The 72,089-nt window shown below is 46.0% G+C and overlaps 1 protein-coding gene across 1 annotated transcript; it reads left to right on the top strand.

Annotated features, from left to right (window-relative positions):
• The first annotated feature begins 30,844 nt into the window (after positions 1 to 30,844).
• Positions 30,845 to 59,477, top strand: LOC146189191 (uncharacterized). Its single transcript, XM_084604079.1, has 10 exons — positions 30,845 to 31,093; positions 31,745 to 31,902; positions 34,495 to 34,578; positions 39,639 to 39,755; positions 42,605 to 42,682; positions 47,813 to 47,892; positions 49,988 to 50,104; positions 53,681 to 53,904; positions 56,068 to 56,227; positions 59,119 to 59,477. Exons 1-10 carry the CDS (start codon positions 30,962 to 30,964, stop codon positions 59,247 to 59,249), a joined length of 1,281 nt encoding a protein of 426 aa, XP_084460205.1. The 5' UTR covers positions 30,845 to 30,961; the 3' UTR covers positions 59,250 to 59,477.
• Positions 59,478 to 72,089: the final 12,612 nt, after the last annotated feature.

Below are 72,089 nucleotides of genomic sequence, written 5' to 3' on the forward strand. Positions count from 1 at the left end.
CCTTCCCAGCATGCCCCTCCTGCGGTGATGCAGGAACGCTGGGGCACCTCCTCTGCGTGTGCCCAGCACACGCCCACCACCGTCGCAAGATGGAGGCAGGCTACCGGGCCCTTGGACGTCCTGCTGCCACCGAGGACCAGCTGCTCTTCCCGGCCAGGAGCCCCCTGGCAGCCCACCGGCTCCTGCTGGCCTTCCTGGAGGAGTCCGGCCTAGCTGCACAACTGTAGCCTACCACCGGGCCTGCTGACCTGCTGGCCACAGCATTGGCGACGAAGTCGATGACGAGGACGACGACGAGAGCGACTCCAAGATGATGACCCCCCCCTCCCCTCCCAACATCCCATCTCCCCTTCCCCCCCGGACACCAAGAGTGCCGCCGCGAATTAAGGCCGGCATAACCCGTGTCCGGTATCCCCCCCCCCCGAGAATATCCCAAAGATCTCTACCTACCTACCTATGCCTCATGATGACCTACTGAAGAGTATTAAGGGGTGTATCAAGAATTATAATGATGAAATCGCCTTTATGGGCAGGTGCGATGTGTTAATAGATTCCTTCCAACAGTCATCTGATGGAAAGGAGGCTTCTTTATTTAACGCACAGGCGTTTGTATCGGTTCGTACGCAGCCCCCCTAGTCAGCGACATTTTTCTCGCTGAGATAGACAGGAACAATCTGAGTAATTTAATAGGATTTGTTCAAAATAATGGCAGATATGTTGATAACTGCCTCGTGTTTTCTCTTCATTCTGAACTAAATCACAGCATCACTTTGAAAGTTAATAAAGTATGCAGCTCAGGTTTGAATTTCACCGTTGTACCACGGAGATAAGGAGTACTTGCCAGTATCATGCTTGCTAGATTTACAGCCCTCGATGTGCCAAAGCTCTTCATGATTATGCTTCTGTGCATTCAAATATGATCAACAATAGTATCGCGAAGTCTTGTCTTGAGGCAGCCATCACTAAATCTTGTATTCATTCCTTGTAAAAGAGCATCTATGCACAGTTCAACAGGCTCAAGGAATCTGGTTATCCCATGCGTCTTATTTCGATGGCTTGAGCAAAACTGGTGCGATGGATTAACGTGGTCGCAAATCATAGGATGTTACACGGGAGCGTCAGATGATTGACGTGGTATCCCATGTACATATATAATGGCACATGCGGTAAAGAAGGTACGAAGCCAAAATGGCGTTCCCGTGGTTTTTTCTGGGGCGAAAACACTGAGCAGTTTGTGCTCACAAATCCGGTACAGGCCTGAAAGTGATGAAGAAAAGAGAAAAGGGCGTGGTTGCACCGTTAAGCACCACTCCCCTTTAGTACCCCGCGCTGTCAGCGTAGTATATAAACTGTCAGTGTCTTGCGGAGCGGTGTATGCGGAGCAGACGGGGTGGTGTCTCAACATTAGGCTAGGTGAACACCAGAATTCCCTAAAAGATTAATGCGGGAATCTTTATGAGCATTGCAGCACAAACAGCGAAAAAGAGGACCACAAGAAGAAAAAGTGCACACAGCTTTTCTTTTTTTCTAGAATCGACGCACTTTTCAGACATCGCAACCTGCTTGTACGTGAAGTTATGGAGGCATATAAGAAAATATGAAAATTTGCGTCAGTGAGCCCTCTGTAACCACGGCAGACTGAAATCGATTTTTTAACCTCAAAGATATTCTTATCTACAAATGTTCCTGGTTATTTTTTTATTTTTCTCCTAGTGATTAGTGGCATGTGCTGCTTACAATTCTTTTCTCTCTTTGAGCTAAGCTCCCGAGGGGAGGCTGCTTCTTTTTGCGTTTCATCGAAGTGACTTGTAGAAATTGCTTGTTTCAGCAATAAACTCCAATGGTAAGTTAGCGCCTGTCTGCGTCGCCCTTTCCATCCTTCCTGTTCCGTTTGCGCTGCTGTTTTTTTCATCATTAACGTGCACCAACCTGTCCAACTTTCCGCGCTATTCATTGGAGGCAGAGGCACACACTGGCCTGCACAGACGCAGCCATGCAAGACACTCAGAATTGTGTCAACAGGATTTTTTGATAAAAAGCAAACAAAGTCTAACACGTCCGGCCGGTTGTCCATTGTGAACAAGGGAGCCGTAGCGCTCCCGAAACGTCATTTGTTTTAAAATTGACCATGGTCAGTGACCAGTGAATCGATCAACAAACCATGATTCCTGACCAGACGGTATGCCGTCGAACCCTCGACTATAAAGTCTAATATACCAGTGTTATATAAACCATTAAGTATAACAAAAGCAGTTTTCTCTCATCTTCCTGATATTAAATGCTTCATAAGTTTCGTGACCAGTTTTTTTTTTTTACTTATTTCTTCACAGAGCACTCCCGCGTCAATGAAACCTCATTGCCAATCAGTTCACGTCATGCAATGTACACAAGTTTCGTGCTTTGAATATGAGATTTTTTTGCATGCTGCCTAACTGGGTTGTTCACGCAACGTATCTCGCAGATATAAGAGTTGTCACATGTCAAGGAGGTCTCGTAGATAACGTTCGTCACACAGTGAACAAAATGCTCTCGTGCTTCTCTAGAGCAAAGCTATTTTTTTTTCTTTATGCGACGGCACAGCGGGGCGCTTTTGTTCGTCAGTTTTTTTCTTGCCTTCTTTCGCGCTCAATGAAACCAGTGTATTGAAGTCCTCAAGCAATACTTGCAGTCGTGACTGCCAACGGCTACTAAAAGAATGGCAGATAATCATGGCGAAGATATAGCTTTCAAATGTTTTACAAGCGATGTCCCTTAGTTATTCACCCACGGTTAGTAATATATAGCGGGCGAAAGCCAACATTAAAGAACGTACACTGTGTCAACTAAGCGGCGACGGAATGTTCAAGAGCAAGCGTTTAGGCGATCTGCGCGCAAAAGGGAATCCTTTCGGATCCATGTTAAGAATAAAAAATATAACAGCGGAAAATAAGAAGCGGTACACCGGGCCCTCTATACGCCAATCCGGTGGGCGAAGGAATGCAACAGTGAGTCACACTTGTGTGCTCAAACTCACAAATGCAACGGCGTTACTATTCGACCTACTCGTACAAATGTGGCCCCGAAATTCACGGCCCACACATCGCGACCGGTCAGTTTCTGCCGCTTCTTTGTACCAAGATGGCGGCGCAGCAGTGCAGCAGCGCATGGTTGTGGAAACGCTGCCACCAACCTGAGCGGCCATGATACGCGAGTATATTTGAAAACGTTGCGCGCGAGTACTACTTCCATCTCGTGGCACAGACATCTAAGAAGCCTTGTGCGCTTCATGGGAAGAGGTCTTTCTCACCTGCCCTCAAGTAACCTACAAGGGGCCGATTGGGGCAACATGTGGGCGTGTCCATTTTTTTTTTTTTTGCCCCACAATGGCCAATGCAGGTCCCACAAAGATTTAATGGGGGCGGCCTCATTTCGGATCTATGAGGGCGTTCCCATAAAGAGCCCACATTTAGGTTGAATTGCCCTCAAATATCCGACAAGGGACCCTTGTGGTCTGGATGCAGGAATGTGTTCTGCATTAGCCCGAGCAACGCCGCTATGGGACCCATGCAGCAGGAACAGGGGCAAGCCCAAATAGGACTTGCCCACTTTTGCCCCATCGGGGACCGATGCATGTTTTATGATTGTTGCCCCAGCCTCACTTGCCTTCATCGGACCTACTGGGGAGCCACATTCTGTGCTACCTGGGTAGGTCTTGCTTCGAAGGTTGCGCTAGTTGCGCTTTCGTGTCATGCAGGAAGGAAAAAAGCAGTTCGTATTCCATGCCCATACGATAGCCTGCATGTAGCTGGCACAGCACCGTGTCCCCGGCGACACCTAACACTTCTATTCTGGTCCTATGTGCGAGGTAGAAACCGCGTATCTGTTCTAGACGTGTGCTACTCACTACATGTCCTCCAGCAGGAACACCTGTTCCGATGCAGGCCGCCCCAGGTCGACTGCCGGATATAGCCGCCACGATATCGGGTGCTGACCACTGGCCCTTCATAGATTTCCTTCGAGAATCTGGCCTGAACCTATATTTATAAATAATCGTCTCATTTTGCAAGCAAGCTATTTCAATAAAGAAAACAAACTAGCAGTATAGGGTAGGAAAGATTATCCATCTCTGTTTATATTTTATATCTCAACAACCGTTCAATGCTTCATTGTGAAATTATGCAGATTCGTTGTTAATATTTTGGTCTTAATTCGTGTAATGCTTGAACTGCGGCCGTGTTTACCTTTTTATTTAATAGACCATAATTTAGCAGGGTAAAACAGCTAAAAATGACCTAAACAGTGCGTAAGACTTCAGGTACACAAGGTCGCTTTATGGACGTGAAGAGCTCCGCACTGTGTAGTCTTTTTTGTTGCCTGTTTTTAGTTTGAATCATGAACCATGAACTAAGCCAGCCTTGCGTGCGTGAAGCGTTTCGCACTGTGCTGAGTTTTTTGGTTGGCTGTTTTATCTTGTATCGCACACCAACAAGCTCAAGTTGTGTACGTGAAGTCTTCCCCACTGTGTCCTATTTTATGTTGGCTGCTCTTACCTGGGGTAATAAATTCACTGTACGCTTTTTTCAAAAAACAAGAGACATATTCCCTTTAAATTTTCAAAACCATTCCACTGTTAGGGTCTTCAACCCGAATCAAATGAACACTTATTTCACCACAAGCTTTCAAGAGAATCGTTTCAGCGAAGTATATCTCGAACGTAAGGAAGCCTAGTGGCTGAGAGGGCATCAGAAGGTGCCTCAAGCGGTAGTAGCACAAAAGGAAAATTGAAAGCGTGATTGGCAAGCGTAAGGTGTAAGCAGCTCAGGAAAAGGCAGCATCATATGGAAGGCTCAAAAATAAAGCGACGACCGCCGTCGCCGGGTGCCAAGTTTCGAAAAGCGCATACGCGGAGTCGGAAGAGTGTGCAAAGACATTAGCTAGATCATCGCGCAGAGCAGACTACCACACGAAGGCGACCATTCCGCAGGCACCATTGTCTGCATAGCAGCTGCAAGTTGACTGCTCAGCCCATTTCCTTAAGCTATAGGATGCACGACAGGCGTCCCCCGGGCTCAAAAACCTTTATGCAACTATCTCTCGCACTCCCGCGCCTTAGTTAACGTGCCACCGAGACGGGCAGGTGCTCACTAAATTCGCGGAGGTATTCACTCGCCATCGACGGATAACATTTGACATTCTAGTAGATTGGAGTCCAAACACAGACTCCTGCACCACTACTGTATCGCGGGTAGAGAAAGATTTGCCGATTGGTGACATAGCAGCTACGACTTGACTACAAAGCCCATTGCCCTAAGGTATAGGATGCACGACAGGCGTCTCTTATTGGGCTCAGGAATCTTTATGCAGCTATGCCCTATGGCTCTCTGGCACTACCGTGCCTTGGTTAGCGCGCCGCCGAGACTGTCAAGTGCTCACGAAATTCGTGGAAGCATTTACTCGCTATCTCCGGACAGCATATTGGACATTGGAATAGATTGGAGTCCAATTACAGACTTTTCCCGCACCACTACTGTATCGCGGGTAGAAAAAGATGGTGAAACTCATCCTCAAAAGTGTATGCTGGTGTTTTTGTTCCTGATGCAGGATATTGATTATACCTTTGTTTAACACTTAAAGGTAGTAAATTACTTTCTAGTTCAATTTGCATATACTTGGACGCGCTCCAAGGGCTGCTGGGCTACAATATGATACTAGAGAGCTGTTTAAAAGGAGCGAGCCTGGTTAAACTTAGTGCAGCTTGTGCCGAGCTTGCTGACTGAGGTGCTGGCTTTTTGGCACTGTTGTAATGCTGCCTTGGGACGAAGAAAGGAAAAAGCTCTACCGAAATCACTTTGCGGTATCCTTTGTGAACCTCAACTCGCGAAGAAAGCGAAGCCTTCCGTGTGCACTGGACTTAAGAAACACCAAAGAATGAACAACTTCGGTTCAAAATGTCATCGTTTAACACCGCTCTGGTCACCGGGTGCAGTTTCCTGACCATCAGGGTTTCTCTCTCCTGGTGGGACAGTCTTACGTTTCGCTATTATCGTGTGGGATCCCTGATGCGGCTGTAGCGGACCTAGGAGCACCAATCACAGCGACGGACAATTTTGTTCTTTTCAGCGATGTGTAGACCTTCATCAGACTAAGCCACCATAGCTCGACGCTTGCTGCAGCTGGCCTGCACAACCACGGTAGGATAGAGCGAACGGGTGGCTTCTGCAGGTCATCCGGAACTGGGAACTTTAGGGCCTTCGCCCTTTGTGGCGAAGGCTCGTGTAGTGCGATGGCTGTTGCGATGCGCGCCCTTTTTCTTTCTTTCCTTCTTACTTTCTTTTTTCTTTCTTCTCTTTACATTCTCCTCTGTCCGCACGAAGCGGACGTGGTGGCTCAGCCAGAGTCAGACGACAGGTCTGTGCGATTTCTTTTCCTCGATCCTTCCTACAGTCGCAGCAACAATTTCCGGGACAAGTGTTGCCAAGTGTCCTCGAGCTTGTGGGCGCGGGCGCACCACATGAGCGTGTGCGCGCGTGTGTGAAAAAACGCTTACAATAGCCTAGTGCTCGAGGGAGAGAGTCATCATCCCCGGACAATGCGAGGACGTTTTTCGGCTCCGGCATGTATGGACTATGGATTGACGATGTTATGCCCCAACACGATGCATCGGCCGACGGCTGCGCTATACGAAACCCTTGTGTCTTTCTTTTTTATCGCTCCCGACGAAGAGATTCGCCGTCGTGGCATCCTCGGTGTGCACGGGGCCCTCTCTTCGGCCAACTTCTCCTGCCGTTCTTACGAAATTAAAGATTTATCTTATTTTTTTTTTGATGCCACCCCGTCTTTTGACTGGATTTTGTGATGCGTTACACTGGACCATGAGAGACCAGTCCAATGCTACCCTTTGGGCTTGCGAGCACGTTGCAACAACTGTTGGCAGACGCGTGACGTCTGAAAGCCCCTTGCAACAGCATCGAATAGCACTACACTTAATAGTTCAGACACTCCTGCTTTTTCAAGGATTCACTGCGTCCAGAGAGGGAAGCATCTGGCCTTCGTTCCTTTCACGTGTGTCAGCTGCGTAAAAATCGGGGATGCACACCGTCTCCACTTCTGGAAGAAGAAGACGATGGCAGCTTGGCATGTTCATCGCTGACACATAGGACCTTCTGTGCCTGGCCCAGATGGGCCTATTAAAGCGAAAACACTAATCCAAGGCGGTCAGACGGGGCCAAGAAAAATCGTGTAAAATTCATGCTCTCACTCTGTCTAAGCTGTTTCGTGGGGTCACAAACACGTTATTTAAAACGGGTAATTCGAACAAAGTCCGGATAGCGGCTCTAAAGCGAATATCCATGGCGGGTCCTTCCAGTTCACCAGCCAACAGAGAGAGAGAGAGGTGGAGCCTATGACGGACCATGAGCTGTTGTGGTGCTTTAGCAGTGAAAAACACCGGAGCGGATGTTAATCCGGGTACTCGGGTTCGGTAGCCCAGCTGCTTAAGCACTGAACCAATGCGGCGGTGCATTCGCCCGTTATAACCAGATTCACATAGGGTTAATCTTCCATAATTTGGGGCAGCGGCTCCCAAATGTTGGCACATGTACAGCTGAAACTGCAGAGCCCAAGGCCCATAGCCACAGAAAACTCGTGTCGCAGCTTTCGCCAAAAATTACAATTCCACCAAAATTGTGCGCATTTTCTTGACCTTTTTCTTCCCTTTGTCTCTCTTCTATCAACTTCTACAAATTCTACTCGTTGATCTCTTTTCTGGTTTTCATTATCTTATATCACCAATGCATGTACTCTTATGCTTTCAATGCTGGTCTTGCGCTCTACTCTAGCCTGCTAGCTATTTTGTAGTTTAATTCGCAATAGAAAAACTCGCAGCGATTATCTCTATGTGCTGGCGCATGATAAAATGGAAAAGGGCCTTGGGCGTCCATAGGTTAGATATGTAGGGAAAGAAGAGACGTTGGCAAACAGCGACAACAGTGCATTGAAGAGGAAAGCAGCCTTGCACGCCCCAAAAGAGCTGAACTGAAGTTCGCCTTTCTTGGTCAAGAAGCCCTCTTGATAGTGCGCAAAGCTGACTAATTATTACACAGAATGCGGATAATCACAGCTGAGTTCATTGATCATGATTTTTCACTGTATAATCAAACAGACACAGGAAATATATCATTTAAAATAACGGCCTGCTGAGGCGATATGGTTCCTTTCGTTAGTGTTGTAGGGTTTTAAGTCTCAAAGCGACTTAGGATATGAGAGACGTCGTAGTGGTGGGCTTTGAAAACTTCAACCACATAGAGACTATCCAACGCCTTAAATGAGGTAGGCAAAGCAGACGAGAGATAGGTACTCCCTCGAAATACGTATTCTAGCCACTGTATCAGCGATTAAACATGGCGCTCCTCCTCTCCCCCTCAACTCAACGCTCCGCATATAGCAGTCAGCTTGCGCCACATCATGTCATGGCAGTAAGATTCCCATCAACCCAAATATTACGCGGCTGAAATATATGCATGCCCCAAAACAACCCTGTATTAACCACCGCAATAAAACGTCCGATATCTGAATAGACTCTAGTAATTAACATTTATGCCTGTGTGCTGCCTTCGTGTGAGTAACCACGTAACAAAATTCGGCCTTAATTTGCCTTGCAAACCAATGAAGCCTAATTCGAGTGCAGAAGGAAAACATTTTATCAATGCACCCTACCAAGCATTTTCTACTTTTTCATCAAGGGTGGAGCAAAGGGCTTGATAGATATAGTCTCGAGACACAAAACTCAACAAAAGCCTTAAAAAGTCATTCACACGCACAAAAAAAAATAAGCAAGGAGCTATTCCCATGACGTTCCAAACGATTCCACCCCTTCATGACACAGTATTCCGCAAGGGCTTTAAACCTATTGAAAGTTGTGTTGCAGGACTTTTTTTCTGAATGTACAGCCTTTGTCAAAAGTGTACAGCCCGGGGGTCTGCTTCTGAGCCACTTCTTGTGGCTTGTTATGAGTTTCCAGTGTTCCAAATTCCCCGATGGTAAGATGATTTTTTGCCCTACCCTCTCCAATGGAAAGGACTTCCACTAATGCTAATTCAGCGCCACTGCACGGCTCAAAAGCAGACCCTCCGAGCTGTACACTTTTTACAAAGGCTGTACATGCATCTCATCAAAACTTTTAGTGAATACACACCCAAGTGCCGAAAACGAAGCTCCGTGCTGTTTACTAGTCCAAATATTTAAGAAAAATCTATTTTCAGGGAAACACACCTTCAACCAGAGCGTTAGTGTCCTAACTTATGTTCACATGATAAACTGTCTAAATTATCTGTAGCTCTTTTGAGATGAAAGTGAAGTTTCATGGCAAATGCTTTGTTGCAGCTGCTCCTGTAAAGGTAACCACAGCGTTTAACATTGCTGAGCTTGAGCTGAGTTTCCACCAGCGCTGCAACTGATGACGATACATATGCGCTTATATCATTTACTATTTCGGCCACAGACCACTGACGACGTCGGTGTGCAGACTGCTGCCGTTCCTGGTTGCGCTCTCGAAGCAGTTATTTCTTTCGAGGCTTGGGATGTTCCTGGTGTCAGAACGGCGCGTCTCGAACAGGAAGCTGCAAGATACATTATAAACAATTGAAAGAAACGCGTGCCACACTGCATAACATCTGAGGTGAAAACAGGGTAGACATACACTTACCAAGATTTTGCCGCTACCGGCATATCTCATGTATACTGCGCATTTTTTCAAGCTGGTAATACTCACCTTAGTAAGCTCACGAATAAGCGCATAAAAGTAAAGTGGACATTTTAAGAAGCACAAATGAACACTTCAGTTACTGTTCAATGTTGACAGTTCACTTAAAACTCGAGTGCTGTAAGTGCTATAAAGTACCACAGGAGAACGTGTATTCTATCAATGTATTATGAAACGAAACGAGAACTAAGGAACGCCAGCTAGGAATTCACAGCATTTTGCTGGGCTCGCCGGGCGAAACCGCCGTCTCAACAGCTTCATTTATCACTTTTGAACGTAATCTTTTAAATGCAACCACGCAAATCATGTAAAAATATTTTCCATGTGCCAACCCGTCAGTAACAACTCCTCGAGCGAAATCATGCTGCTAATGCTGGTTAATGCATCCGAGAAGCTTTACACTATACAAACTTTACCGCAACCAGCACAACGACGTGCGCCTACGTCTAAACGTTACAAACTGCGTTCATGTTGTGTGCCGCTTGCAAATGGCAATATGAAGACATGACGATACATTTCCTTCCTCCGTGTAACGATACAACGAAGACACTGCTGAACCGCCATATACCCGCACGCAAGCCCATCGCGTTCTGGAAGACTCCACTTGGTTTACACGAGCAAAAAAAAAAAGGCCTCTAAAAATAAGATGCACTACATTTATGCACAATAACTATGCCGCGCGCTTTTAAAGAAATCAAAAAGCCAATTTTCATCAACGTAAGAGCGTGAAAATGTTTCATTTTTGTGTTTTACTCAGTAGTTCCAATATTTACAAGTCATTGCGAAGATGTCCTTCCGAGCGATTGATTTCGCTGGCAATAGGTTTCTCTCCCCGTTTAGTTCCAAGTAACGCGACCGTGAGATGGACCTTGGCGAAGCCGGAAAGTAGAAATAGGTGACCATCTACCTTGGCTGCAGCGGAAACACGATGTGATGCAGACTGCAGGCAGATGGGGCTGGTACATGTGGTGGTGGTGGTGGTGGTGGTGGTGGTGATGATGAAAAACTTTATATTTGGGAGCCTTGAGGGATTACATGCTAATGACGGGTCGGCTCTTGGCTGCGTGTTGTGGCCGGAAGCTGGTGCTTCCCAGCGACACCCAAAGCCCAGTCCGTCAGCCGCTTTTGAACGGCCGGGTCAGAGATGGACACCACAGCCTCCCATCGCTCGAGGTCGGAGAGTTACCAAAAGGCTGGAGCGTGGAATTCCGAGCATTTGATCATAATATGCTCAAAATCAGCTTTAGGTGCCCCACACAGGGTGCACTGCGGCGAGAACAGTCCTGGATGGATCAAAGATAAGAAAGCAGGGGATGGGAATGTACGGGACTGAAGCTGGCGCCACATCACCTGTTGTAGCTTAGTCATAGATTTATGAGGAGGGTAGATGGTTCGTTGATCACGGTAATGGACGTGATAGGATACCATGCGCTCGCGAGCATTTCCCCAGGCAGTGGCAGTCTCTGCTCGGCTGACGTATCCTCGAGCAAAAGAGTGAACTGCTTCGTTGCCTGGGTGACCCGTGTGAGCGGGCACCCATATTAGTTGAATAGGGTGTTCGGGTGGGGAGAGGGAGGCGAGGAACCGGAAGGCTGGGGTAGAGATCCGACCGCGGGCGAAGTTCCGTACGGCGGATTTAGAATCGCTAAAGATGGTTGACCGCCGCTTGCGGCGGGGGCTGGCCTGGCACTGACTTGTTTGTTGTAGGCCTTCATTGCACCCGCCACCGCTGGTGGTGGACGACGGCTGTTGTTGCGGCGCACGTCTTTCTTTCCCTCTTCCTTTTCTTTCTTGTCTATTTTCTCTTCTATCCGCCCGAAGCGGCGGAGGTGGCTCAGCTACAGAGCAAGTAGCAGGCCCATGCATTTTCTTTTCTCTCTTCCCACAGCCACAACAACAGGCAGCTTCGTTCTTCAGAGTTGTTGGTTGGGGCTGGCGAGAATTATCGTATGGCGTGTAGAAGAGAAAACTACATGCATGTCGGCCAGAGCCGCATCTGAGCTTGGCAATCCGGTGAGTCGACAAAGTGGCTTGGTAGCAACGTCATTTGAAACGGGTTTTTTTGCATAGTGACGAAAACAGCGTGCTTACATTTCTTACCCTAGCGGCAGCTGCGAGCCAAGCTGGGTAGTTCCTGTGGTATTTTGCAACAATCACGTATGCCGCAACACACTTGGTGGTGTTCAACATCAGAAGTCGCCGAGCCGTGCTGCCATGACCTGAAACCCGAAGCCCGGGATTTTGTTGACACGCAGAAACGGCCACCTGGAGGAAGAGAACAGCGGAGACGCGTACGCGGCGCGAACAGAGTCCGTATGAATGCGGACGCGCGAGAATAAATTAATTCAGCTTTAAGAGTGTAGCCCTAAATTAATCTTAAAGACGCCACAAACTAATGACGAGGGTGGGATAAAGAAAAGCCCCAGAAGGACGCAGAAGAGCAGCGGCACCTCACTTAAAGGAAAAAGAACGCGTTGCAGCACATCCCGGAGGGACTCGTTCCGGTCAAACCGCCATAAGCATGGACATTTCGTGCATTGCTGATTTTGATCCACACGTAAACCCAGTATGTAGGCATGTAGCACTAGACGTCATGGCACGAGAGATTCGAGAATTACCCGATTGCAGCCAGAATCCCTGATGGCAACAGAAGGAGAGCGACGTTGTTGCACCTTGGAGAAGAGGCTGTCCATAAGAGATCTTACTGACGCTCTCAGGCAGGGGCGTTGCGTACGAAACCGCGGTTAAAAGACAATAATTTTTCTTAAATATGAATGTGACCTTCGAGCGTATCACGTTTCGCCAATCTAAGCAGAAGGGAACCGAAACAATAAGTCAGTTTCAAACCCGTCTAGGACAGCTGGCAGCTACGTGCGAATTCAGGGACCTGGACAAAGAAATTCTATGCCGAATTATAGAAGGCACCGCATTATCGAGATTAAAAAGAATCGCCCTTCGATAGCAGGAAATCATGCTGGACCGTTTGCTCAGCGAATGACGCTGCCCAAGGAATGAAAAAAAAAAAACAGCTGCCGATATAGATAAACATACGACTGCGGCGTTAAGGAAGGTAGTCCCAAAGAAGCATTAGAGTGGAAAGCTGGGCCAGATGACCGTCCAGAAAGACCACAAGACGTCAGAAAATATGTGGCAAGCACCTGCTCTGAGGTCCCTTGCCCATATTCGTCAGCAGCTGACAGCAATCGACGCCAAAGTAACCTTTAGAAGAACTCCATTATACGTCCCACAGAGAGAGGGTAACCGAGAGCTTTCCTCAGCGTTCGAGATAATGAGCATCTGCTGCCGTGTTTTTTTTTTAAGCTTTAATTTACCTTATTAAAATGAACGGGCCACTCCATTTCTGGTGAACTGGAAAAATCGACGACAGGAACATCTGGATAGATAATATCAAAGGTAGGCTGATTTTTCGACCTGTCATCGAGTTGGAAATTTTGGGAGCGACCACGCCCCTGCTTCGTGGCGATAACAAAAGACGACATCGGCGACCATCAACACGAAGGCTTTGGCGGCCAGGCTGGGACTCATGCATACTGGGAAAATGCCCGCAAGTCCTAATGGAAGGATAAATGCTCCCCAAATAGGTATTTAGAAATGGAAAACGGTGTGAAAAGTGAAGATTTCATCGCCGCCAAAGGCAGCGAGCAAATAGACGAAGACCGAAATAGTCGAGACGTGGACAACTCGATGCCCATTATGCAGGAACGAGCAAGAAAAATAAACTCGAAAAAAGTCAGAATGGACAAGCAAGCAGCCGCAAAATCCAGGTGGCGGCAGCTTGAAAATGACCGCATTGAGGAAGAAGAGAAAGCAAGAAGACCAAAGAAAATAAACATTAACACCAACAGGAATATCCTCCTCTATTGAAAAGCGCAAAGACACAAGTGTAGATGGTTAGGCCGGTTGTTGAATCGGCATAATGAAACCTTTGCGCCAACAAGACGGGACACTAGGGACAGACACACGGGCCCAAATTTTCTGATATATTATCGGAAAACAAAACACCGCCTTCAAAAGAAAGTAAAAGAATGCGTACAGGAACCAAAGCAACACGTGTAGCTAGCGGTTGGGTCAAGATTTTAAAAAAGTATATCGAATGTGGGCCACAGTCAAGGCATGCAACCGTCCAACGCAGAAAGCCATCATCAATAAATAAAAGAGAAGCACCGGAACAGCGGCTGTTATTTATCGCTAAGGAATTCGTTGTTTTTTTGTTGTTTTTTCAAGAAACGTTTTCGCTCGTGCGTGCATGTGTATGTCCCTAATATGCAATCTTATACTGCGCATATTTTTCATTATTCTATCGGTCATGAGATACAAGCAGGGTTCGCACCTAAGCCACAATACCCAGTGAGGCTAATATCGAAGGTCATCTATGAAGCATCGGGCAGCATCCAAAATGCCAAGGCACGGACTTCATAACTCGAATGCCACCGAGCTTTAAAATAACAAGTTCACCCTTACCACAGACAGCGGCGGTCTTGAAATAAACACGACTACTGACAATTGGTGGAATCAATTCCAGAGTCAACACGTAGATATATGCGGCGGCAGCTGAGGACATCATCCGGGGTGTCATGAACGGCCTCGTGCACGGAGAGACGAAACTAGTTCCCTTTTAACAGAGCGCTCTAATTTTGAAGTATTCCCGAAAACACCACAAGCCGGCCCCATTTTGCTAACTGGCTCATTATCTGCACCTTCGTGCGAACTAAGCATACAGCTGCCCTTAAGCTTCTTGCCCTCGTCACGAAGATCCATCATGACACTCACCTTCGATGACGACGGCCTGACTCGTAGATATTCCTCGACAGTCGCAGGATCCGCAGGTCGGTCCGTCAGTCATCAGTGCAAAACATGTAGGCGGCTTGGGTCATTGCGAAGAGAGCTGCAACACTGTGGCAACACGCCAGCAACGGACACAAAGTTAGGTACCGAAGCATAGAGCAGATAGCATAGAGTAAGCTTACGGACAAGTGGGGACACACCCACATGGCCCCATCGGCCGACTTTGGGTTTCAGCGCACCTAGCGGAGTCGGCAAAGCGCGTCAGTCTGAGAGAGGGGCGCTTCAAATTAACATATCTCAGTGGCCCCCATTTTACTTTCGGTTTTATTTTTTCGTATGCGTAACGTAGTTTATTGTAAGCACTTGCGCTGAGTAGCCATTTACATCTTGAAAAGTCATTGGAAATGGGAAAATTCCGCAACCGCCTAAGCCGCCCCGCCACGGCCGCATTTTTCGCAATGAATAAATCGATATATAGATAAGGCTAAACCCTTTCAACCGGGCGGCGGCTGTGCATCCTACCTAGCCGTAACTGCTAATATAAGTTTGCACTTATTCTTATCTTTATTGTGGCAACCAACTAACCCGTGTTTCGTTATTTCTGCCTTACCTCTCAATTTTCTCTTTTTCCTTCAGAATTCTTCAGATATAGCATGGATGGAATTGATGGAATATAGGAGCGTCCCCTTTGAAACGGGGTGGTAGCAGTTGCTATCATGTTCATTTCCCCCCCCCCCCCTATATTTTAATTATTATTTTAGATTGGTTAACTATAACATTATTCTATTGAATTTTTTTTCTATATTACTAACATTATGTCACTTTTCTCCTTTTAAGCCACCAATCTTCCAATCGTATTTTGCTAGCTTCCACCGCCGGTTCATTCACCCGGCCACTGATGCCTCTAAACCCCAGAGCTTCATAAAGAGTTACTGCGCCTGCGTCGACTTCCGGCTGGATACCATTACATTCGAGTATAATATGGTCAATTGTTTCACTGGAGTTACCACATACAGCACATGTGTCATCTTCCTTGTTAAATTTCTTTTCGTAGCTGCGTGTTTTAAGGTACCCTTATCTAGTTTTAAAAAGTAGCGCACTGCCTCTTGAGTTATCAAAGAAAGCTTCCTTCCTGATCTGCCTTTTCCACTTTCAGTATAGTTCCACACTCTGTTCCTTTCCATCGAATTTATCCAATTTTTACCTTCTGTGTTTTTCACCTGTTGCTTAACGCTTTTTATTTCTTCGTCCTTGTGACCAGCACACTTACTGGTTAGTTTTCTAGTTCTTTTCCTCCATTTTGAGTCAACGCTTTTTAGGTATAGGTATTTAAATATTTTAGCTACCCATCTGTTACTGTCCCATTTCCTCAGGCGTTCCTCATATAATATTTTACTCTGAGCTTCCCATACTTCGAAAGATGCCCAGCCCATATCTCCCTGTACCGCCTCATTTGTGGTTTTGCCGTGGGCACCCGGTGATAATCGTCCGGCTGCTATCTTGTTTATTTCTAATGTCGACTGTACCTCTGATTTTAGGCACAAAACCGCATTTCCGAAAGTAAGTCCTAGCACCATAATTCTTTTCCAAATACCCCTCAAAACCTCCTACCTGTTGTAGCCCCACAATGCCCTATGCTTCATTATCCCGCCATTTCTTCGCCTTTTTTGCTCATGCTTTTTAATGTATGCCAATCCTTCGTTTACCCACACCCCGAGATATTTATATTCTGCCATTCTGGGTATTTCATGACCTTGTATTTTAAGACCCTGATAAGTTGAGCGGTTGAAAGGAAGCGTTCTTTGATAACTCAGGAGGCAGTGCCCTACTTTTTGAAGCTAGATCAGGGTGCCTTTGAACACGCAGCTACGAAAAGAAATTTAACAATGAAGATGACGCATGTGCTGTATGTGGTAACTCCAGTGAAACAATTCACCATATTATACTGGAATGTAATGGTATCCATCCGGAAGGTGATGCAGGCGCAGTCATTGTTCCTGAAGCTCTGGGGTTTAGAGATATCAGTGGCCGGGTAAATAAATCTGCGGTGGAAGCTAGCAAAAAACGACTGGAAGATTGGCGGCTTAAATCAGAAAAGTGACATAATGTTAATAATGTAGAAACAAAAATTCAATAAATAGAACGATGGTATAGTTAACCAATCTAAATTAATAATGAAAATATAGGGGAAAAATGAGCATGATAGCAACTGCTACCACCCCGTTTCAAAGGGGACGCTCCTATATTCCATCCATCCATCCCATCCATCGCAATCTTATCAGACATTTAGGGTCGAGATTGGGTATTATTTAAGGTGTAGTTTCACTTCTGTTCCTCATTGCAGTGGCGGTGCGGAGCGGCTGCGAGTGCAGCCGCATTTGCCAAACGGTCGTGATAACGGCGCGGGAAGCGTGCCTTTCAGCAGGCGATCACACGATTAAGTATGAACGCGTCCCAGACGCGATCTTGACGTTCATCGCACGGTGTTTGTTGTGGCGTTCGTACTTGCCTGCTAACGCTAGGCAAGCCTTCGTGCTCCGCACATGATCCGTCGTAATGGTAAAGCGAGTAATTCACCGATGGCGACCTGCGATACTATAATTTGATGGTGCGCACCAGTCGAATCCGCTCCACTGCAAGATCTTTTTTGTGTCTTTTCACTCGTGCTTCGCATGACTCATATTTGTGTGTTGTCGGTTTCTTTCGGTTTTTATTCTTGCGACAGAAAGAGGGGCGTGTCAAGTGTTAATGCGAACGTCCCGGTAAGCTTGCGACTACGCACCGCGCCTATTTATTGCCGTCTTTCAACTTTAACGATCGTTATTTTCCGATCGCACGAATGCTCACTTTCGAGCGACCCCGCCGGGGTGGCGCAGTGGTTACGGCGCTCGACTACTGTTCCCAAGGACGCGGGATCGAATCCCGGCCTCGGCGGCCGCTTTTCGATGGAGGCGAAAAGCAAGGCGCCCGTGTGCTGTGCGATGTCAGTGCACGTTAAAGAACCCCAGGTGGTCGAAATTTCCGGAGTCCTCCACTACGGCGTCTCTCATAGCCTGAGTTGCTTTGGGACGTTAAACCCCACAAACCAAACCAAACCATCACTTTCGAGCGCGCGATCGCCGCCACTTAAAAGGGGCAGCTGGTCGCGCCCAGCTCCGTCTCCAGCGCAGTTCACGTTCGCTAAGATGCAGCGTAGTATAGCTTTTCTCATGTGTAGTTGAAATTTGTGCTCGGTTATGCGGTCTATATAGCTGTTAAGCAGTACTCTTTTCTTTTTTTTTTTTTATTGTGGCAGCCATCGGGCGCCAGCGACGACGACCGGCGTGCTGGGAGTATTGCGTTCGAGTAGAAGAGTCCTAGCGACGTGCAGACACTCCTACGATTTGGTAAGCGGGTGTCTCTTTCTCCGTTCTCTTTTTAATGCAAGAGCCCTACTTTGCTCATCAGTGGCGTCCATAGGATGTCTGCAATCAGTGGCAACGAATAGGAATAATAATATTCATAATTGGAAAGGCACAGTGTCTGTCACATGTTCTGTAGCACTTGCACGGCGCTGTGTGCAAAGGGAGACACCGTGGATGGAAGGAAGGTCAAGCTTAAGTGGAAAGAGAGCAAAAGGATAGGTAGTGGATTGCTACGAAGCAGTTTCGACCACATGGGGATCTTTGACGTGCACTGACATCGCACAGCACACGGACGCCTCTCCGTCTCGCCCCCATCGAAACGCAGCCGCCTGCAGTCAGGTTCGAATGCGGGTACTCCGACACAGTAGTAGGGCGTCTTACCACTGCTCCACCGCGGCGAGGCGCAGCGGACATAACGTGATTCGTGTCAAAATTGTGACTTAAGATGCTGCTTGTGCAGCTTCAGGGCTTTCCAATCTCTACTATTACTACTACTATACTGCTACTTTACTACTACTAATACTACTTTTCCAATCTCTGTGGCACTCTCTAAACCGCCGAGCAATACCATGCCAAACAATGCTTTCTAATGTCCGTTCGGGCAGAGTTAAGTCCCGGCTAGTCCTGGTCGCGCTCGCGACCAGGACTAGCCAGTAGGAAATGGACCAGCCCGCGTGCGTTTCGTAGGACATCTCTGAGGGAAAGATTGCGAGGCGCATGCGCGCTTCGAGACGCCTTCCGATCCCACTCACTTAGCTTTATTTGTGCGACTTCTGATCCTTCTTGCGTGCTTGCCAAGTTCGTAACCATCGGCTCTCTAGGATAAAGGGCAACAGCCTCCGATGTCAAATAACATTAAACACTTTGAGGCTTGCAAGTGGCGAGACAGATCCTCCCTATGGTCCCGCGGCGCTCAGCCTCCTCATCTGTTGTTCCTCGGACCATCTTCTTCCCCTCTGCTGGCGCGCTCATGGTGCTCTGCCAAGCTCCTAGCTCATGTATGTCGCAACTACAGCTGCCAAGTATTTGGACTGGAGGAACTTTATTGGTCGAAAAAATAATAACGTGGGTTTATTGCCCCCTAACGGGGAGCGAATTCTCCCACCCAGTTCGAAAGCTTGGCTTGTGTGTTCTTGTCCCTCTGGAGCATATAAGCCAGGCCTCCTGTGAGAGTGCCGGTAGGAGATCTTTTGGTGGTGGATTTTCTTAGACTCATTGGGTGTGTTCTTCTGTCTCTATACAACTGCAATGTAAGCATTTGGGATAGACTGTTTAGTAGTTTCCGACAAATTATCGGGGGTTATGACTGTCCCAGTTTTGACTGTAGATAGGTTTCTGGCCTGCTTTCTGATAGGGTCCTGGTGAGGTGCAGTTTCCATGCCTCACGGAGGTGGCATCATTCTCATGACGTGCAAGTTTCGTTGACGGTTTGCTCGCGTTTAGGCATATGGGTTCGCCTTCTCCTTCCCCGCATTTTCTTGTACTTCGGAGCATGCCGCAGTCCTCGGGGATGCGTGCCGATGGCGATTTCCGCGGGACAAAGGCCGCGCGGCCCAACAACTGTCATCCGGCCCAATAACAGTCGTCGCATATAAATAGCGTTGTAAAGAGAGGCTTAGGAAATGCGCAGTATCTTTTATTCTGAGCAGGCACCGCGGGCAGTTTCGAAAGGGTGGAAATGACGACGAGAGAGAGGACAGATTACCGCGCACGTCAAACGTGCCGTTTCACGCAGAAACGTGGGTTGAATGGGCGTTAGCGAAACATAACTCATGTCGCAGCGCGATGATGAATGGTTATTCGGTTTTGTCACATTGCTGTCACTGTAAAAAAATGAGTCTTACGGAAACACCAACACTTATGTCGAAGTGGTTTTGCTGTGGACTACGCAGGTTCGCCGACGTCACTCGGGGTGGTGTTTGTTGAGCACCGTATGAAAGCTTACGGGAAGAACGACTTCCACCCAAGGCCATCGAGCGTGAAATGGCGTCACAGGACTACGGTTCTTACGCATCGTACCGCACCACGGCCGACCCGTTGATGCTGGATGAGTCTGCAGCAACCGAAGACGCGCGGCATTTCAGCGCCTACTCCGCCATACCGGCAAGCCCTTTCAGTTACGAACCTGTTATCAACCTTATATCGTGCCTCCGTTTTGCCAACGCCTCGAAACTTTCGAAAGTAGCGCGAGCACCCGGTTGAAAGACTCCTCCTGCGACGCAGGTCTCGGCGATGTCGAACCATACACATACCGCGCAAGCCGCAGGATGCCCCACGTCGTTAGACCTTCCCACACATCACTACGCGTAATTAGAGCGTGTAGTGCCTTTCAACGCATTTCAAAAGACTGGAGGACTGTTGATAATTCGCAACTTGGCGGAACAGATATTGGCTGGCAAAGCGGTTGGGGACGTTGACCATGACTTCACCGTTACAACCGCAAACGATGGTGAACACTCTGCATTAAGCCCGACCAGTCCAGCTATGGAACACCTGTTGTCTTCGTCCTCGGAAGCGGCGGCGGCGTCCTCGTTGAAAACCACTGAACTGCCACCGCTGACCGGTGCGACGAAAAGCTCGGATCGCGCTCCTCTCTTCGACAAGAGATGTGAAGGTGAACACGCGACTTCACGAGTGCGACGGTCCGCCTGCCCAGAGGGGACCCCTACTTTTTGGGACAGTGAAGCCGTCGCCACATGCGCTAACAACGACACGCCTCAGCCATCATCGATGGGGGTGACTTTGATGCAGTGTTTCGGTCGCCTACAAAAGGTGAAGCCACGTAAAGGTCCCATCACAGATCATCCTAACTTCGAGTCTTCGGCGCTGGTGTCACCGCTGACACATGCTGCGGACTGTCCAGGCTTGTCTTCGCAAAGACGTCCGATGGTGAACAGGCGACTTTGGACAAGAGATCTCGGGAGACCTCACGGGTGGGATGATCTTCCAGCCTCATGAGGACCCCGCCGAACAGCACAGCCGTCGCCAATTCAGCTAACGAGGCCAGTCTACAGTCTTCGACGGTGTGACTTCGACGCAGTGTTGCGGTTGCCGAAAAAAAGTGAAGCCACGCAAGCGCCCCATAACCGATGACCCTAACTTCAAAACTTCGCCCTCGGAGGCAGCGGCACTAGTGTCACCGCTTTTCGATGGGCCGGAGAGTTCAGTTTGCGCCCCTGTTTTCACCAAGACATTTGAAGGTGAACAGGCGATATCGGACAAGTGCCTTCGAAAGACTTCACAAGTTCGACGTTTCGCCAGCCCCACGAGGACCCGAACAGAAAAGCCGTCGCTAAGTCAGGTAACGAAGGACCTCTGCAGTCTTCGACGGCGGTGACTTGTTGCGTCGCCGACAAAAAGCGAAACCACGCAAGAGTCCCATCGCCGACGATCCGTACTTCAAGGGCACCATTGTTCGGGTGCAGCTCCTGATTATTGACGGAAGGCCGCAGCTCAAGATAGACAATTACTTCAAGTGACATGGGTCATTCGTCCTTCTGACCTGCAGTCTTAATTTTCCATTGTTTTCTTAAAGCGACACGCACTGTGCATTTTTTGCGTACAATTAGAACGAGAAAAAACGCAAATGACAAGCAGTCTGCAAGCTTACAGACACAGTGTACGAACTAATTACGGAATTTGTTACCTTTAGCGTTAAACGACACACATGGTGTCGAAATGATATGGATTACTTTTAGTGCGATGGGTCATTCATCCTTCTGACCTGCAGTCTTAATTTTACATTGTTTTCTTAGATCGACTAATTACGAAGTTTATTACCTTTAGCGTTAAACGACATGCATGGTGTCCAAATAGAATGTGTGAAATAAAACAAAAATGGTCTGGTGCATTTGTCTTCGATCAGTTGCATCGGTGCTGTAATCGCTTATCTGGCACAGTGGCAAGCATCGCACAAGGTTATTTATTTTATCTGTACACGTTGCAGCCCCCTTAGGAGATGCAGTATGTACGGATCCACACTATACGTTGGGCGGAGACATTGCAGTCATAACTGGACCCATGCCTCACGTGCGTTACCATAGTATATGCACATTCTAAACTTGCGAAGCTACCAGCGCTAATACCACGAAAAAGAACCCTTATGCTCGCTCGTGGCGTGTGGAGAATCGTAGGGGAGAACGGTTCATCGATACAATCAAGCCATAATAGTCATATATTGTGTGTAACCTCGAGCGTTTTTACACCACGTCTAGGGGAGGTGGTCAACCACGGCGGCTACAGAGCCAGCAGACTTGAGTGTTAGTCACCGTGGAAGCATACTTTGCCTCTGCACATCAGCGCCATCGAAGCGAGAAAATGAAGCGAGGTTAAAGCATCGGCTCGAGAACGTGTGCGCTCCGGGCACTCCCAATTCTTGCATCTTTTTTGTCAACAACTAAAACCGCATGCCAACTTCTGGTCAAGGAGAAAAAGCTTCTCTGCTGGCTAGCCACTGCTTATGCACCTCTGCTTTTTCCGCGACCAGAAATCCAAGCGCTGACGTAAACTTCGGCGTTCCCACTCCACAACGCTTTGGTTTGTGGGGTTTAACGTCCCAAAGCGACTCAGGCTATGAGAGACACCGTAGTGGAGGACTCCGGAAATTTCGACCACCTGGGGTTCTTTAACGTGCACTGACATATCGTACAGCACACGGGCACCTTGCTTTTCGCCTCCATCGAAAAGCGGCCGCCGAGCCACTGCACAACGCTGATGTGCAGTGATGTCGTGATTCAGTCTACGCTGCACTATACAGCCTTCCTGATTTTTAATAAGATCTTCAATAATTGCTCTTTAATTCCTTGATTGCGAGATTATGACCGACGGCGCGACCGCATCACAGCGGCGCCGGGCGTTCTCGATGATACAACTTGCGACATCGCGACGCAGAATACAAGCCGAGACCAAGTGGATTTTGACGACGATACGCTGTCTTGGACTGAGCGAAAAGCTTCTGCGGCGGTAATTCGGCCCATACAAAGTCCTTCGATGCATCGGACAGCTTGACTACGAGGTCATCCCCCGACGGCGCCGCCCCAACCTGGCACCGGTCGCCCTCAGAAATCATGCATGTCGGGTTCGTGGAGCCGTAATTACTCGCGCTAATTAATTTCTAATGTTCTTGTTTGCCTTTCTTTGCGGAAGCATACAGGCGATGCCTTTTAAGGGAGCAGTAATACCGCGAACAATACAATTATTTATTCGTTGTTTCTCAACAGTCGCCAGCTACATGCTGGCAACTGTTGAAAAACAACAAATCACTGCCTTATCACTGTGATTGTAGCGAATGAAACAACTGCAATCTTTGTTTGTTCATGCTTGTCGTGAGACGCGGCTTTATCATTTTATTTGTCGCGCAGGATGCACCGAGATGTAGATATTTATCTAGAATGATTCCAGGCGCGTCCGTTTAAACATTATTTCAGGTCGCTCTGGTCACCTTTTACGTCTATATCTAAATCCTTCTTTGCAGACTTTATATTGAGCGCTGGCGACTGCAACTAAGGCTGCAACCGGCATCTGTAGTTGGACGGCGGAGAGCAGGCTTCCTGCTTTCGACACTGCCTTTTTGGTTAATTGTTCTGTAGACTCAAGTAAGCCCAATAAAGTGTTTCTTTCAGCGTAACATCTCTTCTTTTGCTGTCTACTACATTGTGACTACCACGTGACAAAATAAGTTTGACTAAACTTCTTGCCGGCTCCTGATAACGGTGATAAGCTTGCAACACGTCGAGAGTCTGCGCACGCGCACGAATGGAGAGCGTCGTCTGCTGTTGCTCTTATACACCGGGATCCCCCCTTAGCCGACGAGGAAAAAGAGCATATTACACAGCCTATAATCACATTTGCTGAACTCTTGCAGGCCTAAGGCCAGACAGACATACCCCACACATCACAAAACTCTAGACAAGGCGGAAGAACACACCCTCCGCCGGCTACAAACACTCTTGTTACACCATTTAAACTCCATCAATGGTACCCTTCACTTTACACACCAGAGTGTCCACACTGTGGAGAAATAGCTACGACTTTTCACATGGTGTGAGCATGCCAATTAAATCCCTTTATCGATAAACTTCCTAATCCCAATTTGGAGCAGTGGGAGGCCATTCTGCTCAGCGAGGACTTCGACCAGCAACGAGGACTGGTTCGCAGGGCCCACGCTGCGACGCAGGCCACTGGGCTGCCGGAATAGGCGGACCCCCCACAACTCCGAGAATTCCCATGCACTCGATCAATAAAGTTTACAATCAATCAATCAATCAATCTGCTGTTCCGATTACACGCGCACACGCCCTGCCACAGCAATACCTATTCGCAAAAAAAAAAAAAAAAAAAAAAAAAAAAAAAAAAAAAACGAGTGGGCAGTGGAGCACGTGCGCATGACCAAGATGTGACACTCAGACGTGTTTTCCCTCCAGATAGCTCCTCTTACGGGAGGCCGCGCTAGCGAAGCAGAGTTAAGATACGAAAAAAAATTACATACAACAGCACGTAGAAACTATTGCCTGTATGTCGAACCTTCTGATTTAAGCGGCCCTCTACGAAATGGAAAGGCGACTGCTTTAGTATCTAGAAATATATAAGCGTCGCAGCTTTTTAAACGTGCCTTTCTGCGGAGACTGACTCCTCGCGTGGTACTGGCAAAAAGAAAAAAGAAACAACAACTTCATGGTGCATACTTGTTCTGTCACGGAGCATGCTGCATGCACCGGTGACAGGTAAAAAGATGCATCCGTCGGTGAAAAGGCCGTCCAGAAGCTCGGGAAGGAGTTCCTCATTTATAATGTCCAGGTATGTTTTAGCACAGAAGCGGCCCGATATGCGACGGAGTGAGCCGAGGTTATTACACACCAAGTGTTCACGGTCGTCCGGCCACTACACTTGACCTCCTGAACGCAGTGCGGATCACGCCAAAAGGAAATTTGGTAAGCAACATATATTGTATGTATGGCTCCTAGGCAATAGTAAACGACCAATAAAGAAAATATCACAGCGACAAAACATTCCCCGCCCCCTTCCCTGTACTTGAAGCCATCATCTTCCACCATCTGGGCAAATTTATATATTTAACCGAGTATATATGTGATTCAATTCAGGAAACCATTTTAGCTTTCTGTGCTTCATTTAGTCCTTGAACAATGACAGCTGACACTGGTAATCACGTATGTCACCCCGCGAAAAAAATGCCATCAACTTTCGCATATGTAAGCCCAACATAACCAAATCGAAATGATAAACAAGGCAAAAATGGCAGTTGCTTAGCTCAGCTGTGCGCCCCTGGCTGAGCTTGTTGTGGTCATGAGTGTTTAGCCATGAGGGTCAGATCCTCTTCTGTTGGTTCCCGTTGACTGAACTCTTCTATAGACCCCCTCTCGGCGGTTATGCTGGGACTCATGGGAATCCTTCCTCCATGCTGGGACTATAGACGCTAGAACAATTACTGCACGTCAACTGGGGAAGATCACGTGGCAACAAGGGTGGCTTAGAACCCAACGTTACTATAGTTATAGCCTACGTCAAGTAACTGCGTAGAACCTACGTCAAGAGGGCAAGGAGAACTAGGATTTTAGCCGTGACGTAGAACCTACAGCATGGCTACAATCCTGGTTCTCCTTGCCCTCTCAGCAGGCTTCTCTTTTTTTTTTTTTTTAACTTTTCCCCCGTCTGTCTGACGACCCGCGGTGGCGTGAATGGGGGAGTGTGCGCATCATTGCCCTCTCTGCAGCTTTTTCTTTCGAACTTATTTTTCCTTCTTTCTGAAACCGCGTGGGGTGAATGAGGGAGTGGTCGCCTAGGGAACACCCCCCCCCCCCCCTCCTTTTTTTTTTTTTTGTGCGCGTGCTTACCCGGGAAGAGATTTCGGGGGTGCTGTGCGCGCGCTGAAAAGCTTACTCCCCGTTGTTTGTTGATTGCAAATCCTTATTTCACCAATTTGGGCGAAATTAGAGAGCGGCACTCGCTTGCTCCCGCTCATTCTTTCGCGTGTGGCTCAGCACGTACACATTGAATAACTCGAACTTGCTCATACTGGGCAAGGTAAAAGAGCGCAAAGACGTGGACTCATGAGGCGCCTTTACTGGGCATAAGTTTATTCTGCTTGCTCGAGAAGAGAAGCTTAGTGGCGAAAAAATATATATACGGGAGCAGTGAATGCGTTAATTAGCATTACACTTCTTATCTTCTATTCATATTTCCTTTAGACTTTCATGCATTTCATTTCTCATCAATGTTTCTTGGCTCAAATTTGGTGCAAAACTGCTGAGAAACTTGACTTGCTCTTCGCTGAGTCACTGTTAGTTATTTTGAGACTCTCGTAGCCATGCATACTTCGCAAGAAGCAGTGCTACTGCTAGAGGTCTCATACCTGAAATTCGGCTAACCACGCACTACCCCCATTACCCTCTCCGTGCTACCCTGCATTGAATGTTCTAGGTTTATCTACCATTTTTTTTTTAATTCATTTTACCACCTTTCTACACTTTATATTAAACGCGCTTACGTCTTTCCTCATCCACGACCTCGCGTTGTTTTCATTATATAGTAAGCTGGAATGCAAATCTGGAGGAGTTGACATTCATGGTCTGCGCAGGGATGTGCGAAGCATACTTTTTCCCTCTTTTACTAACTAGAATTGATTTTGGCATATGTAATGCCCAAAAGTAATTTCCAGAAATTGATCAGCGAGCGCAGCGTAAGGAGTTGACACGCCTATACATGCTTACTTGCTTTTTTGTTCTTCCTCTTTTCGTTTACAATGGCAGGTCGTGGCAAAGTATTTTCAGCAAATTGGCAAAGTATTTTCAGGGCAAGGGAAGAAGATGCGAGCTACTCCGTGTCACTGGCGTCTGAGCTCGCCGCCTCTAAAAGAAAGGAGAGGAAAAAGTGAAGGAAAACCAAAATAGCATGCAGAAGAACCACAGCCCACAGCGCAGGAGCGCCCGTCGCTAGTGGCGAAAAAAAAATCGCCAAAGAAAAGCGTGCAGAGGGCAAGAATGCGCCTACTCCCCCACTCTCTCCACCCGGTCATCAAAGCGGCGGGGAAAAAGCAGGTAAAAAGTTCAAAAAGAAGCCTGCTGAGAGGGCAAGGAGAACCAGGATTGTAGCCGTGACGTAGTTCTACGTCACCTTTGTTGTCCGTGTGCTGTGCGATGTCAGTTCAGTTCAGTTCAGTCGTGACCCTATGGACCATGTCACGCCATGCTTTCCGGTCTCTATCTTCCTCACATCGCATAACTTCATCTGCAGTGCCTCGAGGATGCCATCTAACCATCGCGTTCGCTGCCTACCCCTTCTCCGGCGACCCTCAACCTTTCCCAACATCAAATCTTTCTCCAGCGACTACTCTCTTCTCATCAGATGACCAAAGTAGCTGAGCTTTAACTTTAGAATTTGACCCTCCAATGAGCAGTCAGGGTTTATGGTCGACAATATCGACTGATTTGATCTTCTGGCAGTCCAAGGAACTCTCAAGAGTCTTCGCCAGCACCACAATTCAAACGCGTCAATTCTTCGGCGGTCAGCCTTTTTCACAGTCCAACTCTCGCATCCATACATCACAACTGGAAAGACCATAGCACGAGTTATACGGATCTTGGTTGGCAGACTAATGTCTCTGCTCTTTACTAGGCGGTCAAGGCTAACCATTGCTCTCTTTCCCAGAAGCAGGCGTCTCCTAATTTCATGGCTGCAGTCTCCTTCCGAGGTAATCTTGGAGCCCAATAAGAGAAAATCTGTCACAGCTTCCACTTCTTGTCCCTTGATGCTCCAGGACTTGATGCGATGTCAGCGCACGTTAAAGATCCCTAGATGGTCGAAATAGACCTCTCCCGGCCTACGTCACGAATGACGTAACGGAGTAGGGGCGAAGGGGGCGGCAGCCCCGTGGTGGGCAAAACATTCCGCTGCTGGTGGCATGGTGCGGAGGATTTGGTCTCGTCTGGTGACAACTTACTGTGTTTTTCGTAGCGTCAAGATCCCGCGTAATGTGATGCGATATTCGATCGCAGGCAACCAACTACATGTTTCTTCCGTTCTATACGCGGTCCAAATGTGTTCTTCAGCTGTGCAATGAGCCAAGCGACAAACGTCGTGCTCCGGCTGCCCCGCCGGGGTGGTGCAGTGGTTACGGCGCTCGACTACCGTTCCCAAGGAAGGGATCGGATCCCGGCCTCGGCGGCCACTTTTCAGTGGAGGCGAAAAGCAAGGCGCCCGTGTGCTGTGCGATGTCAGTGCACGTTAAAGAACCCCAGGTGGTCGAAATTTCTGGAGTCCTCCACTACGGCGTCTCTCATAGCCTGAGTCGCTTTGGGACGTTAAACCCCACAAAACAACCAACCAAACGTTGTTGTTGTGGCAGTAGGAAGAAGGAAAATAAAATGCACGGGCCTGCTACTGGCTCTGTAGCTGTTGTTGTTGTGGCAGTAGGAAGAAGGCAAAAAAAAATGCACGGGCCTGCTACTGGCTCTGTAGCTGAGCCACCTCCGCTGCCTCGTGCGGACAGAAGAGAAAATAAAGAAGAAAGAAAAAGAAGAGGGAGAGAAAGACGCGCGCCGCAACAACAGCCGCAACGCAGCGAGGTTTCGGAGAAACGTTCTATTAAATATGAAAAATGGACATCTTTTAAGATCTGATGACTACCTGCATCTAAATTATTCTTGGAATAGAAAATTATGTTATTCACGGCAACTTGAGATTTCTCTAATATGGCTGCGATGCCGTATCCCACCTTTAAATTTCTATCTTTACAGGTCTGGTTTGGCACTGTCTCCCGTCTGCGCATTTTGCGGTGAACAAGAAACATTAGATCACTTTTTATTGTTTTGCCGCCGCTTTACTACGCTGAGAAAACAGTTGATGGAAAGGCCATTGCAACAGCTTGGCCTTTGTTATCACTTGACATTGTTATCATTTGGCGCCACCATCCTTGGGCACAGTCACAGGTCTGTTTTTACCGCCATGCAAAATTTTTTACTGAACTCAAATCGTTTGCCTTGCTACATATTTAAACATCACTTGTTCTACAACTGTAGTGTCAATCTCCCGTGAGAGTTACCACTTTCGTTTTATATTTCACTTATTTCCGCTTTTGTTTCCTTTCCTCTACCCCTCAAATCATTTTTTTTTTATGCAAGTATACTTTAAAAAAAAATTCTTTCCTACCCAATTCTTGGCCGATCCCCCTCTGTGGGTATGTGCCATAAGGTATTTGGACAACAACAACAACAACAGCCGTCGTCTACCACCTAAGCGATGGCTGGTGCAATGACGACCTATATGTTGTGCATCGTGGTACTGCCGCTCCAACTGTGTATCACACTGCTGCCGCTCCAAGCGCCGCTTCCCATGCCGTACTTTCCGTCTGGCCTGAGCATCGTATTACGCTCAACACCTCATCCCCGCGTCCCCGCAGCTCTTCGGTCCTAGCATGTTCGAAGCTGCGCGGGGACAGTGAACTCTCTTCGTTCTCTCTCTCTCTCTCTCTCTCTCTCTCTCTCTCTCTCTCTCTCTCTCTCTCTCTCTCTGTGGACTGTCTACCCTGCTTGTACGCTTCCGCAGCTCCGCTGGAATAAACAGTTTTGCCTCAGACTCCGGCTAGAGAACACTTCACTACAACAGATAAAAATTCGGTGGCAGGCAAGCCCCCGCCGCAAGCGGCGGTGACCTACTTGTCCCCAGCCCGATCAGGGGAGAACCAAAAAGTCGTGCGCTGGCAGGCCTACTGAACTGGAATGAATTCAATGCCGAGATCTCTAAAAGCGCTGCAATTGATCGCATGCCGCCCGTGCGCGATTTGCAGCATTCAGCAATATTCGCTCGGAAGGGCAATAAAGCAAACTAATAAGTGCTTGTTTTTCCCCAGAATTACGCGAACGCACACAGAAAAATGTGCTTACGGTCGAAAACAATGTCGACGCCTGCCGGCAAACGTGTTTTCGACCGTAAGCACATTTTTCTGTGTGCGTTCGCGTAATTCTGAAATCATTTAAGAGCCCTTATGAATATTTGTGCGCCTTGCATCAATATTATGTTGTTGCGTGTTATTGCCTTGTAACACAGTTTTGGTGACAGTACTACACTAGGCGGAAATAATTTGTTTCTTTGTCTGGCCGAAGATAACAAAAACTAAGAATGTCTGTACTTGGGATGGATTCCAGACAAGCACGCGCTGCTGTTTTCGCTCATAACTGCCTACGCTTCGCGGGGCTCACAGTCGATTTTGTGAAGATTGAAAAGATCCCCAGGTGGTCTAAATTACTCCGTAGCTCTCCACTACGGCTGCTCTTTCTCCCTTTCCGCTTTCTTTCCCGCCTTCCTCCCTTCCATTGCAGCGCTAGGGACTCGCTCGAGCAGCGCGGGTCAGGCATGGGTCAGGTGCATAAAGCAAGTGCGACAGATACTGCGCCTTTCCTTTCCTATGAACCAATTATTATTATTATTATTATTATTATTATTATTATTATTATTATTATTATTATTATTATTATTATTATTATTATTATTATTATTGTTGTTGTTGTTGTTGTTGTTGTTGTTATTATTATTGTGCTGTAGCACGAAGACCACATGGTTGTTCCTGCGCACATTAAATAAAGATTGATTGATTGATTGATTGATTATTATTATTATTATTATGATTATTTACGAGTTGGAATAGTATCCCAATTGAGTCCTTTTGAATTCATGCTGCATAAACTTGTTTCGAATTTGTTTGATCGTGTCGTGCCGTAGTAATTTCACTGCATATTTTATTCGCAATAAGTGGCCTCTCAGTTACCTCAGTGATTTTAAAAATACTCAGTGGGTTTTCGTAGCACTTTTTAGCATGAAGCAAAAATTATTCCTTGATGGTTTTTCTCCTTTTCAGACGGAACCCACAATCGAGGTGGCCAACGCTGATTCAATACCTCTTCCCGCGCTTGGTCAGTTCGCGTGAACGCGCGTCAAGTAGCAGCAGATGTGTGCGTGCAGTTTCTGTCATAAACAATAGTGCGGGGCTCTTATTACCACGATGGGAGACATTTTTTGTCTCGTCATACTGGAAAGCGGCAGAAGACGGAAGCTGAAGCTTCGAACTGGAACCTACGACGAGCTGCTAGCAGGCCTGGCAAGCATGACTAAAGTCGACTCCAAAACTACTCAGGTAAGCTCTCTCGCGCTCCTTACTTGGCTCTGATTACGAAGCGCTCGCACAGCCTTGTGTTCTCTTGTTCGGTACTCCGCAAATATTCGATAGTCTGAGTAAAACCACTTGTATCGGACACGGGAGCCTGAAAGGCGCGTTTGACGTACAGCGCATGGTCGTCGAATGGAACGTGGTGCCAATCGAGGCCGCCTTGACCGCTGTTTTTCCTGGATCCAGTCATGCTACAGTTGTGAACACGCGTGTCTAGAGCGCGAAAGTGTTTTGCTGGGCAGCATAGAGAGAAGTCTTGGCTCAGGTGCTCCATGAAGAGTACAGCGAATTTGACGGGGCAAATAGCATAGCTATGCTCATTCGGTCTGCATTTGAGTTCTTGCTCAAAACTATCATTTCCTTTGTGCGGATAGCGATGAAACGTTCATGAAGTTTTGTTCGACTATGTAGTGTTTTAGTCATTCACAGAAAGCGGGAAGGTGAAGGGACTCACTCATGCGCCGAATCACTTGCAACGGAACTTCTTATCTAACGTGCCTAATCATACTTTATATTTTATGTGTCAATATACTTGAGGCATGCGTAATGCTCCAGTGATGTCTTATGGCACACTGAGCAAATTGTCTGGCTTGAAATCTCATATTCTTTTTGCGACAGGTGCAGATGTTTGATGCTGACCTTGATGACTTTGTGGACCTCTTGCCTGGCGATGTAGTGCCAAACAGGGCAAAGATACATGTCACTCAGAATTCTGCCTCAGCTTTGGGCTCTCTGGACGATAGTGCTGTGCCCTCCAGTCCACCACCAGAGTCTACGTAAGCAATTACGCATACTACAAGGGGGTCTCGCGACACGGAGAACTTAAAATTGTCTCGGAAATTTTGTCTACGTGGAAATTTGGGTAACTGTCAGGAATGCCATCAAATTATGACCAAGTCAGGGTAAAAGACAAGTCAACTGAGTGGCCTGCAGTGAATGTTAATTGTGCCATTAATGGTCCATTCAAGTTGATGCGATGTATTTTTTTTTTTTTTTTTTGCTCCTAAGTGTTTACTGTAAAGCATGGCATCCGGTTCGTTTAGCTGTCTTGTTCTTGTGGACAAAGTGAGCACTGTATACACTGGTTGGTTCTTTACTGGTTTGCACAGTACGAAGTTAGTTTGGGCTAGTGCAGATCAGTAAACGTAGCTGCATTCAAAAGCATTTCTTCTAGAATAAGCCATAACCACTAATATGTGAAATGTTTGCATTTTCCCTGCCCTGACATGGCATCAAAATCGTCATGGAAAGCTTGTTTTTGGGCTGTATCGACCTCTATTTTTTTTCAACATTTTTGCAGCTTCACTAAGTTGGTTATTTTTGTTTGCTTCTCCGTGCTTTCAATAAGTATTGTATATTGTCTATTACCATTGAGTACTGCTCAATTGTCAGGGAATTTAACTAAAATAGATAAAACATAGAGAAAAATTTCTTGCCATACTGGGAGAGGTTTGTGAATGACTGCTATCTTTGAAGTAATGTAATGAAGAAGTTGAACAAAAGAGTCGAGGCAGATGAAGACAAGAAGTGTTGCTGCTTGCCACTCTGGTTCCTGATGGCTACGAGTGGCCTAAGAGCTGCCTTGCAGTAAAAATATTTTCTGTGTATTCGTGCAGGTTTTTAACAATCTTATTTTCATCAAGCAGCTGTAAACTTTTGTAGTTACTCATGCAAGGCTATGTAAAGCCAGCAAGCAATTCTTAGCTCTCAGTTATGTTGTCTTGTTGCGATGTATGCCCATGTTGCTGTCATTCAAGTGTTTTCTTTTTGTTCATGAGAAATTTAAAATTAGTTTCGCTCCTAGCCTCTAGTCTATAAACAGACTTTCTCTTCTCAGCCTGAGAGAGGGACCGTTGCTTTCGGCATCCGAGTACCCATTAAGACTCTTTTTTGCTGGAATGCGTATTCATAAAATCGTTGCTTCTATTTTGCAGCTCAGTGAAGTGGAAGGAACGTTTGTCTTCAGAAATGGATTTATGAATATCTCTTGGAGAGGGCAGTTGTAGGGAAGGGGACCACATTGTTTGCACCGAGAGTTTTTTATCTTGTTAAGCTTGCACAAACGAAGAAGGCATTTTCCTAAAATACACAACTTCGGCTGAGAACTCCTGCAGTAAGTGGTACTTATTTCTGCTAGTCAGGAAACAATTTTTTTTTTTTATTTTTTTAGTGCAGAGTAATAATCGTAAGCAACATAAGCCTCACAGCATACGGTTATTTTATAACTGAACAGTAGTTAATTTTTCATTGCCGTGAGTGTGGATGAAAGTTTTATTCTAAACCACTCAAATACAGGGAAACCATCTTGAATTTTGTTTTTCTTTTTCTAGGAAAGAAAGCCGGAACGAAGCAATTGTAGTGCCTCTTGTGTGAACTTCCTCGGGGCATCATGAGCAGATGAACCTGTATAGCTAGCCTACGATGTCTGAAGCCAACCTGTTCACATTCGGCCAGTTCTAGCAGCCGTAGGGTACTAGAAGTAGTCAGTTGAGGAATAGTTCATCATTGTCTATACTGCCCACTGGTATGTGCAGAAAGTTTGGCTCAGTGTAGTTGCTATTATTCAAAAACGACCGCACTACTTTTGTGCGCTAACTTTAAGACACTGACGACATGTAGAAGTTGGCCTGTAATGAAAGAGTGCCCATTCTTGTATAACCACTCTCACCGAAAAATGGAGATTTCAGAAGCTAGACAAAGACTAGCCAAATTATATACAGGAAATACCATTGTTGGCCAATTTTGCAAACAGTGTGTGACTGGAAGTTTATTTTTGAATGCCAATTCCAGAGGTTGTGCTACTCTGCCTTTAAGAGATAGTAAATTATTTTTTTCTTCAAAATGCCTTTTTTGTGCATGCGTCACAAAGAGCAGCATAACTATTATTTATTGCAATGTTTACGGCCATAAATGGATGGTTTGCTGTCAGACAAGCGTTGACATGCCCAGGGAGAGGGAGGGAATCTATTTTCACCGAGAACACTGACTGAATGGAATTGCCCTCGACATTCCTATAAGTGAAGACTACCTTTCATATGCCAGTTATCAGGTGACAGAATCATACTTGCATGCAGCAGCAAGAAATGAAGAAAAAGAGGCGTTGTAATTGAAAGAAGCCAGGTAGTCCCTTGAATCTCAGTATGGTCAGTACTTTCATGTGTGTTAGCTAAAGGAATTTTATTACTCCTAACTACAGATATTGCATCATATGCAAAGCTTTGGTAACTCTACCTGAGCGCTGTTCTGTCACGAATGTGTTGCAGGTATAGTCAAATTAAGGTAGCTTTTGTATGCATTCCGTTTTAGTGGTGCAGCCTGGGCATTGCCATTATAGTAATGATGAGTGGTTTTTCTGCTCGCGTTTCCAGAGTCCAAATTGCCGATGAATCGTCTCCGACGTTCATAGAGTTTGTCAAGCAAGAATGTCCGCAGCCTAGTGCCGTTCCATCCAGGTAAGCGTTAGTCAGATGCCTAGTGACACCAGTCCACCAGAACCTTAGTAATACCCGAGTTTGTCATGCCCGTTCACCTCAGTACTCCTTTTTCTCTTACTTACTGGACAGCATTAGAGGGGCCTTTAACAGTTTCTGTCAGATTACACTGGATCGTTTAGTCAAGGAGTCCAGTATCGAAAAATTACAATGGGAATTGCTCTTGTATGTGCTTCGTTAAAAAGCTTAGAAGTGAATGAAAATTAAGGTCCTTTCATACCATGACTTTCCTCATTTCGTGCACCCTAACATATGTGGCTGTGTTCTGCGCAGATAGCACAATGTCATGATCTGTCTCGAATATCATCAACTTGCGTGTTTTCTAGGACAAATGCTGAATGACTTGATTGGCAGCGTGGCTCTTTCGACTGAAGCTTTGTCCTAGCTTGCAGACTGAGGGAATGCTTCATTGTTTTGATCCTGTCATTTGCACTTCACTATCAACACTGAACCTGAAGGCATCTAGGCATGCGCAGTTGAATGTGTGGTGGTGGATCATGGTAGCGGATCGCGGTACACTAAAACTCTCCAATACTGGAAGGGTAGGTTTTTTGCACTTCAGAAAACTTGCAGTGGCATGCGATGAGTGCAGGGAGCGGACCATATTGTTTTGCAAGCAACTTGTTTAGCTCTGTGACTAAAGGTCTGCAATAGCTCCAAGAGATGTGCCCGTTTCTCTCCTTTGTGCTTATTTTTTTTTAGTTAGAAGGAAATAAAGTATTTTCCTTTAAAATTAAAATAATTGCCTGCAACACTGCATGAGCGAGCTTTGTGACAGGGGCTCGCTCAGGGTACATCAGGCCCCCGCTCGATGTCTATTAGGAAGGCTTGCTTTTCTGAAAATGCACTGAGCAGTGCTGCCATGACTGGCTGGGTGTTGCAATTTCTTTAACTAACTCTCAATGATAGGGCTCATGCGGAAGTGTATTGCAGCTGATATGACCAGTGAAATTTATTTGGCATCCTTTTGATAGCAAGGAAATGGAGCGGCTGTGACAGGCATGGTAGATGAATGCACCCTTAGGCTGCTCCTTACCCTGCCGCCAAAGAAAACAAACAAAACATGACAAAAGAAAATTGCACCATAAAATTTTTTTTTAATCTTTATAGCTTGGCAAAAAAAAATTTAGAGCATTTTGGGTTTCTGGTTTTATGTGAAAAAAAAAAAAGCTGAATAAGGGATTCGAGATTGGAATGTATGAGGAAAAGCTGATGCATAAGGGACAGGCTAACGTAAATGCTATGTCAGTGACGTTCCATTCAGGGTGTTTTTCCTGGAACTGAAAAGGAGGCAGTGTGGGCAGTGTGGAAGAGAAGGCACTAGAACAGGTCAGTGGAACAACAAATTAAAATACCCATATAGGGACCGGACAGCTGAATGGGTGGCGCCGCCTCTCGGCGCATCGCTCAATCACAGGAATGCGCCGGCCCCGGCCGGCGCATTGCCAGCGCATTGGAGGTTACTGTTTGTCGTTGGTTTGTGTGGAAATTGGAAATCCTAAGGTCTAGATGACGTTGTGCCTGAATATATCCTGAAGAGAACAGAAAGTTGGGCTAGTTAATTGTGTGAATATGTCCAGTGAAATGAAGTCTGGTCGAACAAGGCTGGCGAAACGCGGTGCGTTGTTGGCTCCACCGGCAGCTACGCAAACTCGTCGGACGTTTTTAAGTCGATTCATTTCTACGGGTTTCCACAGAAGCATGAATGGCGGGTGACCTAAGCATGGTTCTTTGAAAGGCAAAGGCACGAATCTACGTATTTGGTTACTGTGTGGTCATGGAAAGCGCCGAATTTTTAAAATTCCGCTTGCTACCGGATGCTCTGTGCCTTCTGTTCCCCACGAGTGACGGCACGAGAGTCTCGGAACCGAAGCCGCACTCCTTTATCTGTAGTCACTTTATTGACAATTGGAAATCGAAGTAACCCAACAGCGTAAGTTACAACGCTAGCATTTCCCCGCCTGTGTACAAGAAAGCCCCAGCACGGAAAAAGAAAAGGCAGCTCCACCATCGTCGTTCGGCCTGCGTTACGACCTTCAGTGATGGGTAGAGGCAATGTTTGTGCGCATACTTACGCTGACATAGTCAAAGATAATTAACTTTTTTCTCTTAACAGAAGAGCAGATAGGAGACATGAACAATCCCTATTGCCATGATCCTGTCATTTTTCCTCTTTTAGTTTGTCAACCAATGAAAATGCGCTGAGAGCTAGCTCTGCGTTGATACTCTTGGAATTTGTTAACATTTGTTTGTGGCATGTCCATTTCACCTAATAAAATCACTCATTTCACAGCTCAGTCAATACCGCATGGTCACAGAATCTGCTATCGGCTTCATATAAAAGTCGAACAAGAAAAAAAAATACAATTTAATTTGTGGAAACGAGCATAAACGTAGCATTTTTTTTTTTTTTTTTTAAATTTCGAAGGCCATGTAGCGTTTATTTTTTTTTTTCGCATTCACGTTGCATCTGACGCGGCTTTACGTATTTTCTCAGCAGTGTCCATTTCCTGGCCCGCCTAAATACATGTGTTTCTCATCGGCGTTTTAGTGAACGTGAGATTTCTTGATTGTGGCGTAGTATGGCAAGACCGTTTAACCTCTCTCAGAAATTGATTCTAGGTATGGCCAATGTAAACAGATTTAGCAGCAGTCCAGCAAGCTGCAGTGACAAAGTTGTAAAAGGAATGGCTTTCAGTTATCCGGATCCCTTTACGTGCAAATAGAAAACTACATACATGGTCGTGTCCTCTCACACTCATCAGGTATCGAGGCCAGCTAGGTATCGGCCCCGTAAGTTCGTGGTACGCTGAGAAAGTAGACCACCTTAGCGAACGAGCCATCAGAGGGATTAATTTAACAATAGAACGCTTTCTTAGTTGTCGGTGGCTTATCTTACAACACATCACACTGTGTTTTTTTTTTTCGATTGTATTTAACAGTTTGACAGTATTGGACTATTGCCTTCAGATGTTCAAGGCAGGTGCGGTCAATCGCATTGAACTTCCTACGCTGAGAGAACGCTAGCAGGAAATTTATTTTTTTTTCTTTTCACAACCTACGCAGCATGTCGGGAGAAAGGCATGCATAGTATAATATTTTCTAAGTCAATTATATGTAGCAGCTCCGACGTGTTCAACAAGAGCATTGCCGTATATGTGAAAATGATGCTGAGGTGGTATTACTAATTTGGCTTATATTATGATTAAGTTTGACGGTCTCAAGGCCGGGTTCAGTGAGCTATTGTAGCCTAATTGTGCAGGAAGTCCTGGAAGTATATGTGTGCTTGCTATTCCAACCATAAATAGGATCCTACTTTTGTCTTGCTTGTTTATTTTTCTCCTTTTACAGCTCTCGTTGTAAGGTTGAAACTGGAATGTCTCTGAATCGTTTGAGCCTAGCTATTACCAAAAAAAGACAGGTGCAGAATCTTTTTCATTTTACATGAACGCTGACCATTACAACTACCACGCTACACGGCTCGGCGGTATTTGATCTTCAGGCAGATTCAGACTAGACCTAATATAAGATAGACGCACAGTGCAGGCGCAATTCCCGTCTTCGAAGTCGCCTTAACAAGTGCCTAACGAAGGTTTCCTAGCGCATGGTGAAATGCGCTGCATTTTCGAGTATATATAACAGAAATACCATGCGCCGGGCGGTTTCAAAACAAAAAAAAAAAAAAAACACGCACACCTTGCCGAGAACGGCCCTTTTCTTTTTCAGGATTTCCCCGTCAAAAAGGACTCCTTGCGATTACTCAAAGCAGCTCAAAGCTCTCAAAGCCACACCGCAAAACGACGGGTAGGAACAGGCTCAAAAACGCCTCGCAGAACGGAAACGACTGCGCCGCTCAGCTGCCTCGCCATTCCGCTGTTTCGGCACTCCGCCGCGGACGGCGGTGGAACAGCGCCATACAGCGCCTCCCACACAGTAGCTGCTCACTGAAACACTATAGGGACCGGGCGCCATACAACGGGCGCCCGGTCCCTATAGTGTTTCAGTGAGCAGCTACTGTGTGGGAGGCTGCATGCATTAATTAATTAATGTAATAATTAATAATTAATGCATGAATTAAGCATGCTGTCTGCTTTTTCATTGGGCATTCAACTATGGTCGGCAATTCGAGATTTCATTAGTATCGTGGTAATATTTGTTTTTAAATTTTTCCGAGCTCTCAGCTCCTCTCTTGCGCTATATTTTCAAGCGACGTCTTAAAAAAAACTTTTTTTTTTTTTTTTTTTGTATTATCTGCGGGTAGCCATACCGGCTGACACACATTTCCACAAAAAATGCCTGTGATTTTTTGCACAGTGATTGGTAACTAGCAGCCTTAGCAGCACTACAAGTCACTATCAAATTACTGTAGGAGCTGCAATTTTCATATTAAGGTTAAAGTGACACTCGAAAAAAGAAGGAAGCCTCCTAGAAGTGCACTAATTATAAAGGCTAACCTGATGGCAAGACAGCCTAAATTTTAGTGTGCATGCAGCTGATCGAATAGTTAAGTTTTGCTGCAAATTTATGTGTCCACAGCTTAACCATTCAGTGATGTTCAGAAATAACAATTTGGTCATTTTATTTACAATGTTGCTTTTTTTTAAATACTGAATTCAGAAATTTTTATTAAGCAATCGAGGAACCACTCGTAATGAAATATTCGGTTAATACATTACATATTGCTTTGTTAATACATTACATACATTAATATTGGGGATAGAATGCTCAAATCTGAGCATGGTTGTGTGTTTGATTAAAATAGCTCTTTGGGCCAGTTGGTTTATACTTGACACATACAAAGACCAGCACAAAAAAAAATAAAACTGGGACAAAGGAAAGCGATAACTCAATCTCAAGAATATGCACGTACGAATTATAAATGCGTAAATCTTTGTCTGAGCGCTGCTGCTGCTGTCAAGAGAAGCTGTTCCAGATTGACCAGTTACACATGCCACTCCCTCTTGTAGCATGCCAGGTGCTGAGATTTTTCCTTAGGCAAACATTTTTCTCTGTTCTTGCAGCTCCTCAAACTTGCCTGTTTCGGTGGGCTCATCGGGCGGCCCATTTTCACTGGACGCGTCTGATGCAGGAGACCAAACGACCATTGACGATTCTATGGATGCTTCTGAAACGATGATGTGAGCTACTTTATTCCTTTGGCATATTGGCCTCGGTGATCTGGTTGCTAATATCTTGCTAGTGCTGCTTTATTCGAGGACAAAGTTGACCTGTATTGCTTGATTACTGCATTCCGTTGTTCTAAGCTAACCACGTGCTATTTTTAAGCATAAACTATATTGTGCTATGTTCTGAAAGCAAAAGCAGCGAGGACTGCTACATCTGTCGCATAGTTGCGGCGTTGGCGCTGAGACACGGCGTGTTGTATAAGCTCAAAAAAAGTAGAAAACGTCTATCACACAATTTACGCCGACAATATCATGATCTGGGTCAACCGTGGCAGCGATGGCCAGCTCGAATCTTTGCTGCAGGAAGCGATAGATGTCGTAGGAAAATATCTGAGTAAAAAAATTGTAGAGGGCAATTGGACTGCTAAAGTGCGATGAGGCAAAAGCCATTATAGCGCGGTGGATCATAGCCCTCCACTACGGCACCTCTATCTCCCTCTTTCACTCCCTCTTTCACTCCCATCTTCCTCCCTTCCTTTATGGCGTGGTACATGTGTCCACGGAGAATTGTGACAGATACTGTGCCTTTCTTTTCCTGTAAATCAATTTCAAATGCAGCTGATGGCGGTACTAACGCCTCCTAGACATCTGGGTCTGCTTCTGTTTGTTGTGTGGTGTAGCGTTCGAGGAAGCGGCAAATGAAACGCGCCACACAGACGCCTGTATCGGACACCCAGTGGGTTTAGGTTCATATATGCATGAATCGCCTGGTGACCTCATGGCCTGTCGTGACGGTACATGGCACGCCTCTTGTCGAACACAACCAGCATTCCATTGAATGCATCAAAGTGCACTGGTGTTCTATAATTCATTTACAGGAAATTAAAGGCATGGTATCTGTCACTTGCGGAATCCCGCCATCATCCTCTCGGTAGACAAGGGGAGTTATGATGAACGTTTCACGATCCGGGATGTGGCGGATTTGGTAAAGCGCTGGGCTGGGGATCCAAGGGATGGAGGTTCGATTCCCGGTGGAGACAGGGTCTATTCATTTATTTTTAACTATCTACCTCGAAAGTGTGGCACCTTCTGCCGACAGCTCCTGCTGACAACGATGAGGCATTAAAGGCTTTTGCATTAATAAGAAAAGATAGTAATAGTACCACTTACCAGTCTGCACCTATAGGCTGATATTATATATGCTGTCTTTGGCTCTGCTTCCGGTTCTGCCTCCTTTTTTCAGTTCTTTCCTTTTCATTGAGTGGTGTCAAATTAGTGACATCTGGCCAGGCTTGCTTAGAACTTTTTTTGACAGTCAAGTTTTTTTTATTGTGGCATTTCACTACAGGTTTTTCCTTCACTGCTCTGCTCGTTTCTCAGGTGCTTGATGAGCATTTCAAGAGTTTTTTGGTAAAATGGTAAATCTCCAATGGTAAAACTCTAAATGGTAAAACTCCATGCGTGCTGCTGTTCAAAAAGCATGTGCACACGTGCCTGACCTGATGTAAACATCGAGCATCTCCTTTTTGTTTTTGTAACAATGTTCACTGATGTTTAGCAGCTAACTGGACTTCTTGCCCTGCTTTGTGCTGGCATGTAAACTGCGTGATTATTTATTCATTTGTTTATTTAGAATACACCTCAAAGACACCACCTGTGGAGTATTACATGAGGGATAGCGGCATAATATCAAAGTTATACATTAGTTATCACAAATAAATTATTTTCCCTATGGACTTAAAATCTTGTGGATTGGAGTGGAGCATGGCTTGAGGGGGAAGATCATTCCAGTCTTTCGCAGTCTGGATGAAAAATGAAAAAAGATGCGCAGTAGTGTGGGCAGGTGGTGGATGAATGAATGAATGAAGCCTTTATTGAAAGGAAGGGATGGCTCTCGGCCGCTGTTTGGGTTCTTGGGGAGTTAGGAGGGATGGGAGTGTAACTTCATCTTAACGGTTCTTCAAGCTGTTGCTTGTTGCTTGCCATGCGGCCGATCTTCGCGCTGTAAGTCGACCTCTCTCGCACTACTCGAAGCAGGCCGCTCTCACTGCCGTATGTAGCAATGGAGGGTTGTATTTCGGTGCTTGATATAACCTGACCTGCTAATGTGGGCATGTCGTCGTGTGGAATATGCGTAATTTTGTTTCTTCCTCGTGAAAACGATGGACATTGCCATATAAGATGTTCTAGGTCTGCTGTACACTGTTCCTGACAGTGCGTGTATATGTTGTGTTTGAGTGTTTCGGGTCTTCGGAGAAACCACTTGTCAAGTATGTGCGGTGTGTAAGCAGCGTTTGTTATTACTTTGTTGAGAAATATCTCTTGTGGTCGAGTGAGCCCTTTCGTGTCCTCAAACACCGGCGTTGGTGTCGCTTCATGTAATTTAAGTTTACTGTCGTGTTTCATTTTGGTGCGTACATAGTGCATCATCGATCTGCCAGGGGAGCCTTTAGAGAGCATTGTTTGGTAAGGATTTAAGTCTATCGGTTTAGGCATGGAGTTGGGGTGTGGGGCATTGTACGTTTCAGCAAGCCCACCCGCTTGAGCGGCTGCGTTTCCCCCGTCCGTGCCAGTATGTCCCGGTGTCCATATAATTTGAATTTCTATTCCAACTTCCCGCATTCCCTTCAGCCTCTTTCTGATGTGCCTGGCCACTGCGTCGTCCGTAGTTGGTGCCGTCAGCTCTGCAATCGCTGCATATGATTTGGTTAAAATTCGATATCCATTGAAGTTATCTTTTCTGGCTGCAGCGGTCGTAATGGTATTTTTGTTGTGGCTGATGCGTTGCAAACAAAAACATACCTTATAAACAAAAACATGCCAGTGCGCTTGATTTGTTACATGTGGTACAATTTTTCCAGTGAGGAACCACAAGAAAATGAAACTGCTGTTGCAGTGATTGCCGAGGGCGAGCCTGGAGCAAGTGACGATGCAGTCACGTGAGTGAGCTATTTCTAGTGTGTGGGAATGTGTTTGTAGTATATGATTCATAGCTGTCCAGTTTGGACAAACATTACTGCGTTTGTCCAACCATTTATAAGTACATTATAAACGTTATAACAAGTACATTATAAACGTTATAACAAACGTTAATTTCTCGCTACAAACGTTCAGTGGACGGAGCGTTTGGCTGCTTGCCAAGTGTGCGTTTGCGGGATTGAATCGCCCTGCTGTGACCACAGTTTGGTGAAGCGCAAAAGATGTTTTGTGCTTTTTGTGACCAATAAATGATTGATAACTAGGCTCCTCTTGAGCTAGTTTGCAGTATGCTCATCATGATTCTCAGAAATTCTGCTATTACCTCACACATTTTGTACTACTTGGTGTTTGTCTTTTGCTTTCTTGCAAGTGCCAGTGCAGTGTGGCAGTTAAGAAAATACTTTGTGCATCCCCATTCTATAATATTATGCATAACAGTGGCTATATAGTGATCGCTGTTTTTACTTTAAAGTGGTTCGTTCACAGCATTGAAAATGAAAACATTGAGAAAAGTCTTCGCTCATCACAGAGGAAAGAGTAGCTGACAATGAAATGTGTGGGTTTGGTTTATGGGGTCCCAAGGCAATGCTGGCTATGAGGGATGCTGTAACGGAGGGCTTCGAATAATTTCTACCACCTGATCACTAATGTGCACTAACATTGCATACTGCATGGGCGTCCTTCGTTTTGTCTCCTTCAAAATGTGGTCGCCCCTGCTGGGATTGAGCCTGGGTCTCTGGGCTTAGCAGTCGAGCACTTTGACCACTGAACCACTGCAGCGGGGGAAAACGTGTCAGCATATATTTTCACACCCGGCCATGTAATGTTGTGCATGCCACAAATGTCCACACTGCAGTGTGGCTTTCCCCAGGAGCCAGATACATATCTTATAAAGCAGAGGACCATCTCTCCAGGCTGGAGGCTGGAGGCTGGCGCTTGTTCTTTTCCTTCTGGGCGAGTATAGCCTCCACTTAAGTGTAACTTAACTTGAGTGTAACCTAAGGTCTAGCCTCCACTGAAACATTAAGGCTGCATTGCAGTGTACAGCATGGGAGTAGATAACACTTATGTTCTGTACTCCGCCGGGTGGCCCACTGCGTTCGTGCTAAGCCGAGCAGTGTCATGTGAAAGCAGCGAGGGACTTCTTCCGCCCAGGGTGTTGCGAGACCTGCCTCACATTTCACTGAAATAACCATGGCTTCCCGAGGATTGGTCGACGCCATTGGCTGAAGGGCCTTCTTTGAGGGATGCCTGCCATTTTTTTCTTGAGTTGTATCCCACTGTAGACGGGGTCTCCTGATGTCATCGCTCTTTCAACCTAGTTAGTGCTTGGTGATGTTGTGCGACCTTGGACGTAGCCAATCTTTCGGCCAGACGGGAAATTTCGTGAAACCACTGGATGCCACTGGGTTTCTCTGCTCTTGTGGGCTCTGACTCTATTGCTTTAGTAGCAGCCACTAGCTTTCATGTGCTTCCCCTCTTGCTCCGGGCAGTTGTGATCTATCATTTCAGACATTACCCTTCAGCTCATCTGTACCGGCAGCTTTATGGCTCTCTGAGGTAACATTCAGATGGAAGGGCACTAAGTCTGCCTACAGGACCGTGTTTCAGTCAATGCTTTTCGAAGCGCGTAACCATGCGCATGCATATACTGTTTGCTTAACTCAATAGAGTTTGTCAGATTGCTGTGCAGAGTACCTTAGCAGGCCCTAAATGACGTCAGTCAAGGTTATGTGATGCTGTAATGAAGCAAGTATCCAAAGAACCACTTGAAGAATTCTTGGTTGGTTTATGGGATTTAATGTAGTGTGGGGCTGCAGGGAATCCGACAACCCGGGGTTCTTTAATATGCACTGACACGGCACACGGGCGCCTTGCTTCTCTCCCATCGAAAAGCAACCCGCCACAACTGGTATTCGATCCTGCACCCTTGGACACAGCGGTTGAGCACCCTAACCAGTGCACCACCATGGCGGGACACTTGAAAAATTGTAAAATACCTTTTTACACAGTTCCTTCACCGGTACGGATTTCAGGCTTACTGGCCGCAGGCATAGTAGAAACGACTAAAGCTCTGTCACTTTCCTTTGATCAAGCTCTTCTTCGTGGCAATATGTGCCATGCTTAGGCAGCCAAAGTCTTCTGAGACTATGTGGCAAAAAATATGCGGGTAATGCCTTTGCAGTTAAGGTTTACTTTTGTCCTTGCGCTTAAAGACACCAAACATTTGTATTTTCTTAGACACAAGAGTTTGTACATGGAAGCATGGCCTGTGTCATTCTGTCCGTTACTGTTGCAACACGTCAAATTTGCAGGTGCTCGCTCAGGCTCACTCACAAAAGTTTGGTCAACCTGTACGCTCACTCAAACTCGCACTCGTAGATCCCGGCCTCACCGAACTCATAAATTAATTTATTTAGACTCGCAACTTACTGAAACTCGCTCCAACTCTCAACTCATCTGGAGCTTATTGCAACTCAAAAGAATTGCTTCGACTCGCGGCTCATTCGAGCTCACTCACTCATTTTGACTCACTACTCCTCTGGATTCAGCCATTCATATCAACTCGTGGCAAGTTCGGACTTGCTTGCTTGTTTCATCTCATGTCCAGCTTGAGCTCGCTGAGTTCAGCGAGCTCAGCGATTTCTTTCAGGCCAAGTGGCACTGACCATGTTTAGGCAAAGAAGGCTGTTTCTTGCGCTTCAAATGGTTTGTTTGGTCATTTTCCATGATATGGGCGAAGCACCTCGCGTGATTTTTTACCTCACTGTAAATATTTCCTCCTCTTCACTGTCGTAAATGAGAGAGAAAGTACAAACTCTCACGACCAAACACAAATCTTGGTCTGAGCCTGAACTTTCCTCTCTTACCGCGATGCGAATGTTACTCCGGATTCACTCATGAATTGGGTCGTGACCTGGTTCTGCACTCACTCACAACTCTGAACATGATCTCAAGGTGAGCTTGAGTGAACCCAAGGTAGTCGATTCACGTGCGATTCTGCTGACCTGTGGCAAATGTACAGAGTTGGTCTCATTTACCTAGTCCAGAGCTCTGGAGCGGTGTGCTGCAGAGCACATTGAGTTGAGTCTTAACTCAGCTTCTTTCTAGGAAACACCACTCCTTCCATACAGCACTGCTCGAGCACTCTGGACGAGTATGATAGACTGTGTTCATGTATTCAGTCAAGTAATGTGTCCAGGGATGTAAATGGTGAAACGCCAGTGTGGTTTCAGTCATCAGCTTTAGAATAATGTAATGCATCACGATGGGCTGGGTGAGGAGGGTGCAGCTCAGGAAACTTAAAGGGGCGCCGTGACGTTCGCCAGACCACTAATTCCAGCCGCTCTAGGTTCTTTATACCTTCTCGATGCCCCAAAGCCCAATCATAACGACGAAATCATAGTGCCTAATATTTTAATCCGCTTCAATAATAGGCATTTTGGCACCCATGTGAGCGACACATGACGGCGAAGTTCGTTAACGGATATGACGTTTCCTTCTCGCTTGGGCGCTGATTGGTTGAACACTCACTTTAGATTTTACATTCGACTGTTCTTCAAGTTACTATGCAGAAAACAAATAAAAGGTGTGTGTTCCTGAAGTGCTTGTAAAAATAGGGACTGTAAACTCCAGTAAATGAGGGATTGTCAACAAGTTCGGTGGAGCGTCTGCTTGCTGTGATCGATGATGGTGATGGTGGCTTTGCCCTTCGTAGCAGGGCGCCACTATCGCCGCTGCCTTCTGACGCGGCAGAGGCAAAAATTAAAGGAAAAAAGAACAGAGAAAAAAGAGAGAAAAAGTCAGCGAATTCGCTGTCCAGGCTGCACGGTCACAAGCACAAAGGTCATTCCCGCAGGCTCCTCAAATGCCAAGGCAGCTGACAATGTTCGGATCTCTGAGGTCGGCAAAATCGCTGGACAGTCTAAAATCAAATGCTGATCGTTTCTGCCGACGCTGCAAAGATGGCACTAGTTTGTCGAGATCGCTTGTGAAGCGCGCTCACTTCACGAGCGATCCCCTTGCCGACCCTGTACAGGTACAGGGCAGGCTTCACCTTAGCTTCTGTATGCCATTCATCTGTCTTCGCGTTTCGCACTCGCTCTTGAACTTTCGCACAAGTAGCGCTCGAGTGATCCGTGACAGCAGCAGTGATGTACGCTGGCAGAACACCAAAACGGCGATGCAGATTTGCCGACTGTCGGGTCCACCTCGTCGACACCCCCGCAATTGGATTGGAAAATATTTGTCAGCATTGAACGATATGTGGGCACTACACTTAGATGACAAAGATGGTGTGGAGCAGCGTCCGGTGGGCTAGGCTAGCTTTGGGCAGACGGAGAAGCCGGTCCTCATAGCACAGCTTCGCACAACGTCGTTACCATGGTAACGACGCTGCCAAAAAAAGTGCGGCGACAGGTTGAGTTGGACAGGCAATCATGGTGGATAGCTTCCGATACGTCAGCAGAAAGCTGCGTTTCTCATAGGTTTCACCCAAAACTAGCACTGGGCGAGTGAAATGGGAGAGGGAATCCTTCTCACACCAGCCCAGACTTGCTGTTATTTTTTTCTTGTATTTAATATTTTATAAACCGAATAACTCTCGTTTCCGCACGCCGATTTTTGTATTTCTTTTTGAACTGACGTCGGAATGGTGTAAGGAACTTGGAGGTTGGCTGAAATTAGTGGCCTGGCGAACGTCATTGTGCCCCTTTAAGCCTGTCATCATCATCATCATCAATTCAGGTGCCTCTCTTGGTTACAGCATCCACAGCCATGATATCCACTGTGGTCAGTTACAGCTTTTGCAAAGCTTTCTGGCTTCCTGCAGGAACAGTGCAGATTGTCATTGTGAACCCGGTATTGATGCCTTTAATAGCTAGTCAAAGAGAAGTAAGGTGGCTGTCTTTTACCAGGAATGGAGACGGTCCCAGAGCCAGGTAGTTTTCCTCACCCCAGTGTAGTATGCCAACCGTGAAAGGTAAGGTGGCACTGGGATTAGGGATGCGTTGATAATCTCCTCTGCAATACCAGAATGTTTAAAGTGACCATTTTGTTCTGGCCAACCTCGTTTCTTTTTTTTTTTCCAGTCCTCGAAATAGCAGTCGTATTTTGAGGAAGGCACGCGGTCCCTCAGGAGTGGCAAAAATCTGTGCCATGCTCGATGCAGGTATGTGTGAAGTTACGTTGTCTACCTGCGATACTGTTTCCAGCTCGACCTCGATTTGGGCGCACTTTCATGCCTCTGCAGATTCATGAGTCACTTGTGAAGGAAGCAGAGAGTGAAAATATTACCTCCTACGGTGAAACCTTGTTAATATGTACCCGCTTACCAAGAAGTTGCGGTTAAAGCATAGTTGTGAAGATTCCCCGGCTGAGCCGCTATTGAAGCCCATGTATTGGTTGACCGCTTAAGGTGTAGTGGCTCGTGAAGTTCCTACCTGTTAATGCGCACTTTTCATTGCAGTTCGGCTGAGGCCGTGCTGCGACGCAAAACCTTTTCACCTTTCCAAAAAGCGTCATGAACGCGCGGACTGCCGGTGATACAACTATAGTATACTAGAAAGTATTCTAGAGAAAGTATGCGGTTATTTTGACCATGTTCCAACGAGCACTGTTCGCCATGGTGATGTCCATGTCAATAGGCAGCCCGAGAATCGTCTGCCGCTTCAATATCGTTGGCAGCCCTATCTTAGTAACCATCACAGTCACCCCAACCCACCCACGTGACTTCGCGGTACGCGTGCAGTTGCCTCCATGGCAGTTGCCACGTAGCCCATCTTCCTTTCTTTTCTTTGTGGATGTGGTGCGCAACAGGTGATTGCATCGTCTGTATTAAGCAGTGTTGCTTTGCGAAGCGGTTGTTGCGTGAGTGTGAACGGGCGGCACTATGCCCCTCCCCAAAGCAATGAAGATATCGAGAATGAGGACAGTGGCGATGACTTGGAAAGAGCCGATTCAAGCCCTACTGTGATGGAATCCGCTCAGGCATTAACTGCGATGAGAGCATTCGCTGACAAGTTGGGCCTTATGGACAAGCTTGCTCCCGGTCTCATTGATTTTGAGACTGCTGTTGTCGCCGCACAACCGCCACGGCGGCAATTGAAAATGACCGACTTCTGGTCGGCAGGACGGGAATAAAGTGCATGTGTACGTGTATTCACGGAAAATTTACAGTGCCTGGTTTTTTCTTTGCTTTTGAAGGGTGAGTAATGGCAAATTTGTTGTAATCAGTTAAGGTGTACTGCTGGATAGTACATACTTTTGCCGCGTCCCCGCCAACTACATATTAACGGGGTTTTACTTTATAAAGCTTTTAAAAACGTTGTTTTAGTTGATAGGGACCCACAGTAGAAGAGATGGGAAAGATTTTTTTTTTTTTTTTTTTTTCGCTATAAACTTAAACGAAAAAAAAAGGAAGCAAGGCTTCACTTACCAGTGTTTTGCCAAGGGGGCTTGTCTCCGTCCGGGTGCACATATTGACAAATCCCAGTGTCCGACTGTCGGAGAAGGGGTCAGAAAGTGGGGTGTTGTACTTCTCTTGCACCGTTTAGTTATCCCTGTGAGGCTTGACGTAGCACCTGGGATGTGAAGTGTAAAAATGTAAATAATTTTTGGTTCGGTTTCCAGAACCCCATGAGTTGCTTGCGTACTTCCAGAAACGGCCTTCTAGTACGGCATATATACCTAATTAAGATCAAACCATTAGTTGCCAGGACTGCGGGAGCCATCCTGGAAGAAGTCCAGCTCTAGAAGCAAAAGAGTCATATAATATCAAGTGTTATTATGCGGCAGTGACAGTTGATGCCGCAGTTCCGTTCTCGATATGCGCATGGATATTGATGCCTCAGTTTTATGAGTGTTTGACATTCACAGATCACCAAAATTAGCCATGTTTAGTTACAAACACCATACAACATCCTACTATCTTTAGTTTTAGGTTTAGGTTAGGTTGTAACTTTAGGATGTTGGATGTTGTTATCCTCTATCTCTTAATAATTATGTGCTTCGTTATTATGCATCACTGCAGTTACGGTACATGAAGGAGAATATCCTGGAGCTCAGATAATTTTTATCCAACACGTTCAATGCCTGGATGTCGCAGGTTCGAGTGTGAGCCTCCTGCTGTTCTGTTCGGCTCAGCTGCGGGAGTTGAGTCTGAGTAGCTCTTTTACACCCGTCATTAGCGCCGCTTTGATGAGCAGAGTTTTGTACGTATCTCGCGCTGCTACTTACACCACACCATGTCTCGTGCTTGCCTTCAGCCTCACGGGACAACAGTTCGAGGAGCAACACCCAAGAAGAAGAAATGGCGGATGGTAGCGGGGACCAGGATGTGGTGGACAGGCCCGAGCCCATTGAAGATATCGAAGGCGCCACACGTGAGGCTCTTCACTTCACTGGCATTTTGAAAGGGGGGGGTAGGTCACGTGACCTTGACGTCACTTCACGTTACCTTGACTGTGGCAGTGGTCACAGGCCACTTGGTGGCCTAAGTTGCTATGCTGCAGTCACATGGCGCCCACCAGGTCACGTGACCTTGGCATTGACAGTGGTCAGTTTCAAAGTATGCGCAGTGTAAAGGGCGGGCCACTTCTTTTTTATAGTTTTATTTTTCAGCAAGATCTGCTATAGGACACATTCAATCACTCGTAGTCCTGCTCTCCTGTGGTGATGATGAGTGGAAATGGAAAGGTGGACGGACTCCTTGCATTGCCCTGATCTCCTGGGGAATGGGAAAGCACGATGGAAGTGGAGGAGGGGGGTTTTGTAGGTGGCATGTGCTGTGATTGCATTCACTAATGAGCAGTAAGTTAGAATGTGGCTGGAAGAGTGGTGCACAGTACGCGCATCAGTTTTTTCACCTCGCTTCATGGACGAAAGTGGGGCCCATAATGTTGCTGCAGATTGCTCAGGAGATCGAGCATTGGCGTCGTGAAGCATGTCCTGCATGTGCACACTATACGAAGGGGTTTTAATAAACTCTTTCGGGACCATGGAAAAAAAAAAAAGCAATGTGTAAGAGGTCTTGAAAAAATTTCTTTAGTGAATGGAGTATTTAAACAATCCTGGTGTAGCATATGTCAAAATGTAGCTACCTAAATGTTATTTTATATATGCAAATCATATTTCGCCTAAAAATATACACATGAAAAAATGGTTGAGTGCAAACTTTTCGGGGAAAACAGGCTGGAAGTTTGCAAAAGGCATGGGCATAAAAATAAGACACCAGAATGAAAAGTTTCGTAATATGCAAAAATGGGGCACGGTGCCTTCTTTTTTTTAACTTTTACATGAGGCTCATATCCCGAATAAAAACATTTTACTAATTGAAATACAGTCGTGTAATTAATACGGATTACTCAAATTATGGACAATATTTTCAAGGACCAAAGTTTTTCAATGTGTTCAAGCAACGTTAGTATAGAAACTCGCTACCTGGACAGTGGACAAGAAGTAAAGCAGAGGGCCCATTGAGATGCGTGTATTTTTGTCACGTTAATATGGACAGTTACGAGAAGAAACCTCGATCTATGCTATCAGAAGTTACATTTCCCGCATTTCGAGAGCAGGACTGTAGAAGAACAAAGTTAAATATTGTAAATCACTGAGCGTTTGCCCTTTTCTTTTGCGGTTTCGTGCCTTAAGCACAAAGTTTTCCAGCAGCCACTTGGCTCTTTTCCGTATCGTCTGGAGTGGCTATGAAGAAAACTATCCGCAGGTTGTTGTACGTAGAAAGCAGCTCAAGATTCGTTGATACGGACAACTTGTCTTGTGAACAGTTTCGCTAGGGAACCAAGATATCCGTATTAACGAGGCACGTGTAGTTACAGGATCCAGCTATAACATATATTCAAATGTAGCTATGTAGACTGCATTGTTCCTTGCTCCTTGTTAGTGAAAACCCTGCCAATATGATCTGGGTGACCATGTCACTGGCAGTGATTCCATTTCATAGATATGCAATGTGGGAAAGCCCACACAACGAACTTTCTCGTGTGCAATTTTGAGGTTCGATATTGCGGACTGCACTGTTAACAGAAAAGAATATAAGACTTCGCTCACCTATGCAGATGGCTTTCAATTGCACAATATTGCTCCTTATAATAAAAAGCAAAATTGATTGCTTAATTTGGTTAAAGAATGGTGTAATCATTATGCTTATTATGAACACAATGTTCACTTTACTGTACAATCCATTTGCACAACTGATGTGTCTCTTGCGGTTTATAAAATGAAAATGTGAATTGATTTCAAAAGCTACCTGGTACTATACGACAAATGCCCTGAAAAGTCACGAAAGCAATCAAAACGGCGCTGACATGCAGCCCAGCTTTCACTGAATGTAACCCCGCCGCGGTGTTGCACTGGTTAGGGTGCTTGACTGCTGTGCCCAAGGATGCGGGATCGAAGCCCGTCGTGGCGGCCGCTTTTCTATGGCGGCAGAAAGCAAGGCATCTCTGTGCTGTGTGATGTCAGTGCACATTAACAAACTCCTAGTGGTCGAAATTTCAGAGCCCTCCACTATGACGTCTCTCATAGCTCGAGTCTCTTTGGGACATTAAAACCCCACAAACCAAGCCAAACCTTCGCTGAATTTCGCGGCATTTCGCCATCCTTTACTTCTACTGCTATAGAGGCCATGTAACTGCACTTTTATTTTGCACTTTTTTCTTTTCGCAGAAGCATTACTACCCATATTCTTGGATTTTTGCGAGGTGGCTTTGAAGCCTCCTTTTAGAAATTGCTTGCAAAAAGAAGCTCGCCACCTGTGGGTTTCGAACACGGGCCAAGGGCAGAGAGATGAGCCCCGCTGGACTGTGCATTAGACTACTGTGCCATCTTTCTCCTTTTCTTTGTAGCGAGTTTCTTCGCATACTGTAAGCTTTCCTGTCCTTTATGCTGTACTTCAGATATCGTCTTCATTTGCTCGGATAATATTGTACTCAAGAACTTAATTAGGCCTCATCATCCTAAGAAAGCCTAGAGCATCTGTCTAAACACTTTGCTAAACACGCTGACCGGATTCCAAGGTGACCCGGTGACTACCAGCTAACATGCCCTGTTCGGCAGTCTTGCTCATCCTGCTTTCTCTGCCTTTTCGCTGCCACTGGCACCTGTCAAGTCTGTGGCAGTGTTGGGCCTCCCCTCCCGGTAACAGCTGCTACACTCCGGTTACTAGTGGGGATTACACCGTGTTAGGGTGCAATGAAAGGATTAAGAATTTTAACTACATTTGTGGGCTGGAAAAAAATGCTTGTTGAATAAAAAACGAACTTATTGTATATGCAATTTAACAAGTGTGAAAGTGTTGAAGAAGGGGCTTAGGAACCCGTTTAGAGGTAGCCTGAATTTGTCAGCTTGGTAGATTTTTTCGGAAAGAACGCTTGAAAGAACATGACATTTTGATGTACTCAAGCTTGGCTTCGAATGTGAAGAAAAGGTTTAAAAACAGAGCAACCGGTTTCCAACAGTGCAGAGGAGGGGTTCTGGCTACCCCTCACCCGATGCAAAGGTCGAGGCGGAAGAAAATGGTAGAGGTAGAATTGGGAAGATACAGAAGAGAGCTGAATAAGTAAGGAAGCAAATTGAAAGGTTTTAAGAGAAGAAAATGGACTTTGGTAGTACAAGTAATGTGGAGAACAGGCAATAAGTGGTCTATTCAGCAACAGATCAGCTTCCAAAAGGCCATGCGGGACGGGGCCAAGCTGGAGATACGCAGAAAGACCTTTCTAGTACAAGCATGGACGTAACCGGCTGGTTGTTGACGAGAATACAGTTTTTATTCTTTTGTGCGCTGTATGCATCCCATGCGGCTTTTGTGGAAAACTTTGCGGTTGGTAATCTAAAGTATGCACTCAGAGAAACCTTTTACTGCTTTTGTTAGCACTTTTTGGGGCATGAACGTAGATGATATCTGCGACATTAGTGGAGTAAATATGTGCGTCTTATTTCAGCGATCCAGCAGCTGATTATCAACCTCTTGTTGGAGATACGACAGGAGGCGCGTGTTATGTTGCATCAGCTGCGCTCGGACAGAATGTGCACAAGGTGTTCAGGTGCTCAAGCTGCACCTTCTCCGGCGGCAAGCGTGCACCTTCCCACCCTCCCAGCTCACTCCATTGAGGAGCTGGAAGCAGCTGAAGCAGCTCTGGCAGATGACCGCGTGGCTGCTGCTTTAGTAAGTCTAATTATTTTTAATTTTGCTAATAGTCTAATTTGCGTGCGCGCATGCGTGCCGCGGCAGCTGCAGTGATTAGCAATGATGCGGGCTTGGCATTGTTCAGGTACTATGTGCAAAAACGTTCTCTGGGGCCAAGAGTAGCTGCGTGTCATGGTCAGTAAATGTGTTTTCAGTATTGAAGATCGCTACTGTAAGTGGTGTATGAATGTAAACGAACAAAGCCTGTAGATCAACTTATAAGATGGCTACCATGACATTGGCTAGTGTGGCCTTTCACAATAAAGGCTCCCGACACAGGTGCTCTTCGAACAATGAAGTGCTGAATCAAGAGTGAGCATTTTTAAAAAGAGGTGTTAATGATTACACCAAGACAGTAGGGGCACTGTTTCTGCTGCTTTTCAGTATTGTATTCCTTGCCAGCCTACGTTCACATGGCCTGACACCATTAATAACGCTTCAGATGAGACCAGATAGTGTCATTTTTTTGTTAGCTTCGAAGCTCTGTGATACATTGCTAGTTTGCAGGGTTATGCTTAATTGTTCGCGCATTCAATGGAACTGTTGGGCCTTGGCCTAAGCTGTTGGCGTCGAGGCTGTGCTAATTTAACTTACGTGCTTTGGCTTGCAGTGGAGTAAATGGTTTAGTTAGAAGGATCGTGCTTTCCTTTGAAGCTCAGCTGTTTAGCTTGCACATAGTGTGAACTTCTCTCTTGCGGATGTGTGAATGCATGTCACGTAGTGACATTGCAGGACGAAGCAAGGACGGTGTGCAGGGGTGAAACTGCTGAACCCATTGGGGTGCCGAACTGTGCCAAATCGTCGCTCTACATGCTGTGACAAGATTGAATTCTCGCTCATTTCTGTATCGTGCCTGCGCAAAATTTTATTTACGGTTGAAAAATTCCGCCGAGTACAAAACCGAAACTTGGGCCAGCACTTTTAAACGTTAGCGGCGTTATTCCACTACTGTATCATTGAAAGTATAAGTAAATAAATAATGTGAAATTTTTAATAGTTTGCGAGTAGTCTCCTGTTCGATCCGACACACCGTGCTTTTTCGTTCCAAGTGCCGGACAGATATCTGAAAGCAAGGAGGTTCCTGCTCTCCAGAACTCTTGGTCCGAAACTGTGACATTTCTAAGCAAAGCCCATAGCTTTAACACGCACAACATCCCACACTTGTTGCAGAATTTGAACCTCATTATCATCATCATCATCAGCCTTACTATACCCCTTGCAATTATATTATTATTTCGTGATATGGCCGATTGCCAGGAACTGTGAAAATATGAAAATGAAATAAAGTAGGTGGTGCAGAATCATCACATATTATACTGGTGGACTAGACAGGGCCGAGGACAGAAGTAATTCCTAGGAAAGTGCAGTTAATGTTTAGAAACAACCAAGTTTACTTTTTTTTGTTGTTGTTGTTAAAATGCAAAAGGGATTCTTTCCTTAATTGCTATCAGGGCAGCTAAATTTTTTTTCGTATTCACAAACATGAGGAAAAAGTTTGGGGAAAACAAGCATCAACTTTAAAGCTGTTACATAACGTCGTTATTAAAAAGTTTGGGGAAAACAAGCATCAACTTTAAAGCTGTTACGTAACGTCGTTATGAACTCCCATCTTCTGCGGATCGTTTGCTTGCATGCACTGTGCGTCTTGTTTAATTGCTAATCCCTTAATGTGTGCCTCTATTAGCTCTCACATACAGTTGTAACCTACCGCATTATTTGAAAGGCCACCCGACATAGACAGACATAGCATGTCCGACATGAACCCAATTTCCATCTTGTCCTCCCATCTCAAAGGCGCTGCCCTGGTCGGCAGCTCCTGTCAAGTCGGCCATCTGTTGTGGTCACGTGTTATCAAACAACCCACCAGCAGATCAGTGTCCGGCCATGTCACCTGCCGATGCCAGACTTTCTGGAGAATGGGGTCTCTAACAGTGTCGCCAAAAAATGTCGATCATGAAAAACTACTGCGAATGTGACCAGTCTAAGCTAGTAAACAGCTACGGTGTCTTAAGAGCTGTACAAATATTGTGGAGGGTATTTTGAAAGGTAGCCTCTCTCTGCTCTTCATTTTAGTAGTTGAATACATGTTTTTGTGCCAAATGAAAATTGAATAATTGAAGTACGTTTCTTGTTTGTTTTCAGCGGAAGCGTCTTACGCGCCTTGGTGGGACGTCACTGAGGGAGGTTGGCAGCAGCGTCATGACTGCCGTAATGAGTATTGCTGTTCAGCAGCAGTTTAGCTTGCACGGGAAGAAAGGAAAGAGGCCGTTCGTCAACATGAAATTGTGCAGGGTTGCAACCGGTACGTCGTTTAATTTTTTCTTTGTAGTTTCTTCTCTGCTCGCGTGCCGGTTGTGACAAATTGTGCCGTGTGTCGTTTTCGCACTTGCACCCACTGCAGCTGCACGGATTGATATGGAGCCAGTTTGTAAACTGTGCTGAAAGCAATTAATTTACTCCTGCGTGCTGTGCCGCGTCTGCATATGCAAATAAGTGTGTCAACAGATGCAAGGAAGGAACTCTAAGACGGAAAAGTATCATGTTCTTCACGGTTAACTTCAGGATATAACGGACGTGGAGGCTCCTGCCTATTGCCAATATTTATCTAACTAGGGTGCATTCTCTACGACTAAACTAACTGGAGTTGAGGTTTCAAAAGAGCTTTCCACCGACACTGAATGACTTGTTGGATTGCTTCTTGCGGGGCTGTAAGCTAAGTAACTGCCGTGTTGTCTTCCAATGATGGTTCCCATAAGCTGCCATCATATTGCTTGCGCGGTGCGCGCACATATTTGATTAGAAATGTGGCCTTGAATACAAGCCGTCACGGCTCTGTAACTATTGGGACGAGCTCGTCAAATGAGCTCGCTGATTGTTGTAAAGCAATAGTCTAGTTCTTTCCTCGCATCGACCTTTCACTGCACCGCCAAAATCTGCAGTGGTGACGGCATTGGAAAGGCCACAGTGACGATGATACATTAGAATTATTCCGAAGGCATCTTTTAGCCGCATGTGAAAACTCGTGCTTTAGGTGAAACTGACTGTGTCCTCTCCATATGCCGGCAAGAATGCGAAAGGTTATTTGCATAAGCCTTTGCTTACCATGTTTGATTCAAGTCGCCTGTATTTGAGCAGATCGCGTGTGAACAAAGCCCGCAAGGTCTACTGCTGGCGCTAGATAAAGCTCACAGAAGCAGGAGCTGCAGGCTTCTTGTATTCAGCTTGCCAAGGACATCACGTGGCTGACACTCAAAAAAGGTTCTTTTCCTGTCCTCACCACAAAATGGTCACATGGTGGGGACAGCAATTCAGCCGGTAGGAACATGAAAAACTGCCTACAAAGCATTTGTATTATCTTCAGGAATCGGCTGACCAACTATTTCTTGGTCGGTCAATTCGGGCACCACGACAATGTAACGAAATTGTCTTCAGCTGTAATCAAGTCCACAAGCGCAACATTCGGAAGCAACGTTTGACACAGTGGGAATGCCAAGACACTTCCAGTCGTTCTTCACAGCAATTTTCTGCCTCTCATTCCAGATTGTAGTCACAGTGCTAGGCAGCACATCCCTTTTTTTTTCCTTCTTCTGCTCTTGGCCATCCTAAAAGTTGACTTCCATCTCGCCCCACCACGGTGCAGTTAAGAGTGGTTTTCCTAGCACAATACCCCACCTGTCCTTCAACATATCTGCAGTTATCTGATCCTCTCCAGCTGCTTTTAATAGTTTCTAAAGCTTTCTTAACCTCGTACTTTGTCACTGGCAGAATGCCTGACTGCTCTTCACTACTGCCTATCTCATTATTGTCCTGACTACGTCAGCTACTGTATATAAGTCAGTATAGAACTCCTCGGCTACTTTGACTATCCTGTCCATATTCGTGATGAAATTGCCCGTTTTGTCACTTAGCGCGCAACGTTACTAGAACCAGCTTCAGTTTGAAATCTCCCCGCCTCCGCTGTACATTGTGGGTGGCGCCCGGCCGCTTTCCGGGGTAGGTGGCACGGCGGTCGAAACCAGCTCCTGACTGACGCTTTCTGGCGCGCGATGGGAAAAGGGCAGCGCGCCTTTTTTGTTTGTTTGTTTTCAGCAGCTGCGACCTTGGTAGTCATAAAACAGTTAGGAACTAATGTAAAGCCTTGCAAGCAACCATTTTTAAGGTTGCTCTCTGTTTACGTGATTCCATCACCATGCGGATCAATTTTTATTATTTTTTTTTTCCATTTTGTTTTAATCTGGAGGGGAATTTCGTGGCACCGGGATTCGAACCACGGTCCTCTTGCACGCGAGATGGACGTTCTACCTCTAAGCCACTGCTGGCACCAATGTCGGCTAAAGGAGTTGTCCACATATGAAAACATTGTCACTTTGTCCCAAACTTAGGCGCTTACTTGGCTGAAATTATTTCCAGAGAGCCAGATTACTACTCACGATCTCTGACAGAAGTCCTCAGCGGTCAAAAATATATACTTTAGATTATTTCATGTCCTGCTTTTGCCCATAAAGAACAAACAAGTATATTCTGTATATGACCAAATAAAAGATGTTCCACACACTTGGTGCTCTTAACAGTGTCGTTAAATATTACAAGATGTTAAATTACATCACCTGTAAAATACCATGTGCCATAAAAATACAATTGCCTATGAGGATATCACTCGTGCCTAATTTTTTTTTTTTTGTGCTACTCCTAGTCCGTGTAGGAACGTTCGCATGACTTGATCAAAGCAGTCTTTCACATAATGTGTTAAGCTGCGACTGTGTTCAAATGAGTATGCGCAACACAAAACGGAAGTGTTAGCGTAGCTAATTTACGTTTGGCTTTTTCATGCACAGTTGTCAATAGAAATTAAGAACAAGAAATGGGCATGGGCAGGACATGTAGTGCAAAGAGAGGATAACCGATGGTCGCTTAGGGTAACAAACTGGATTCCAAGGGAAGGAAACCGTAGCAGGGGGCGGCAGAAAGTTAGTTGGGTGGATGAGGTGAAGAAGCCGCAGTGGTCAAGTGGATGCAGCTAGCACAGAACCGGGTTAATTGGAGAAATATGGGAGAGGCCTTCGCCCTGCAGTGGGTATAGTCAGGCTGCTGCTGATGATGATGATGATGTCAATAGAAGTATGTGGAACCCAGTATCCTATCTGTGTTCCTATTTATTTAAATGTATCCATAATGTACACCTGTTCTATGCAGATGCAATCTCCGAGAAGCTGGGGGTGGATTTCTCTGAAGCGCTGGGATTCATTCAGAGGTGGTTGCCAGGGGCTTGTGATCGAGGAGGCGGAAGGAAGAGGAGATTAACCGAGAACCACTGCAGTATGTAATGTCTGGACAACTATCCGGAATCCCAGTGCCGGCCCATTCCCATGCATGGGGCTCTGTGCGCTACTTGTGCCTGTGCTTTTCTTGCCCCCCCTCACCCCACCCCCTTTTTTGTGCAATCCCTCTCCCTCTACAATCCCTCTCCTAGCATGTATCAATGACTTGGATCTGTAATAGTATCTGCAATGTCAAATAAATATTATAAAATGACCAAAGAATGCTTTGCAGCACCAAGCAACTGCCTCGCACATCCTTTGGCACCTTCGGCTCGGTCAGGCGAACTGGACCCTGCCGGGGTGACGCAGTGGTTAGGGCGCTCGACTACTGTGCCCAAGGACGCGGGATGGAATCTTGACCACTCTGGTCGCTTTTTGATGGAGGCGAAAAGGGAGACACCCGTGTGCTGTGCGATGTCAGTGCATGTTAAAGATCCCTACGTGGTCGAAATTTCCAGAGTCCTCCACTACGCCGTCTCTTATAGCCTGAGTTGCTTTAGGATGTTAAACCCCACAAACCAAACCAAATTTGTGCACTGAGGCTATGTATCACGGATGATGCTCTCTTCGTCAAGTGGGGCACGCAGTTTTAAAACTGGCACATTGTGTACGTAGCTGTGTGCAAAGCAAGCGTGCAGCTTTTTTTTTAATATATGCTACACTTGACAGTGATTTGTTTCAGTTGACTTCAGCATCCTTTTTGTTGCATGTAAGCATTTCTGTTTTTTTATGCCCGTATGGCAAATAATATTTCGCTATACCATGACCGTCTTAGCTTATGTTGTCCAATATTCTCGTGGAGAAATATTTTGCCGCAAGTAGTATCTTAAGGCACAATGCCCAGCTTCAAAATAAGTTATTACCGCAATCCTTTGGGTGTTTACTTGGCAAGTTGTAACATTTTTATATTGCTGTTTTCATTAGTTGTAAAAATAGCATGTAATTATGCACGCTACTGCAAAAGTACAACTGCCAATTTGTTGCTCTGCACAGCTAACAAATTGCTCTAAAGGGTCCCGCGATCTCTAGAGACATCCTCACTGCTCAAAAATATAGGCATACTTTGGAGTATTTCATGACCTGCTTTCGCCCGCAAAAAGCAAATGAGTACCAGCTGACAAGAACACTTTTTAACCCTTTCACTGTCGGCTGTTTCTGACTGGGACGCACCCCCAGTGTCGGCTTGGTTTCAGAGAACGAGCATATCAGGGAACGAGCATAAAGATTTATTTTGCATCATGATGGATATACAAATAAATTAGTCAATGCAATTTGCACATTTCAGTGTTCTGCAGGTGTTTAAATAAACATCATCATCATCAGTCTGACTATAAATGATATATGATAAAATAAAAAAAAACACGCTCAATACTTCTTTAGAGTGTGGTGGATCCTGAGTCCGAATCCGAGCTTGGCTGGTAATCAGAACCCGAAGAGCCATCGCTCCAGTCAACCGTCGAAGGTCCCGCGCGGTCCGCCATCCGAAAGTAAGCGCGCGCGGAGGGCGCACATTCAGTGGCCAGCACAAGGGAGAGAAACGGCGCGTAGTGAAGTCGAAAGAGAAAAAGATGGAAAGGGGCTAAAACACTCGTGTGCTGCTGCTGCTAACGGCAAGCTGTCCTCAAGCGAGGGCGCGTGGAGAGAGCGAATGCAGCAATCGAGTCATATGTCAGTCGGAGAGAGGCAACCGCGTGCGACCCTGAACTTGCCACGCCGTAGCGGAAGCGCGACAAAGAATAAAAATAAAAACCTCCAAACCTGCCGCAGATGTCAGAACAAACTTTGAACCCATAAACGCACGCGCGCGCCGAAGGATCGCTCGCTCGAGAGAGTAGTGTCACGGAGCGACCACGCCCCCTCCCACGAGCAAAGAACGGGCGGGCGCGGTTGCACCATACTCTTCCATATATGTGTCTTATCGGCGCGGAGCGAGCATATCAGCTTGTAGAAAGATTCAACAGATGGCGGAGCAAGTCCAAGCGCGGCAGCTTTAGGGTGAGGCGCGAAGATTTGAACGTAAGATAGAATACGTACGGGTACGTTATTGACACTGCGGGGAGGAAACGCGAATACGTACCGGTACGTTCGTGACAGTGAAAGGGTTAAACATTTCCACTTTCACACTTTGCAGCGACCTGTGGCGTCGGGGTATCGCCACAGTTAGCACTCATTACATAGGCTGCACAGGTGACGTCACCAGCAAAAGGCTATCGTTGCTTTGCCGTGTCAATGTGGCGTTTCATATTTACAAAAGAAAACAAAAAACTGCTTGATAGTTTAGCCTTGCTTTTCCAGAACGCTTCTTATGTACGTAAGGATATTAATGTTTGTATGCATGTTTATGCGGTTATTGGTTTTGTGATGCTGAAAACCTAAGCATTGCACGTGCAGTCTGCAGTGTTTTCGTCTGCTTAAATTGCTTGCCTCTCCGCCAGTGTTCCCACCACAGAAGTCCACTGTTGCACATTTTAATTGTGAACTCTCAGGAATTTTTGCACAATCTGTAGCTTATTGCAGTGTGACTGCTCATACTTACCTGGGGCCGAATTACGGTTCTCGCTCTAAAGTTATAGAGCGTGACGTCAAAATGACGACGCCGTGACGTCTCGGCGAGACGTCAACGCGTGACGAAAATTGGAATCAACCAATGATCGCCAGGGTGCCGCCCCGGGCCGCTTATTTTCACGGCAACAGGTTTATTCGCACGTCAAGGAGCCGTTTGCTAACTTTTTTATAGATATAGCGTGTGAATAAATTAACTAAAGTTTTATATTTTCAAGAAGCCGCATTTAAAGTTCAATGTCATCAAAAAAATCAAAAAGCAGCTACAGTTTTGCAATTAAACGCTCTCGTGGGTAGCTTCTTTTGCCGCGAGGGCGCGCTGGCAGAGGTAAACAAACCGTAAAAATGGCGATTTTCAGTAAAACAGCTGATTCCACGGCTAGTGCCGGCTTTTGCGCATCGTCTGATGTCAAGGTACTGTGTGATGGTCCTAAATGCGCGGAGAAATCATATCGAAAGCAGTGTAATTGGGGCTTTATTTTTCTTTAGGAAACAGAAACAAAAGAAAGATCGATCGCGGAGCACAGGCAAAATAAACTTTTATGTCCACACGAACGTCTCACACACAAATGCTTCAGTTAGAACGAGCACGGGGAAAAGCAAGCGTACACTACCAACCTCGCTCGTTTTCATTCGTTTTGCACTGTATGTCACCTTCGCCTCCGCCTTTTGCTTTGGGCGCACTGCGGAGCCCAACCACCCTTCAGCGCCAACTTTGCAGTAGTTGAGTTCAGCCATTTGACGCACGCACTTGCTCACCGTCAGTTATGAGAGGCCGACTACCTGTGGAGACAAAATCCTCCGGAGGCAAAAAAAAAAAAAAAAAAGATCGAAGCACGCATGACAGCCGCACCGTCAGAGCGGTCGACTGCAAGCTTCATCACAGTTCATCGGCGCATTCGTCGCGCCACCATTCCGCTTTCACATTTTCAAGTCGAAATAGGCATCGGAACAACTCGCCGAACAAGTAGAACGCATTCTCACACACCGCCCTTCGTCGTTGCTCGCGCCGGCGTTGCCGCTTCAGCGCCGCAGCCACCACTCACACCACTCCACCGCGGACGCCGCCGCCATTTTCGCTCTATAACTCGCTCTAAAACGTTTTAGACCGTCTCATCGCGCTCTACAAAAATAGTCTAAAACTACGGGCATAATTAGGTGCGCGACGTCATCTGTTTTTTCGCCTCCGCGACGCAATCGCAGCATCCCGTGACGCAACTTTTCAAGATGGCGACGGCGACCAATAGGAGCGGGCGTTTTAGAGCGCTCTCAATTATAGAGCGGTCCGTAATACGGCCCCTGGTTTGGCCACGCATGATACAAACTCAAACCTCAGCACTGACATTGAGGAGCCGATAGCCACTACCAAAGGGTGGCAGTCGCGCCATCTCATCTGCAGTTTGAAGAGGGCTCGGCATGCCCTGTAAAGCTCATCTCACTGCCAAAATTCTGTTTTCTCTCGCTCTTTGCGAGCAGGTAACACCAACGTCCTTAGATAGTGACAGTTGGAAAACTGCACGGTACGGAGTGGGCCCAAACGATTGCCTATATGATGTCAGTGAATACCAAATGACCGCAAATTCCCTCCCCCCTGACTGCGGTGGATGGGTAAGGCTGAAATTTTAAATGCTACTTACCCTCTTTTTTTCAGCAACGCAGTGGAAAATAAAACTGCTTGCCCATTTATAAACACACTTTTGTACGCATATGAAAGCCAGCGCATCTATCTACTGACACGTCTGAAGCAAGGAGGTTGCAGTCACGGCTCAAGTGTGTCGTCTGCTGCCTACCTGTTTGCAATATGTCTGCAAACATGGTGGCTTTTCATGCGTACAAATGTGTGTTTAAAAAACGCAAACACACTTATTTTTCGTTGCGTTGCTGAAAAAAGACAGTTCAGCCTGAAATTTCAGCCTGAATCATCCATCGCAGCGGGGGTGGAGGGCTGCTGCGGTCGTCTTGGGATTTGCTGACATCATGTAGGTGACCGTTTGGGCCCACTCCACACCGCCCGCGCAGTTTTCCAACTGTCTCTTAACTAAGAAGGTTGGTTAATACCACCACTCCTTTTTTGTGGTAACCCTGCGTCAGTGGCTTTTGGTTCCTCAATCTTGGTACAGATGACTGAGTTTGCATCACATGCAGATATAGAAGAGGTCAGGCAGGCACATAGGCAGTCATTGAACAATGAAGTGAGCGTGCATGCCATCGTGGCAACTGGAATTACTCTCCAGTGACATATCTAGCTGTGGGCAGAGCATCAGCCTAGCTTGCTCCCTTCAGCATACAAGTTTGGGAGAAAACGAAGGAGTGTCATTTTTAGTCACTGTTATCTTGGTTGTTGCTTAAGCTAGATAGAAAATTTTTGCAGGAGAGTGAAGAGTGGTTCAGTATCGATTAGCGTTCCCTGCCCTCTTTGACGGCTGTATCTTTGGCACTTTAAGGTGTCAGTATGATATTCAGTTGGGAAAATATTTCCGACGTAAACCAAAAATGCCGCCTGAAAAGGTTAGGATGCTGCCAAATGCTTCAAAATACCATTCGGATGCATTGTGCATTAAAGGCTAACAGAGACAAAATCTCTTTGCTAGCCTTTAGTTGCGGAGGCTCCGGCCCCCCCATCTTCTAGGCCTGCATTCCGGAGAGGGGGGGGGGGGGGGGGGGGGGGGCTGCTGAAACTGAGATAGGCCAGAAAAGAAATTTGATTTTAATTTTTCAGTCGTCACAGGCAAATATCACAAGGTGATTGATGTGCAATAATGTCTTGCGCATCACTACAAAAGATAAAACTCGAACCGAAAAAGGTGTCTACAGTACTTTACAGTCCAAAATGATATTTATGGCAATATTCTAAGACAACAGGTCTGCAGTGGAGGTCTCCGAGTATCCATGCCAAATTTGAAAGCTATGCATGGACCCTACAATTCGGAAATAATTTTTAAATGTTCACTTCGTGATGGCTCGCAACCGATTAGCTAGGCAGTTGAATGCATGTTTGCAGCATCGTGCACTATTTCCCATTCACCTTGACAGCGACATTCCGTGTTTTAGTTTGTTTTTTCTTGCTCACTGCCAATATCTTTATTAGGACACCACTTTAAGAAAAAAAAACTACCAGTTGCTAGCTATGGAAAGCAGTACACGGCGTGTATTTCTCCTCTGAACAGTAAACAGAATCAGATTTATAAAGCTGGAGGCATCGAAGTTCTTGCACATTTTGCTCAGACACCTGTGCTGCCCACGCAATGTGCGCTGGTTGAGGTGAAAGCTCGTCATCACAGGTCGCCGCAATGTGTAAGGTGCAGGTTTTTAAAAGTGGTCCTGTAAATTTTGTCGTGTATTGGTTACGTGCTCATCTCGCAATCTGAAGGCGGAGTTCGATATCCTGTACAGTCAGAAGAATTTTATCAATTTCTTTGCTTCCTTTTAGATTTTTCCATCGGAATTCGGAGAACATCGACACATACCGCTTTCCAGCAACACGGGGTACTTAACGCTATCGCATTAGTATGCCTTGTTCTTGGTTAGTATCGTGTTAGTATGCCTTGTTCTTGAAGCAAACGTTCTAACTTGGAGATTTCCTCTGTGTTCAATTTTTTGATAGCTGTGCGGCTGAGTTTTCAAAAAGCTTTCATAAGCGCTTTCAGCAGCGAATGTGCCCCACCATTTCGTAAAAAAATGCTGGTGGTTTAGCTACGGTTAAACTTAGTACACGACAACTCCATTTGCGTCCCTCTCCTTGGGCTCCATGCCGCAGCAATGGCCTGGGACTCTGTGCTTTCCTCTTCATATAGACCGTTTACAAAGAGTAGTTCCACTCTCCCCAACAGATGGTGCCACTAGTAAGGCCGGCATTGCTGGCCTTCGGAACGCATCGGTGCGCACTGCGGACTGCTGCTGTGCGTCTTGTGTAAGAATGCCGGCTGACTTTTAAACACCGCTGCTTGGATGCAGGTGTCATCTGTATTGTCGAAGTATTCTGCAAGGAAGTAGAGCTAATGAACCTAGCTGTTGTTTATTGGCGGAAGAACAGACGATGCTTTCTACATAAGGTGCACATCATGGCCTAGCTAGGCCGCCGTTTTTCTCGGAGGTGTATCACGAGTTCATGTTCCATTCTGGAAAAATAAAGCGCTTGTGCATTGTGACGAAAGGCTATACCTCACGCACCAGCTCATTTTAGTACCGGCAGTAGCCATGGGAATGTGAGAACGACCCTGACATTTTCTGAGGAGTTGTATATTGCGCCATTGATGCCGCATTATTTTCGCATGGCGTTAAGGAGTACCTTGACGTGGCTATTAATGTATATGCATTTATAAGAATTGATTGTGCAGAGAAGGAAAGTCAGTGTGGGCATGTCAGTGAATTTGCTTACTTTAATTAGGTACTGCTCCCAACATTTATATGCGGTATCGAATCCCGGCCTCGGCGGCTGCTTTTCGATGGAGCCGAAAACCCAGGCGCCCGTGTGCTGTGCGATATCAGTACACGTTAAAGAACCTCAGGGGGTGGGAATTTCCGCATCCTCCGCTCATAGCTTCAGTTGCTTTGGGATGTTAAGCCCCACAAACCAAACCAAACTTTAATTAGACAAGCACTGCTGCAATTGTAATAACTGCTGTTTTTATGAAACTAATGCACGGACCAATGATAAAATTTACCATAATAAGTTTTTATATCCCCACTTGATTGGGCTGCCTATACAGTGGGTTCTGAATTCCGATGCAGTTTCCAGCCACTTTCGCCCGAGCGCAGGTGATTGCCGCTGAGCGCCTGATTCGGCCATCAAGCAGCGTAATAGTCTTTTGAAGCCAGGACGTTTACAGGAGGTAAAATTATAACATCAATTGTCGGAGATTACACGCGTGTCCCTATTGAGCAGTAAATATTGTGCACAGTATTAAATGGTGAACATTAATAATGCGTCTCGGCCAGCACGATCTGAACATGCGTTCGCCCTCTGCGCAAGAGAATAAGAAAAAAGTTTGAGGGGACAATCAGTTTGTAATCTATTCAGTTTTACAGAAAATGTTTTCCACTGAGAGCGCAAGAGAGGAAATTGGTAAAAAAAAAAAAAAAATTTTTAAAAATGAGTCAACGGCTGACGGTTTGTTGAAATGTTCTAGCCAATGCAGATAGTTAGGAGGATGCAATAAATGAAATACGTGGTTAAATTAAACATTTTTTAGCACCTACACACACACTATGGGCATTCACAGGAAGTTTTTCGGCTGTCTACAAGCTCGTCCCCAGCGATAGCGGGTATGCCGCACCGTGCAGCCGAGTACTAGCGCGCCGAAAGCAGTCAAACCAGAAGGCCCGAAGGCCAGTGATGGCGGAAGGGTCACATGATAAAATATGGCAGCGCCCATGCGCTCGTGCTGTAAAGGGTCTATACTCATTCACAATGTAGCACCCATTATCACGTGACACCAAACCATATGCCATGTCATAGTTCATCGCTTTGACCTTGACCTTTGTTACCATGGGGGTGACACCATAGCCACACCACAAGTGCTTCCTGGTTTGATCTCTGGCTCACTCGAAGGTCATTATCCTGTGCATGGAGGCCTTGGCTTCACATCACGTAGTGAAGCTGTTGCTTCAAGAATTTTTCTGCTGTGCGGACAAAAACCAAACTTAATTAGATGTTTTATTATTAACCGTAGCAGGTCTCAAACCCAACCTCCGGCGGCTTGGTTTCCAAGGAGGCAAAACGGAGAAGCATCCATGTGCTGTGGAGGAGAAAACATTGTTCAACTGAAATGATATGTGGTTGTGGCGCTGTGGCCAGTGCAATGGCATTATCCCCAAGGTGGTTGAAATTACTCTGCAGCCCTCCTATACGAGGGACGTTTGATAAGTGCGATAAAAATACAAGACAGTGCTACAATTCTGTTTTCTTCTAGGTGACTTTAGGGCGTCGAAACATGTCTAGGTTTGTATCGACAGTATAGTGCTCTAGACCGACGGCTAGTAAGCATCCGAGAGCTATTGCCGCTGAGCTCTGCAGTGATTTCCGCGAAAATGGAAAAAGGTGAATTTCGAGCAGTGATTAAACATTTTTTATTTAAAGCAGTCGTCTGCGCAAATTAAAGCCGAGTTGAGCGAAGTTCATGGAAAGACTGCACCATCACTCAAGACCATTGACTACTGTATAAATAAATTTAATTGTGGCCGAACTTCGGCGCAAGATGAAGCACGTCCAGTGGAAGTCACCACGCCAGAAATGGTATTGAAAATTGATGGAATCTTGATGGAAGACCGCCGAGTGAAGGTGAGATAGCTGCAGTTGTAGGCATCTCGGCTGTAAGTTCACACCATTCTTCATGAGAAATTGCATATGAAGAAGGTTTGTGCACGTTTCTGTCCATCTACAGAATGCTGTGGGCCGGGGTGGACAGCCGAGGACACATCTGGAATCAGAGGGTGCAATTTTTTTCATGTTCCTTTAGTCGACTGTTTGAAACAATATCTCGCAGGCGAGTTTACTCTGAATGGAGACTGTCGTAGACTGGTGGTTCGATGGCTTGCTGGATTGTAGTTGCTGTAGCCATTTCAAGGATAAATATTATTAAAGCATTATATTTCATTTTGCAAGTAGCCTAATATACATGAACGTAGGTGGGTGGATGAGATAAATTTGCAGGGGTCGAGTGGATGCAGCTAGTATAGGACCGTGGTGTATAGTCTGGCTGATAACGCCGGCAATAAACAGGCATTTACATGCGCGGCAGTAAAGGGCAGTCTGACAGCGAAGACTCATTCTGCAGCGCCACCACCAACTTTCCACGCTCATCTGCCCCCTTCGTGGCCGCCCGTCGCGCCACTCAACATTCCAGTAGATTTGTTTGTTGGTTGCTACGGCACTCACCACGTGACAATATGCAACAATTCCATCATATTGAAATTAATGTGTTGTAACCATTCACTTTTACGCTGCATTTTGGCTGCAGGGTCTCGAGGGGGGGGGGGGGGGGGGGACTTGGTTCCCCCTTATGCTGACTTATGTGGGTTTCTTTCAAGCCCTTGGGGATGAGGGGAAATATAGCCTTATCGTCCATTTCCTACTTTTATAAACGCTTTCAGCTCCAGTTAAACGTAGAAAGCCGCCTCGGCAGGCTTCCCTAACAGCACTGCCAGAGATGCTAGATAGCTTCTCAGCAGAAGAATGCTCTTCTGACTGCAACAATAGGGACTCGAGTGAAGGACATGGAGAAAGACCAGTCGCTATACAACACCAGCAGATATTTTTTGTCTACCAGAGAGCTCGTGTAACAATGCAGGACCTTCAGAATAAGAATTCCATTTTGGAGAAACAATGCTCCTTTCACACGAGCTATTGCCTTGGTGACATGTTCATGCGTATGATAGTATAAACATCCTTTTTCTGTGTATCTCACTGGCTTGTGAAATTTCAAAAGCACAATCTGCAAAGGTTAGACCCGTCGTGCGTCGCAGGATCGGAGAATTTTGAAAAGACTCTGATACATGGAGTTAGTGCGGGGCCGTAATATTAGCAAACAAGACGCCTATCAAGACTACTTTGAGACGAATCAGTGTGCAAAGCAGGGATCGCCTTTCGGTAGCGAGAGCTGTGGCATTTCACATGCACAGTGGTGGAACTGGCTTCTTGTAGCAGAAGAAATCAGTTTGTAGTATAAATTTCAAGATTTGTAGCAGGAAAAATGGAATTTTGTAGCAAATATTTGATCTTTTGTAACAGAAAAATAACTGTTTGCAGCAAAATATCAAATCTCAAGGCGCTTAAATAAAGAAGACTTGTTTTATTTCTGAAACTGAACTGCGCAGATATTTAAAGTGACCATAGCCATGCAAACACAAGCTTCAAGATCAAATGCAGCAAACCGGAGATTTTGCTAAAAACAAAACAGTTTTTATTTAGAGGCAAGGCATGACGATAACTAGCCTTGGAAAGAAGGTAGCTAGCTGTCTTAACATAAAAGCCCTGTAAAAATTCAGAACTGCCGCTTCTTAAAACTGCAACTTTAAGACACTATTTCTTCTGTTGCCTTGATGACAGCGGATAGTGCCGCTGCGAGTCTTTCCTTTCTATTCTTCAGAAGAGCTTGTCCGCTCTCATCTGCAAAATTTAGACGACGCCTTTTGAGAAAAGCAGCTCAGCATAGGTGCTCATACATTCCTGACCAGCCTGATCTCTTCCAGATTCTCCTTATTCTGCACATCAGGGTAACCTCCAGGCACCTTTTTCCTTCAAGACCTGTGCTGATTGGAGGGAAAGGGGGAAGAATATTTTTGCAGGTCCAGGGTGATTTTTTTTTCCCCTTGAGAGGCACGCTGCTGGAGTTGCTCAGTCAAAAGGCGCAATGCAATGGGATGTGGAGTGAGCGCAGATTCCGTGTGCTCGCAATCTTTGCTTTAGTTCCTTTTCGTCCAGTGGTTTGGTTGGTTAATCAAAGCAATGCAAGGACTCGTAGTTGCGAGTCTGCTTCTTCGCAGTGCACTGCAGGGATAATGCATATATGCTTTCCTCATTGTAATGAAAATGTCCAAGGGTACTTACTGACCGTATGCTGGGCTGCAAATACGAGTACCTGCGCATGAGTTATTAGCACATGCGCGCGCTCACGCCCATGCAGTTTTGTAGCAGTGCAAAAGAAATCACTCAAGACTGATAATCTTCTAAAAGGGTGCGTAAACATTGACGTTTGGAATTAAGCTATGTAATTATACGAGATGTTCCACATAAGGGGGTTGAACGTAAGGTATAAAAGCGGCCAACAGAGTCTAGCATGCACGCACAGAAGCAGTCAAATGCTTAGCGCTCCCTCCATTGCTACTCAGGCCATCGCAGTCCATACCTCACTGGTACGAAAAAAAAAAAAAAGGAACCAAGCGTGCATACTGCTCCAGCTGTGCTTTGCCAAGAGAGTTTCAAAGTCATTTGTGTGAAACCGGATCGTCAGCGTTGGCCAGCCTGCTCACACATCCTTTGCACACACACACAGATTAAGCGAGCGCTCGGGGCAGCTTGAAGCCGCCACGCGTTTAAACGTGCTTCAACCCTTCGACAGCCAACCTGCCAGCTTCTTCCCCCTTCCCACGCATTGGACTTGAGATATCTTGCAGCCCCCTCTCACTCCCTCCCAGCAGACTGAAAAAAAAAAAGAAAAATAAACCGGCAGGAGACGCACAAGTGACCATAATTTTTGCGTCACATGATTGTCCGCCCAGGACCTGCAAAAATATTCTGCCTTGACAGTGTTGCCAGCAGATGTCAGTTTTGGTTCCGTGACAGTTCGGTTTCGCTGTCAGCAGTTATTCTGCGACTTTTGGCACAGGCGTGGCGCAGAAGTAGGCAAAAAAATCTATTTTGTAGCAGCATGTTGCAGGATTTTTGATCTGGTGCAGCAGTTACACCACTGCATGCGTGGCTAGACACACTCTTGGTATCCTAATCCATGCAATGGAAAACCGCTTTTTAAGGAATTTGCACTTGGCAATGGCTACATTTGTACCGAAGGCGAGCACTAGCAAACCTGCTGTCGCATTACTGGACTTTCACAAGTCTCGCAGGACATTCAGGTAAGGACAGCGCTACTAAGCTCTCTATTTAATACGATATGCCTAAGCTTTCTTCCCAAAGGCTCACCAGACACTGACTGGCATAATATACTAGCGATTATTTCACGTGTGCGCGTTTGAGGATCCACGCCATCTGTCGAGGGAGACTCAAACCATGATTCCTTCATGTATTAATACTGTCAGCCACCATAAGGGGCTGTAACCAGGAGTAGAAAATACAAAACGAAAAAATGAGAAATACAGAACACTGAAAATCAAGTCAATCAAGAATCATCTCTGAATACACACACAAACAAAACAAATGCATCGCACAGAAATCAAAACAGCCATCTTACACAACAGCAATATGACCTCATCGCCCTGTGCTAGTGCCAGATGAATTTTTCAAAATGGTGTACAAATTTGCATGATGATCGAACAGCAGAATCTGGAAGAGTTCGTCTTTACAAGTTCACGGAAAATAACTAAACTTGAAGCAATTATTTTTTATAGCCGGCAATGGGATGAACCTACTATGACGATGCCTTGATGTCTCATTAGTTTTTATCTCAAAGTAATCTGATTTATTAATTTTTAGATTATTGACAATGAGGTTTTTTAGTCTCATACCTGGTTCTGCTTTCTAGCATTGGTAGTAGGGCTTGTTGGCAGAGGTCTGTTGAAGAATGGTTACGGCAGTATTTATAAACCTTGAAAGTTGCTGAATCCTATCTA

The sequence above is a fragment of the Amblyomma maculatum genome, chromosome 5 (genome assembly GCF_055883805.1).
Source record: "Amblyomma maculatum isolate TAMU_Amacu chromosome 5, ASM5588380v1, whole genome shotgun sequence".
In the NCBI taxonomy this organism is placed as follows: domain Eukaryota; kingdom Metazoa; phylum Arthropoda; class Arachnida; order Ixodida; family Ixodidae; genus Amblyomma; species Amblyomma maculatum.

Bases quoted from the DNA above. Each gene is read 5' to 3' on its own strand.
- LOC146189191 (XM_084604079.1), top strand. From the start codon at position 30,962: ATGGGAGACATTTTTTGTCTCGTCATACTGGAAAGCGGCAGAAGACGG. The intron at 31,094-31,744 runs GTAAGCTCTCTC...TTTTTGCGACAG, and splicing joins TCGACTCCAAAACTACTCAG to GTGCAGATGTTTGATGCTGA. The intron at 53,905-56,067 runs GTAAGTCTAATT...GTTTGTTTTCAG, and splicing joins ACCGCGTGGCTGCTGCTTTA to CGGAAGCGTCTTACGCGCCT.